The sequence below is a fragment of the Helianthus annuus genome, chromosome 7, assembly GCF_002127325.2.
Source record: "Helianthus annuus cultivar XRQ/B chromosome 7, HanXRQr2.0-SUNRISE, whole genome shotgun sequence".
In the NCBI taxonomy this organism is placed as follows: Eukaryota; Viridiplantae; Streptophyta; class Magnoliopsida; order Asterales; family Asteraceae; genus Helianthus; species Helianthus annuus.
Genome location: NC_035439.2, coordinates 91,930,179 through 91,995,113, shown reverse-complemented (window position 1 = coordinate 91,995,113; position 64,935 = coordinate 91,930,179). Strand labels below are relative to the sequence as shown.

The following is a 64,935-nucleotide window of genomic DNA, read 5'->3' as shown; positions in this document are numbered from 1 at the left end:
TATTAACACCTGAAAACATGTTAACATTCCCGACAACAGTGATGCGATAAAATCACACATGTCATCTTTATATTAGGAACTTCCAAACCCCTTATTTAGCCTAAATGATCAGAATGAATCATGGCTAATAATCGTCGAACATGATGTATATGTCAAAACATCCTTTTAAGATGTATGCCTACGAGCAAAGATGTATTCATGATAAAGATAGTTATTCATAACTTCCTGTCAAAAGGTAATGAGTTATAAAATTTTCCGATCCAAAGGAATCATTGATTATGTTATAGATTGTCCTTGTGACAAGGCCTTGTGCCATCTAAAAATCCTTTGAAACAAGCCTTTGCGCTGTATAAAGCGTCTGTACGACATTGACAGTTGTGACTTATATCCCCTGTCTAATAAATAAGAAGGATTAGATTCTGTGTAAACGCCAAAGATGGTTTATTTAAAAACCTAGGCAAAACATAATCAAATAAATCTTATACTATCTAATGGCCTAAAAGGTTTAATTACACCATGGCTATTTAATCATAAAATTCGACTATTGGCTATACATAATTAAATAAATTATTATTACCCGATTTTTAGCCTTCAAAGCTTCATTATGGCGGATTCATATGAAGCCCACAGTCATTCAGTTGATCAGAGTAATATTGTAAGACTGATCTTAACGGGCACTGAGCTACAAGCTATGTTAGATATAGCCGTAAACAAAGCAGTGGACCAAGTATTTAAGGATCATAAGAGAAAGTGCGAGAATATCCCAAATAAGGTTACAAAAAGGGTAAGACTGGTCCAAATTATAACCAGTCCAAGCCAAATAAGGCAAAACCCAAATGTAAAACCTGCGGGAAACAACACTTCAGAAAATGTATCCATAAGCAGATCATGGGATGTGGCATCTGTAGGAAGACAGATCACAAGAGTCATGAATGCAAGGACTTGAAGGACGCCACATGCTATGGTTGTGGCGAAAAGAGGCACATAAAGACTCGCTGCCCAAAGAAGGCGACTAAAGAGAAGGGCACTTGGAATTCACAAGCTAAGCCTTGTGAAATCTGTAATAAAGATGGGCACAAAACTTTGGAGTGCCAAGACATAAAGGACTCAACCTGCTATGGTTGTAAGGAAAAAAGGCACATCAAAACTAACTGCCCAAATAAAACCAACAAGCCTGGGGAGGCTAAGAAGACCAAAGCTGGAGGCTCTCAAATGAATGCTCAAGAGACCGTTCAGGATGGCAATGTCACAACATGTACTTTCCTGATCAATGACGTTCATGCTAGAGTATTATTTGAATCAGGTTCAGATAAGTCTTTTGTAGACAATAGATTTAGTAAAATTATTAAATCTGCCTGTTAAAACTCTAAGCATTAAGTATGAAGTAGAATTGGTCGATGGTACCTTAGAGACTGCTTCAGCAATATTAGATGGATGATTTATATCCATTAAGAACCATTCTTCTTCGCTGTCCTTGTTTCCGTTAAAATAAGAGGGACTCAATATAGTGATAGGAATGGATTGGTTGTCTTAAAACCAAGCCCATATTGTGTGATAAGGAGCAAGTAGTTATCAAGACTCCTTATGGTGAGCCTTTGACAATTCAAAGAGACACTGGGTATGGATTGTCTAAGCACTTGTTGAAACTGGTATTAAATACCAAAGCTATGAGTATGGAAAACTCAGAAGAGGCAAACAAAAGTCGCGATGCTAGAGATGCAACAAATGTTAATGGTGCATTAAATATGAACTTCAATGTTAATGGAGTTAATCTCCAAAACTGTAACTAACGTAGCTGTTAGAAAGGTTATGGGAAAAGTCATGAAAAGGTTCAAGAAGCCAAATGCTGCTCGCGTTAGAACACATATCGTTGCTCATGAGAAGAGCTATATTCATACTTCAAATGCGAAGAATAAACCCAACAAAAGCATATATGGCAAGGAGCCCATTCCTTTTAGGATATACTTAAAAGTATGTTGTCTCTTGGAAGTCAAGAGACTTCAATAGTAAAAAGGGGCCATCAATTACAGGAAATTTTTGGATGAAATAGAAACCATTAGGTGTATCAGAGGTTATGCTGGAAAGGACACGGTGAGGTATGCATCACAGTCGTTCGATGGCAATACCCTTAATTAGTGAGGACATTAATGAAGTCCACAAGAAAAAAAAATCCTCTTATATAATATGAGATGGACCAAGTTTTAAGAACCTTATTAGAAAAACCTATTATCCGCATCACAAGATGGAATAAGAATCTCCTGACTCTCACCATAAAAGTTCTAGGCTGTCGACAGTATGTCACAAATTTTAATTCATTGGCTGAAATAGTGCTCTACTCAGTTTACCCAGAAATCCAAGCTTAATAATCATTGGTGGTTAGCATCGGCAATAAGAGGGCACATTAAGTTGTCAAAGCTTGTTCATTATAAATCCCTTATGGATCTACCTTAGCTACTCACATTTTATAGATTAAGAAATAACCAGTCAAAGCTGAGACTGCCCTAAATTGTCAAAGATTTTGCAGCTAAGTTTAAAAGGTTTAAGAATGGAGGCGTTTAGCCCTCCTGATTAATGATTAGAGGCAGCTCACATTAATAATGACACCAGATAAATCCCTTATGGTGATTTTATGGCTAGGAGTTACGTTTGGTTTCAGGTACTACTAAGTCTCTCATAAAACCATAAGCTTAGCAAACTTTTAGAAATCTTTTCCGTAAGAACCTCAGATATTAAGTATAAGGTAAAACTTACAAGTAAAATCATAAGAACCCTTTTTCTTCTGTTCCTATCAGAAACTTCCAACCGTAAGAATTCTAGAAGTATCCTCTCTCTAGAAGAAGTGCGTCAGCATATAATTGATATCTCCTTGATATCTATCGATTAAGAATACCAGATGGTATGACAAAAAACGCCATATGAGGGTTGATGTATCTTAATAAGTTCCATAGATTGCTTCCATGCCTGATCAGTATGGAGGTTTAATGCATGGAGCCACAAAGATATCCCAATAATCATATGATACTAAAAGTCAACTAATGGTATTCAAAGAAGATATCCACAATGGAATTTTCCAAGCAAATGTCTATGATTAAGGGAATCCATAGACTTGTAATGTGAATGTGTCCCTTATCTGACACAAGCAATGATGGATGAACTGGAGCATGAGATTTGGAAAATCTCTGTAATCTCTGTGTATCTTGATTATCTTCTTTTAAGATTACCCGGTTTACCTTCTGAGAGGCAGGTAGAGTTAAGATTTATATCCCAGTTGGGGCTGTATTATTATGAAATCTCCAAGACGGCTAGTGCCATCATTGGAAGAATCGAAACCCTGATTAAGTAAGTTTTAAAATAGAGGATTCATATAGCCTAACTCAATACTCTGAGAATTTGGTATAGTTAAATAAGAAAGATGGTTCATTTTGCTTATGCATTTGATTACCGCAACCCTAATTAGGCAGCAATTAAGAATTGCCATTAGCTGCCCAAGATCGTCGATTGGTTCGACTAACGGCGAGGATTAGCTATTCCTTAAAAGTAATTTATGCAGTGGATGGAATAACCATTTCACCTTAAGATAAGCTTTTCTATAATAATTGATGTATAAGTATCAAGGTTGCTCCTTTAGAGACCTTGCAAAAGATGGGGTGTTATTATCAGGATCTGAAAGTTGCCTTGGAAACAACGAATAAGATTAAACCTGTCACACCCCGATTTCCACGTGTTTCACCGGTGGGCCCGGTGGGGGATTACTGTGATGTAGTTGGCAACAATATAGTCAAACCACACAATATTTAAATGCACAGCGGAAGCATAAAGATTGATATATTTCAACCATCGAATGTAATATCCAAGTATCACAAGTAGTCGAAATAAATCCACAGGGGATCAAAATAAAAATAGAAATATTGTTCAACAGATAGTGGCATCCCAAGCTTGCGAGACTCTAACGATGCTAAGGAGAGGCCAGCCTATTTCGTGTAGAACCTGCATTTAATCTTTTTGGGGAAAATACGTCAGTTTACACTGGTAAATACATTCAACCAACACTTTTGTAAAAATGTTTAATAAAATGATTTGAATGCACAAGGCACAAACTCTTTATAACTTGGGATAATTTATCAATTAAATCTTGTAAAAGAATTACATGTTCACTATGCGTTCAGTCGCCCGGGTCGTGCCGGGTTTAAGGTTAATAGACACGCCACAAAGCATAAAGCCGTGGCGGGAAAACCAACGGTTATACCTTTATAAATATAGACACATTGTCGGGTGTACGCCTACACCCGCGTGTCGAGGTCGTGGCCATTTCGTAAAATGATGCCAAGGATATCCAGGACATGGTCATTAAGCTCCCAAAGGCGTAAAGACAACAAAACCAATTTTTAAACGGGTCACATTGAAAACACCCAACTACTAATGAGTTGGGGTCAATTGCCCGACCAAGCGGTATTTTATATACCGTAACACAAGCCCGTATAACGGAAAATAAGTTAAAAGTATTTACCTGAGCAACTAATAACCTCAATAAACAAATGCAAGTATCTTTTACTGGTCTCCTATTCTGAAACGAAGGTTTATAACAACCTATTAGAATCCTAACGGGTCTTTAATTTAGCCTTAGCTTAGACCGGTCAGTTTCAAAGGACAATTACGGTTTAATCGCGTGAAAGGCGAAAACCGGGAATGGAATGTGGTTTGGACCCATCAAGTTTGAAGACTTGTTTTATATGGGTATAATAACCACACTCTGGATTTTGAAGTAAAAACGATAAGGTTTTACCCGTTTCGGCTAGTTTATGTAAACTAGTTACATAAACCAAACCGTGCGCGCAAAAGGCGTAACGGGTAACCGTAAGAGTCCTACACAGGTTTCCTAAGTTATTATGCTCGAAAGAGGTTGTGGTATCAGTAGGATACCTTCCATTACGCCCATAACAAGTTTAAATGCAATATACGCCCCGTAGGGGTATTTCGGTCATTTTAAAGATTATAAAAGAGGTTTCCGAGTTCTACAGGAAATCTGAGTTTTTCGAACAGTTTATAAAGTCCGAAATACTCTATTTATTATTTGAAATCAGTAGCAACTGGAATCGGGTCAAAATACCATGTAGAACTCAAGTTATGTCCGAAAAGGGTATATTCGGTATTTACCGAATCGATGCCATAACCGCAGGTTATGAGCAGGTTAAAAATAATTAAAAATCTTTAAAAATCCTAATATATTATTTTACATCAGTGTGTAAAAGGTTTGGTGTCGAAATTTGGGTTTAGATAGGCTTTATGCTAATTGCGCCGTTAAATTACTAAAGTTTCCGTAATTGCACTATTTAGCATAACTCCTATTCTAGACCTCGGATTGGCGTGAAATTTTAGGGACATGCTTAGAAATCAGTAACTAAGGTTATTATCCTTTCATATGTCCAAAATTCTCGTTTTAGAGTTAAAAGGGCGTTATGGTCAACATTTAAGCATATAACGGAAATGTGCAAACGACTCGGACAAACAACGAACCGGTCACAGAGGGTTATACCATCATGTAACCTAGTCCTAAGAGAGTCCTAAGGCATATCTAAAACATACCGTAACGGGTCAGAACTGAAGTCAAAGCAAAAGTCAAAGTTTTGCGACTTTCGGTTCGGAACCGGGTCAAAACAGTAAATGGTCAGATCAAACAAGCTTAGACCAATTATAATACTTATTATCATGTTTTATGAGTGTCAAAACAGGTTACACGCCATCTACATTACTGATTATGCATAAAATCGAAAGTTAGCATTCTATTGACTTTTTCTAAGCAAGTTTAACTCGACATTTGGACTAGTTAGAGTGGGAATCAGAGGGTGCCCTTTTAGGGGTTTAAAGCCCACATGATTACCAATATATAACTACCTTTATTTCGATTAATCACTGGACCATTTGTGATTAACCGTTAAGTCAATCGTTAATTACGACGGATTGACTTATAACCTATATCTAAGCAAAATTTAACCAAGAAAGGGTGGAGCACACTTACAAGAGTCCTATGCATGATCAGGGATGCTAAGAGAGAGTTCTTGAGCTCCAGAAGTGATCAAGAAGCAGATTGAAGGTGTGAAGAACTTGTTGTTACAAAGTGGCCTTTTATAGTGTTCAATAGCCCTTGGATCTTTGACAACAAGTGCTACAAGTGTTCTTAGATCATCAACATGTGTCCCTGAGTGCTAGGGGACGTTTAGGGGGCGCCCATGCTCACAATAATGGCATATAAGTCGGTTAAAACAGCAAACAGTGCTTCTGTCCGAGTTTTCTTCATCTGGGAGGCTGACGCGGCCCGCGTTAATGATCAGGTAACCTTTACGCGGGTCGCCTGAATCTTAATGTCAGAGCCCATATCCATACTGTCAGCGCGGCCCGCGTAAGATCCTTTGTTTCTTTAACGCGGCCCGCCTGAGACCTGTTTTTCAAGATTTTCAAATCTTTTTAATTATTGCAGTGCCTTTGGCGATTCGAAGGGGTAACTTTGCGTTTTGGGCCTCGATAATTTACGTATAAGGGCCCCGTAACTTTTACCCGCGCCGTTAAGTCCTCGGTTAATTTATTACTACCCGAAAAGTCCTAACTTTCAAAGTTGACGCTTTTAACCCCTCGCATACGAATTCGGTCATAACTTTCTCGTTTTAAAACGGAACCTTGCGAAATTTATATCGTACATTCTAGTGAGCGAAATTTACTGTTACAAAGTCTCAGGTTCGTTAAAGGGTCAATCAGAGGTATAATTTAAACATGTTGACACATTTAACCCCTGTAGTTTGTAATCTCTCACTTTCTTCCATATTCCGTTCCGTACGATCCATGATTTATTCGTTTGAAGGTACGAGCATCATTTAGGGTTACTATACAGTATATTTATCCCTTGTTGACATTTTGAACCCTCGGATTCACATACTTTCTATGTTTGTCAACTTTAGTCCTTGTTTAGCATTTATTACCACGTGTAAACTTATGACACGTGTCAATACATTATAGGACGCAAAATTTCGAGGTGTTACATCCTCACCCCCTTAAAAGAAATCTCGACCTCGAGATTTATTGAAACAAGTGAGGGTATTTTTCCTTCATCGTGGACTCTACCTCCCACGTGTACTCGGGACCTCTACGGGCATCCCATTTTACCTTCACAATCGGTATATACTTCCTGCGAAGCTTCTTAATCTGTCGATCCTCGATCGACACAGGTTTTTCAACGAACTTTAAGCTTTCATCGATGTGTACATCTGTATGCGGTATAACCAGTGATTCGTCAGCGAAACACTTCTTCAAGTTATAGATGTGGAACACATTGTGGATACCACTGAGCTCTTCAGGTAAGTTTAATTTGTAGGCAACTAATCCGACACGTTTGATTACCTCGAAGGGTCCAATATATCTCGGGCTTAACTTGCCTTTCTTACCGAATCGCATCACCCCCTTCCAGGGAGATACCTTAAGTAATACCTTGTCGCCTACTTCGAAATTGAAAGGCTTATGCTTCAAATCCGCGTAACTCATCTGCCTGTCTCGGGCAGCTTTCAATCGATCACGAATTTGGACAATCTTATCCGTTGTTTCAAATATTATGTCAGGTCCTGTCATCTGGACATCTCCCACTTCTGCCCAACAAACGGGCGTTCTACACTTTCTACCATATAGGGCTTCAAAAGGTGCAGCCTTAATGCTCGTATGGTAGCTGTTGTTATAGGAGAACTCGACCAATGGTAGGTGGTTATCCCAACTACCACCTAAGTCGATCGCACATGCACGAAGCATGTCTTCCAACGTTTGGATTGTACGCTCACTCTGTCCATCTGTCTGAGGGTGGTAAGCCGTACTGAAATTCAAACGTGTGCCCAAAGATTGTTGGAAACTTTTCCAAAAGTGTGACATGTATCTGGTATCTCTATCAGAGATGATAGACACAGGCACGCCATGAAGGGCTACAATCTTATCTACAAACAACTGGGCTAGTATATCGGAGCTATGAGTCTCCTTTATGGGTAGGAAATGTGCTGACTTAGTCAGTCTATCAACTATTACCCATATTGTATTGTTTCCCTTCTTTGTCTTTGGTAACTTGGTGATGAAATCCATCATCACCATTTCCCATTTCCACTCAGGAAGTTCAGGCTGTTGTAGCAAGCCCGACGGCTTTTGATGTTCAGCTTTTACTTGCGCACAAGTCAAACACTTTGCTACGTAGGTGGCTATAGACTTCTTCAAGCCTATCCACCAAAAGTTTGCCTTCAAGTCCTGGTACATTTTATCAGCTCCAGGATGAACGGAATATCGGGAACTGTGGGCTTCCTGAAGGATAACGTCACGAAGACCTCCATAAAAAGGAACCCATATCCTTCCATTCAATCTCAGAATTCCATCTTTGCCATAGGATAACTGCTCCTCAGTTACTCCTAGCTTTTCGTTAGGATAGTTAGCTTCTAACACAGCTTCCTTCTGTGTAGCTAACAATCTCTCATTTAGACTGTTCTTGATTTCAATGCTCTTGGCATTGATCCTTATTGGTTTCACTCTTTCTTTTCTGCTCAAGGCATCTGCGACTACGTTTGCCTTGCCTGGATGGGATCTTATTTCACAGTCATAATCGTTCAGAGTTTCCATCCAACGTCGCTGCCTCATATTCAAATCTTTCTGATTGAATAGATGCTGGAGGCTTTTGTGATCAGAATAGATCACAAATTTAATGCCATATAAGTAATGCCTCCAAAGCTTTAGTGCAAATACAACGGCACCCAACTCCAAGTCATGGGTAGTGTAATTCTTTTCATGCACTTTTAATTGTCGCGATGCATAGGCAATCACCTTGCCCTTCTGCATAAGCACACAACCCATACTGGTGTGCGATGCATCACAATATACGACAAATTCTTCCATTCCGTCCGGTAATGTCAACACTGGAGCATTGCTCAGCTTTTGTTTGAGGATATCAAAAGCTTCTTGCTACTTAGGGCCCCAATTAAACTTTATACTCTTTTTAGTTAAAGAAGTTAGAGGTGCAGCAATCCTTGAGAAATTTTCGATGAAGCGTCTGTAGTATCCTGCTAGACCAAGGAAACTGCGAATCTCCGTAGGCGTCTTCGGCTCCTGCCAATTCATGACGGCTTCAACCTTTGTGGGATCCACCTGGATACCACGCTCACTGACTACATGTCCAAGGAATTGAACTTCTCGTAGCCAAAATTCACATTTAGAGAATTTGGCGTAAAGCTTTTTTTGATGAAGCAATTTAAGAATACATCGAAGATGCTTCTCGTGGTCAGCTAGACTTTTTGAGTAGATGAGGATGTCATCGATGAAGACAATGACAAATTTATCCAAATACGGCTTGCAGACGCGATTCATGAGATCCATGAATGCGGCAGGTGCATTAGTGAGCCCAAAAGGCATCACTAGGAACTCGAAGTGACCATAACGAGTCCTAAATGCAGTCTTGTGCACATCTTCGTCTTTAACCTTCAATTGATGGTATCCTGACCTTAGATCAATTTTGGAAAAGTAGCTTGCTCCTTGCAACTGATCGAACAGATCGTTGATCCTGGGCAAAGGATACCTATTCTTGATTGTAACTTTATTCAGCTCACGGTAATCGATGCATAGACGCATCGAACCATCTTTCTTCTTGACGAACAGGATTGGTGCTCCCCAAGGAGATGAACTTGGTCTAACAAAACCTTTGGCTAGCAGATCATCTAGCTGCGTCCTCAATTCTTTCATTTCTGTGGGTGCCAATCTATAAGGTGCTCTTGCGATAGGCGCTGCTCCTGGAATGATGTCGATACTGAATTCCACTTGCCTGTCTGGTGGCAAACCAGGCAGTTCTTCCGAGAAAACTTTAGGATAGTTAGAGATGACTGGGATGTCTTCAATCTTGGGTTTCTCCTCACCAATAGTCACCTGTGCCATATAAATGACACATCCTTTCTTCAAACATCTGGATGCCTTTAGCATAGACACTTGCGTAGGCAATCCATGTCGAGTATCTCCCTGAATGGTAAGTGGTTCTCCCGACGGAGTCTTGATTACCACTTGCTTCTTGTTGCACACGATTTGGGCTTGGTTATGCGATAACCAATCCATACCCAATACTATGTCGGAACCAGCGAGTTTAAAGGGTAACAGGGATAAAGGAAATGAGTGATTCCTAATGGAAATAATACATCCATCTAAAACAGTTGAGACTGTTCCCATAGTCCCATCAGCTAGCTCTACTTCATATTTCACATTCAAGGTTTTAACAGGAAAGTTTAACAACTCACGAAACTTATCATCCACAAAGGATTTATCTGCTCCAGAATCAAATAACACTCTTGCGAATACATCATTGATAAGAAACGTACCGGTTATGACGTTGTCGTTCTGGATAGCCTCTTGAACATTCATCTGAAAGACCCTGGCATTGGTCTTTTTCCCTTCTTCAGCCTTCTTCACTATCTTCGGGCAGTTAGTCTTGATGTGCCCTTTTTCGTTGCAACTATAACAAGTTGCATCTTTAAGTTTCTTGCACTCAAGAGTCCTATGTTCAGAGGACTTGCAAATCCCACATGCTTTCGGCTGGGATTTCTGCTCATATCTGCACTTTCCGAAGTGGTGCTTCTTGCAAACATTGCACTTGGGCCTATCGCCCGACTGTCGGTCATTCTTCTTGGTCTCCGATCCCTTCTTATGGTCACGATTCCCCCGGTGCTTCTTGCTTGACCTACGTGAATCATCATCTTCACGTTTCCTCTTCTCACCGTCAGCATTTCTCAAAGATCTCTGCCTCACTGCATCCAGTGTGAGAGACAGAGATATATCCGCCACGGATCTAAATGTAGCAGGCCTAGAAGCCTTTACGCTAGCTTTTATCTCTGGGGCCAAACCCCCAATGAAACGCGTGATCCGTTTGGGTTCCGGGGTCACAAGGTACGGAACTAATCTTGACAGGGTGTTGAAACTAGTGAGATATGCCTGGTAATCCAGGTTCGTCATGACCAATGATAAGAAATCAGATTCTATCTTCTCAACCTCGTGCTGAGGGCAGTAGTTTTCTTTGATGAGAGCAATAAATTCCTCCCATGACATGCTATACAAAATAGCCTTCCCTGAGGCTTGAACCAATGATCTCCACCACGCCATGGCTTCACCCTTAAATGACTGCGATGCAAACTTCACCACATCCCTCTCAGCACAACCACTAATGTCCACCACGGTGTCTATTTCGTCCAGCCAGGTCATGCAATCCACAGCGCCCTTTTCCCCAGTAAAATCTCGGGGTTTGCAAGAAACGAAATACTTATACGTGCAACCCCTGGCACGAGGTGCATCATCGACCACTATTTTCTTAGGACGGACACTATTCTCATTTGATGAGTGTCGATCGTCATCCTTCTTAGGTTTAGACTGGGTCGAGGGTGGTTTGCTGTTATGCTCAGAATGGGTTTTTGGTTTGGAGTGTGGTGCAGATCGGGTCCTGCTTCGAGACTCGCTATACTCTTCATACTGCCAATCCAAGGCCGTCTTCACAGCGTCGTCTACCAAAGCTTTCAGTTCCGCGCCCGTTATATGAATTTGGGCGTTATCATTGTCATCCTCCTTTGAATGACTATTAACTCCATTTGGGTCAGCCATTTTGAGATCTTGATCTGCTACAAGGAATATGACAGAATTTTATTTAGGAGTTTATTATGGAATTGTCTTTTATGGCAATTCATTAACCATGGTAAACATAGACCATATTTGGTTAATTTGCTACTCACTTTTATTTAGGATTTGAATATAACTTATCCTAATTACAAACAATATTGTTAGTGGCACAAAAGCCTAGTCACAAGGACGTTTTATATATCATTAGCCAGGATTTCAGAGAATCAAGGCATGAAGGTTTGAACCATAGTTCTTTTACCTTTTCTGACAGGGAGTCATAGACTACAACTGTCTATTGTCTTATATGACAATAAGTATGGCCCGTAGGCACTACATCACTAATGGATGATTTAACCCATGATTTATAAATCATTAACTTAGGTCTTGGAATCCTCTGAAGGATTCTTATATAAGAATGACGCATGTGATTTTAACGAATCACATCTGCCAAGAATGTTAACATGTTTACAGAGGTTAACAGGAATCTGAACCTTTTACTCAGGTCTCACCATCTTGGCCGGGTCTTATAATGACACCAGGCTAGGTCTCACCATTAAGATTCTTTGTTTAGGCAGACTTAGTTAAAAGGAATGATTTTTAATTTATTTCATATAATAATGTATTAAAATGACAAAAATGAAATTTATAAACTTAACATTCCACTAATCATAATAATGATTACACACTGCCCTAAACGGGACTTTTTAAAGACGAAACACCTACGCAGAGGTTATACAGAAAGCAAGTCCACGCAGGGACCAAATACAAAGATAGATGTCCGCACATGGACAAAAGATAAGTCCACGCAGGGACTGAAAGGCAATTGTCCACGCAGGGACTAAACAAAAAAATGTCCACACAGGGACTTGATTAAAATAGGAAATACAATAGAACATATAAAGACTAATGATCTCGCTTCTTCTTCCCCTTTAGCAGGTTTGCTAGGCCTTTAAGGAATCCATGATTGTTCTTACGTTCTTGCTCAAAGTCTCTTTCTACCCTATTTAAACGGTGAAGGATTTCTTCCTGCTCCGGTGGGGAAAAACGTGGCTGCTGCGACGGTTGTTGAACCGGAGGTCTAGTAGGTGTTGGATACCCATGAGCTGCGTATCCTAATCCCCAAGGGTTTCCATAAGGTCCTTCGGGATGGAGGGCGTTGTAATTGGCCGCTACCAAATATGGGTCGGCGTCAGCATAATTATAGTGAGTGTGAGTCGGCAACTCAAAAGGGTTATATGCTGTGGATCCGGTGTATGCTGGTATCGGGTTATCATAGCCGAATGGTGGCGGAGGTGGTGCAACTGGTGCATAATTCACCTCTGCTGGGTGGTTCGAAGGTTCACCCATTTGTGGTTCCTCAGGAAATTGTGGAAAATGACTTGCACTCGAGTGGCGAGGGGTGCTAAAGTGAAATTCCCCTCCTCGGGTGGACATTTGCGCGCCTGATCTCCTACGCCTTGGCGGATCTGGAGGTGCTTGTTGAACTGGTGGCGGTGGGGGCAGTGGCGTGACTGCCACGAAACGCGAATCCTCGGAAGGATCCTGTTGTTGCTGCTACTGCTGGTGAGGTGATGAATGGTGAGAGGGTGTAAAGTACCACTCGCACTGGTTAAACCTCGCCTGGTAACTGTCGGGACCTTGATAGGGTGTTCCATGAAAGGATGACCCATCAGAGATCTCGATAGGATGGTTGGGAGTACCTCTTGCAGGTTCTATGGGATCCGTGTCCTCGTCCATATCTACCGCATTATCTTCGGAGAAATGGTCTTCGGGTCCTAAAGGGTTATAACCTATTAGTTCTTGGACGTAATCAGCCGGGTTGAACTGGCCTTGGAAGAAAGGAGTGGGATCGCCATAGGAACGGTGCGAAACAGAACACTGGAGAGGTATGAAAGAAGGTTGAGGGTTACTGGGCTCGTTCTCCGAATTTGGTCCAAAAGAGTGACGGTATGAAGGTGTCGAACTGTGTGAGGTAGACCATCTTGCGGGCTCAAAGAGGTTTCTTCTACGCCTCTGAGGTTCTTCACTCCTTGTGCTGGAAGGAGCTCGCATATGTGAAGGTCCGGCCTCGTGATCATTATGAGTAGTGATCGGCCCTTTGCCTCTTCCTCCTCTTCTAATTGCTGGTGGCATATTTCCTGCTTAACAAATTTTTAAATCACAATAAACAATAAAAGACAAACTAGAATGACAATTCGAATTTGTCCTATGTTCTTGTCTAGACTCGAGTATGTGCAATTGTGTCATTGAGATTAAACACATAAGGATAGTGTTTAATTCACTCAACGTTAGCTCTGATACCAACCTGTCACACCCCGGTTTCCACGTGTTTCACCGGTGGGCCCGGTGGGGGATTACCGTGACGTAGTTGGCAACAATATAGTTAAACCACACACTATTTAAATGCACAGCGGAAGCATAAAGGTTGATATATTTCAACCATCGAATGTAATATCCAAGTATCACAAGTAGTCGAAATAAATCCACAGGGGATCAAAATAAAAATAGAAATATTGTTCAACAGATAGTGGCATCCCAAGCTTGTGAGACTCTAACGATGCTAAGGAGAGGCCAGCCTATTTCGTGTAGAACCTGCATTTAATCTTTTTGGGGAAAATACGTCAGTTTACACTGGTAAATACATTCAACCGACACTTTTGTAAAAATGTTTAATAAAATGATTTGAATGCACAAGGCACAAACTCTTTATAACTTGGGATAATTTATCAATTAAATCTTGTAAAGAATTACATGTTCACTATGTGTTCAGTCGCCCGGGTCGTGCCGGGTTTAAGGTTAATAGACACGCCACAAAGCATAAAGCCGCGGCGGGAAAACCAACGGTTATACCTTTATAAATATAGACACATTGTCGGGTGTACGCCTACACCCGCGTGTCGAGGTCGTGGCCATTTCGTAAAATGATGCCAAGGATATCCGGGACATGGTCATTAAGCTCCCAAAGGCGTAAAGCGAACAAAACCAATTTTTAAACGGGTCACATTGAAAACACCCAACTACTAATGAGTTGGGGTCAATTGCCCGACCAAGCGGTATTTTATATACCGTAACCCAAGCCCGTATAACGGAAAATAAGTTAAAAGTATTTACCTAAGCAAGTAATAACCTCAATAAACAAATGCAAGTATCTTTTACTGGTCTCCTATTCTGGAACGAAGGTTTATAACAACCTATTAGAATCCTAATGGGTCTTTAATTTAGCCTTAGCTTAGACCGGTCAGTTTCAAAGGATAATTACGGTTTAATCGCGTGAAAGGCGAAAACCGGGAATGGAATGTGGTTTGGACCCATCAAGTTTGAAGACTTGTTTTATATGGGTATAATAACCACACTCTGGATTGTAAAAACGATAAGGTTTGACCCGTTTCGGCTAGTTTATGTAAACTAGTTACATAAACCGAACCGTGCGCGCAAAAGGCGTAACGGGTAACCGTAAGAGTCCTACACAGGTTTCCTAAGTTATTATGCTCAAAAGAGGTTGTGGTATCAGTAGGATACCTTCCATTACGCCCATAACAAGTTTAAATCCAATATACGCCCCGTAGGGGTATTTCGGTCATTTTAAAGATTATAAAAGAGGTTTCCGAGTTCTACAGGAAATCTAAGTTTTCCGAACAGTTTATAAAGTCCGAAATACTCTATTTATTATTTGAAATCAGTAGCAACTGGAATCGGGTCAAAATACCATGTAGAACTCAAGTTATGTCCGAAAAGGGTATATTCGGTATTTACTGAATCGATGCCATAACCGCAGGTTATGAGCAGGTTAAAAATAATTAAAAATCTTTAAAAATCCTAAAATATTATTTTACATCAGTGTGTAAAAGGTTTTGTGTCGAAATTTGGGTTTAGATAGGCTTTATGCTAATTGCGCCGTTAAATTACTAAAGTTTCCGTAATTGCGCTATTTAGCATAACTCCTATTCTAGACCTCGGATTGACGTGAAATTTTAGGGACATCCTTAGAAATCAGTAACTAAGGTTATTGTCCTTTCACATGTCCAAAATTCTCGTTTTAGAGTTAAAAGGGCGTTATGGTCAACATTTAAGCATATAACGGAAATGTGCAAACGACTCGGACAAACAACGAACCGGTCACAGAGGGTTATACCATCATGTAACCTGGTCCTAAGAGAGTCCTAAGGCATATCTAAAACATACCATAACGGGTCAGAACTGAAGTCAAAGCAAAAGTCAAAGTTTTGCGACTTTTGGTTCGGAACCGGGTCAAAACAGTAAATGGTCGGATCAAACAAGCTTAGACCAATTATAATACTTATTATCGTGTTTTATGAGTGTCAAAACAGGTTACACGCCATCTACATTACTGATTATGCATAAAATCGAAAGTTAGCATTCTGTTGACTTTTTCTAAGCAAGTTTGACTCGACATTTGGACTAGTTAGAGTGGGAATCAGAAGGTGCCCTTTTAGGGGTTTAAAGCCCACATGATTACCAATATATAACTACCTTTATTTCGATTAATCACTAGACCATTTGTGATTAACCGTTAAGTCAATCGTTAATTACGACGGATTGACTTTTAAGCTATATCTAAGCAAAACTTAACCAAGAAAGGGTGGAGCACACTTACAAGAGTCCTATGCACGATCAGGGATGCTAAGAGAGAGTTCTTGAGCTCCAGAAGTGATCAAGAAGCAGATTGAAGGTGTGAAGAACTTGTTGTTACAAAGTGGCCTTTTATAGTGTTCAATAGCCCTTAGATCTTTGACAACAAGTGCTACAAGTGTTCTTGGATCATCAACATGTGTCCCTGAGTGCTAGGGGACGTTTAGGGGGCGCCCATGCTCACAATAATGGCATATAAGTCGGTTAAAACAGCAAACAGTGCTTCTGTCCGAGTTTTCTTCATCTGGGAGGCTGACGCGGCCCGCGTTAATGATCAGGTAACCTTTACGCGGGTCGCCTGAATCTTAATGTCAGAGCCCATATCCATACTGTCAGCGCGGCCCGCGTAAGATCCTTTGTTTCTTTAACGCGGCCCGCCTGAGACCTGTTTTTCAAGATTTTCAAATCTTTTTAATTATTGCAGTGCCTTTGGCGATTCGAAGGGGTAACTTTGCGTTTTGGGCCTCGATAATTTACATATAAGGGCCCCGTAACTTTTACCCGTGCCGTTAAGTCCTCGGTTAATTTGTTACTACCAGAAAAGTCCTAACTTTCAAAGTTGACGCTTTTAACCCCTCGCATACGAATTCGGTCATAACTTTCTCGTTTTAAAACGGAACCTTACGAAATTTATATCGTGCATTCTAGTGAGCGAAATTTACTGTTACAAAGTCTCGGGTTCGTTAAAGGGTCACTCAGAGGTATAATTTAAACATGTTGACACATTAAACCCCTATAGTTTGTAATCTCTCACTTTCTTCCATATTTCGTTCCGTACGATCCATGATTTATTCGTTTGAAGGTACGAGCATCATTTAGGGTTACTATACAGTATATTTATCCCTTGTTGACATTTTGAACCCTCGGATTCACATACTTTCTATGTTTGTCAACTTTAGTCCTTGTTTAGCATTTATTACCACGTGTAAACTTATGACACGTGTCAATACATTATAGGACGCAAAATTTCGAGGTGTTACAAAACCAATCCATAATCATCTGTAAATTTGCCAGTATTCGGCAGAAAATCAAAGGCTAATGAAAGCCGCGAACCTCTTGAGTTCTTGTTAAGGAATAAGGTTTAACAAAAGATATCACCCTGGAAGGGTGTGCTAATTTGTAATTATCTGATTAACTAAGCCCTGAAAATATAAAATCATTTGAAGGAATCGAATGTATCAAAATTAAATAGCTTATAAGCTAAAGCTATTTAAGGAGCTTGGCGGAGATCGCCATGTATTACACACTAATGATTTAAGGATATGTTTCATCAATAAGTCGAGAAGCATTATCACATAATGATGTGCAGATTTATGATATGATGAGAAACCTGTATCGATGTAGGATCGACAAGTTAAGAAGCTCCAAAAGGATACATGTACCTATTATAGAGGTCAACTTGGGAGCTTGGAGAGGCCCATATATGCTATAGAAGTTAAGTCCATTATGCGACAAAAAGAACTTTCAGCATTGTAGCAAATCTCGTGGTCGAGATTTCTTTTAAGGGGGTGAGGATGTAACACCTCAAAAATTCATGTCCAATAATGTATTGACACGTGTCATAAGTTTTGAACGTGTGAAAGAATACTTTAAAGGGGCTAAAGTTGACAAACAAGGAAACTATGTGAACATAAGGGTCCAAAATGTCAACAATGAATAAATATATTTTAAAATAGCCCTACAAGATGTTTATACCCTTAACGAATAAATCATGGATCATACGAAGCTAATTGTGAAAGAAAGTGAGGAATTACAAACTACAGGGGTTAAATGTGTCAACATGTTTAAAGCATACCTCTGAGTGACCTTTTAGCAAACCCGAAGCTTTATAATGATAAATTATACTCACGAGAATGAGTGATAAAAATTTCACAAGGTTTCGATTACGTATGAGAAAGTTATGACAATATTCGTATACGAAGGGTTAAAAGCGTCAATGTTGAAATTTAAGGCTTTACGGGTGATCACAAAGTTAACCAAGGACTTAACCAAGTTTTTTATAACTTAGGGTCCTTAGAAATCAAGTTGGAGGGTTAAAAGTGCAAAATAATAAGTTAAAACCACTATTTAAAGTCCAGGGGTCAATTCTGCCAAGTTTTGAAACTTGTTTGGCTGGTTACCCACTTGCTAGCGTAGCGTGAGCACCTACCCCTTTTTCCGTAGCGCTACGCGAGGACCTTAGCTGGGCAGAAATCGTGTACACCTGCAAGTTCAGCAGGTTAAACCGACTTAGAAGCCTTGTATTCAATACCTTAGCTGGCCAATAACTTTTTTTGTTGGTTTTTTTATCTTTATTTAATTCTCTACACCTTTTTAACATAATGCTCACATCCCCACTACACACATATTAGAAAAACGCCTAATAATGCCCCTTGCTGACTTTAATGGCACATGACGAAAAACGCACAAGAGTGGGGGCATTATTCACCCTTACCACTACGCATGGTCTAAATCCCTCATGATTGTGTTGACACATTTTAAATCAAACACATGTGTTTTTTCCTCTCTCTTTAAACCAACACACAACTCATCATTCTCTTCTCCTCTCTCTCTCTCTCTTCTGGGCCGAAATCCACTACCCACATTCTCCTCTTCCTTTTTTGTTAACAGCGAATAGCGAATGATAGCGACAAGCAACCTATACTTTACATGGCGATAGTGATGAAATAGGGGGCGCTGTTTCATGTTTAGCGATACACTAGAATAAAATTTTATAAATAGTTTATATGTATATTTAACCGAAAATATAAAAAAAAGTTACAAAAATCTCACTATCCCGCTATTTGTCGCTACCAACTATATAGGGACGCATGACACTTCGTTACGCTATTCGCTATAACGGCGCCATGCTTGCGTCAACTATGCTCCAACTAAGCTAGTCATACATGGAATCAACAATGATTCAACCGACATTTTTACCTTTAATCTCAAACCTCCTACCAATTAGATTTAACAACACTATTATACAAAATTCATTTAAACAAAACTTTTACACAAAACAGAAACCCAATAAATTACAATAAATAAGAGCATAATCACTATTAAGTATATCACCACACGAACAACCTCCAACGAGACAAAACACATCTGAACCGGTCAACTTCAAGTAACTCAAGTAACCCGTTTCAACAAACCCTAACTCTCCAAGTCTTTCACACCAACTGTATAACAAAATGCCTGAACCAACCAACTTAGCTTCAGACTCCAAAACATCTTTATTCGACTCATTCAAACACTTCGTAGCCTATTAAAAATAGCATTCTTCATTGCATTTATGTTTATTACAATATAAGAATATAAGAATGTTTTTATTAAAAGGGTAGTTTGGTCAAATCACATATAATAAACACAAAAAATGGATAGATTTATCGAATTGGATGAAGATGACAAGAAAATGCAATCGTAATACAAACGTACAAGCCTCAGTTACGAAAATAAAGTTATTTTTAACCGAACTAACAAATACGACTAAACCTAGATACGATTTTGGCATTTTACACTTTATAAAGAAAAGGGAAAATTACTTTTTGAATTCATGTGTTTTAGGGGTTTTAACCACTTGAGTCCAAATTTCAAACTCCGTTTAAATTTCCTGTTAGTTTTTCATTAAAAGACTAAAATGCCCGTGTATTATATTATTATTATTATTATTATTGTTATTATTATTATTATTATTATTATTATTATTATTATTATTATTATTATTATTATTATTATTATTATTATTATTATAGACAAAAGATCAAATACAAATAACTTTAACGTACAAACGTACGAACTGAAGGTTTTGCTGAAAAACACGGTGACATTTTCGTAATTATTAATAATTATCAAAATTACTCTAGAAATGATCCCGTAGAGTAATTTTGATTTTGTAGAGTAATTTTGTAAAATGTTCTTGTAGAGTAATTTTGATCTTGTAGGGTAATTATCAAAATTACTCTACAAGTGTATCTTGTAGAGTAATTTTGATATGGTATGGTAATTATCAAAATTACTCTACAAGTGTATCAAATTAATCTGCATCAAAATTACTCTACAAGTGTATCAAAATTATTCTGCAAGTTTATTAAACAACATACAATTCAAAAATACTCTACAAAATCATTTATAGAGTTATTATGATACTCTATAAAATTACTCTACAAGATCAAAATTACCCTACAATAACATTTTATAAATTTACTCTACAAGATCACAATTACTCTACAGGATCATTTGTAGAGTAATTTTGATAATTACTATACGAGTAAATAATTACGAAAATGTCACCACGTTTTTTTGGCTTTTTCATGTATTTCGTACGTTTTGTACGATAAGACACTTTGTATGTGAACTTAACTCTATTAATACATACAGAGAGAACACACACTCAAACATTGATTTCTCTCTCTTTCTTCCTTATCTATCTCTCAACCGTCGCACCACCACCACCACCGTCACCGTCGCACCACCACCACACCACCATCACCTACTTCGCCCTACCTCTGATTTGGACCTAACGTTGACATCTATCTGGAACCCTAATGCCGCCTTTGATCTGGAACCCTAACGTCGCCGCCGTATGATTTGGAACCCATCTTCACCCACTCTCACCCTCTGATTTGAGATCCGATGTTGCTCGTTAGTTTTTCAGCGAGAGTGAGGTCCGGTGGGGATTTGGGGAGTGTTTAGTGGGTTTAAGACGGTGGGGGGTTTAGGGAGGATAATCATAATGCAACTGCAACTGATGGTAGCAGTGGGTGTAGGGATTGAATGCGTTAAACATTTTGATTTTGGATTCAAGTAGTTAAAACCTTTAAAACACACGAACTCAAAAAGTAGGGCTGAGCAGTATACGGTTCAGAACCGCCAGAACCGGGGAACCGAACCGGAACCGCTAGATCCAAACCATATTTTTGGATATAGGGTCCGGTTCCGGTTCTTAAATTTGGGTAAAAACGGTTCCTGGTTTGGTTCCGGTTAAAACCACGGTTCCGGTTAAAACCACGGTTCCGGTTAAAGAACCGCTAGAACCAGTTGGGATTATAAATATTTAAAACCCTATTTTATTAATGGGCTTTTCAACAGCATACGACCATCCTAATTCTTATTCCCCCTTCTTATATTCATTCCACGATCTCATCTTTCATCTTCTAATTCTTCTCCATTTATCAACCCTAACCGTAATTGCTATCATACAAGTTCATCTCCATCAACACCCTGCAAATACAGGTACGCTATTCTACATGACTTTTGTTATGATTGTATTTATTTTCTTTCCAGATGTTTGCTTTCTGATACATATAGTTTTCTGTATGTGAAAATAAAAATTGAACAAAAATAATCAAATCAATGTTGATCGAAATTGTAAATATGTATATAAATAGTGTATCGCTTGTTTTAACTGTCAACACGATGGTTGTAATAGTTTTATTTAGAGATTGTTTATTGCTTGAAAATTTTTATTGTTGCTTTGCTACTTTTATTTTGGTTGGTTTGAACTTTGAATGTTGCAACTCTTAGTTAATGTTTTAAATGGTTTGATTCGTTTCTATTGAATTGTTAATTTTAGAATTTAATTGTCAACCGGTTCCCGCGAGAACCGTTTACACGAGAACCGTTTAACCGGTTCGGAATTGAACCGGAACCGTTATAATACGGTTCGGTTCCGGTTCTTAAATTTAGCAGTTAACGGTTCCGGTTCGGTTCTGGTTCGGTTCGATTCGGTCCGATTCTAAACCGTTGCACAGCCCTATCAAAAAGTAATTTTCCAAAAAAATAAAATAAAATAAAATAAATAAAATAAAGGAGCTACAATACACCTTGTATTTGCACGAGGAGCACGATACAGCTATACTCCCCCAAACCAACTGCCTCTTCTCCCCCTGTCCTTCACCCTCCTCTCCATTCGAGGATAGCCAGCAGCACAACGACAATAACGGTTATGTTTTATGACATATTTGAAGCTTATTCACATGATCAACAATCTTGCTCGTTGTTTGTCTTTTCTAGCAGAACTTGAATGAGAAATTTTGGTTATGTTTTGTGACAGACCGGAAGCTTATTGACTTGGTATGTTTTCCCTAACTTTTTTCATGTGATCTGCTGTGAATTCTGTCCATCTTTTGAATAATTGTTGCCTCAATTTTTTGCTTGATTAAATATGCACACCACTTGTTTGTTAAAATGTCAAAGTGAGATTGTTTTCTAATTTTGGTTCTGCATTCGCAAGAAACCTAATGAGTTAAACAGTCTAAGGCAGCTTGTTTACTTTCTCTGAATATGTCGATTGTTTAAAGGATTTGTAGATTGTAGTTTTCAAACATACCATTAAGGGGCTGTTTGTTTAGCTGGGGCTCTTAATGGTTTAGACCTCCTACTGGTTCAACACTTAATGGTTCAGACTGTTTGTTTCGCGAGCAGATGTCTGAATAGTTCAGACATTTGCCTCTGAATGGTTAAGCATTATGCTGAGTATGAATGGTTAAGACCTCTAATCTGAATTGATCAGACATTTGCCTCTAAACGGTTAAACATTATACTGGCTCTTAATGGTTCAGACCTCTTACTGGTTTAACACTTAATGACTCAGACCTCTTATTGGTTCAGCACTTAAACATTCAGAAGTTGCTAAACAACCAATTTTGAAATTGTTTAAAAGTTTTGATGTTAGCAGTTAGCAAGTGATGCATTGTAAAGAGTTTGCCAAAATTTTGTGTTTTGTTCTGAATCTGGTCAATGTTTCGGTTGATCACATTTGTATTGTTGTTTGCCTAGCATGTTGAAGATTTATATGGCTGGTGGTTTTATTGACTTTTAAGTTTATGTATGTTAGATTAAAAAACTATAATATTACCCTTTTTATACCAGGTAAATTTGTAGTTCATACCTTTTATTTCTGATGGTTTGCTTGGCCTGTTTATCACATTTAGTTGCATCAAGACGTGATTATTAAGTTACATGTACCATAAATGTGGTTGTGTAGATTGCAACTTTATTTGTGAATGGGATGCAGATTATCAAGTTATACATGGGTCGAATTTCGCTTTTAGAAGTTATACAAAGTTTTAGAAGTTGTTTACAAGATCATTCATTTGAATACAATTAAAAAATATATAATGCAAACAGAAGAATATATGTATAGTGATGGATGCCTTGCATTTTAGGACACAACTAACTGCGCATTACAGAATTAGGCAAAAGATCAAATACAAATAATCTTAACATACTAAACATACAAATTGAAGGAAAACCCAAAAAGACAAGGTGGCATTTTTGTAATTACCACCAACTATCAAAGTTACAACCAAAAATACCTAAAAAAACACAAATTTTTTTTTTTAACATTTTTTATTAAAAAATCGCTACATTTCGTTAGCAAAAAAAAAAACAATTTTTTTTTTTGGCTGCTACTAAAAGTAGCGATTTTTTAATAAAAAATGTTAAAAAAATAAAATAAAATAATTTGTGTGTTTTTTTTTTATTTTTTTAGGTTTTTTGGGGGTTTAGTTTTTAGCATTTTAGCTTGGGTGGGGGGGGGGGGGTTTAGGTTTTTTTTAGGTTTTTGGGGGTGGGGGGGGGGGTTAGGTTTTTTTAGGTTTTTTTTTGGGGGGGGGGTGGTTAGGTTTTTTTAGGTTTTTGGGGGGGGGGGGGGTGGGGGGTTTAGGTTTTTTTTGGGGGTGGGGGGAGTGGTTAGGTTTTTTTAGGTATATTTGTAGAGTAACTTTGATAGTTATTGATAATTACAAAAATGCCACCTTGTCTTTTTGAGTTTTCCTTCAATTTGTATGTTTAGTATATTAAGATTATTTGTACAAGAACTTTACCCTACAGAATTATTATTCTTTCTAAGGTTTCACACTTTCGCATTTTCACGCACATTGCCCTTTTCATGGTATGTGTCATTTTAAATATTCATTTCAATAATATAATATAATATTGTTGTTGGTATGGATGGAACTCGATCAAGTAATAAAAATGAGGAATGTAAAATTGCAAACTGATCTTGCTGTTTCTGAATAATGGCACTTTCAGATATTGCCTATTGTTAAGTTTTTTTTTTTTTTTTTTTTTAAAATTTTTTTTTATTTTGGGCTAATTAAGTAAGGCAATAATTGCTTATTTAGTTTCAAACATGAATTGGAACTTCTTTTGGCATATTGTGTTGATCTATACCGTGTTTTTATGTCATTAATCCACTTTAGATTCCTTATATTTCTCTATGGGTGTCGTTTTCATCCTTTTTGGGTTAACCCGACCTGACATGGTTCCGATTAACCCGAAACTCGGAAATATTAGTTAGTTAGTCAAACTTCAATAAAAATTAAAAACCAATTTTGTGACGTATATTACTTCCTAGCTGGTGCTGTTGTTAAATCCCTTCATATATCAAAGCAAAAAATTTATGTGGGATTTGGTAAGCGAAATGAACATTTATGATTTCAGTTGTTTGTATATTTAGTCTACATGTTTTGATATCTGGGACTTACAGTTTTTCAAGTCAACTTATTATCATAGTTACAATGCAAGAGAAACGATTGTATATATGGTTTGTGTGCATTTAGTTTGCATGTTTGGTTTATCCAAATTACAAATATACATGTCAATTGCTTATCATAGTTATAAAGCAAAAGAAATTATTGTAGACTTATTCATTTAAAGTGTCACGCAGGTTGATTTGAAGGTAGAAATTATTTCGGATACTGTACCAAACTATCATCAGATAGCTACGCATGTAAGACTTTCTTTTGTCTAGGGATGAGCTCGATGCGGTACTGGTACCTGTATCGAACCGAAAGTACTGATCCCGTAAAACACAAAAAGTGGATACTGGTACCGAAAGTGGCTGGTACGGTACAAAACTGGTAAACGAACTTCGAAGGTAAATCACCTCAATATACCGTACCGTACAGAACCGACAATACCAATCCCAAAAAACGCAAAAGTGGGCACCGAAAATGGCTTGGTACGGTACCAGGTACCAGATGCTCATCCTAGCTTTATCATTCAAACCAAATTCTTTTAACATTATGAGGCAACTTATAATTAAACATGGTCGAGAATAGTGCGTGCGTAGGGTAAAATTATTGTTTAAATAACCGATGATTTGATTCATAATATTATCTTTGATGTTTGATGTTTGATGCAGATTTTGTAGAGTAGATAAAGATGTTCCAGATTCAGTCTCATATGCCCACACCTCAGGGAACCATAGTCTTGTTCTCGAAACTACTCGACTCATGTTACTCCACAAGAAACCTGCATATGCTCAAACAACTACACGCTCGAATGATAATCACCGGAATCTCCTCACATGATTTCATTCGAGCAAAACTAATCTCATCATATTCGGTTACTGCCCAATTACACGAAGCATCCATTATCTTCTCCGTCACCAATCGCCGACCCACATTTCTCTTCAACTCCTTCATCCGAGCTTATTCTTCCCTCAATCAGTTCTTCAACTCTCTCACCATTTTTCGAGAAATGGTCCGCGCTGGTAAATCGTTAGACCGGCATACTTTACCACCGGTTCTCAAGTCTTGTGCAGGTGTTCCGGCTCTACGCCTGGGGCGTAGCGTCCACGTTATTGTTTTTTCAAATGGGTTTGATTCGGATGTTGCGAATTCGAATGCTTTGGTGACGATGTATTGTAAATGTGGTGATTTGGGGAGTGCACGGAAGGTGTTCGATGAAATGCTTGAGAGAAATGTGGTTACTTGGACGGCTATTATGAGTGGGCATGGGATGTATGGGAGATGTGAAGAGGTGTTTGAGCTGTTTGAGAGGATGGTGGGTGGTGGGGTGGAGCCGGATGGGATGACGTTTACTGCAGTTCTTAGCGCGTGTAGTCATGGTGGGTTGGCGGATAAAGGGATCGAGTATTTTTGGATGATGAAAGATAGGTTTAAGTTGAGGCCGAGTTTGGAACATTGCACTTGTATGGTTGATATGTTGGGGCGAGCAGGGAGGGTGGAGGAGGCAGAGACAATGGTGGAGATGATGGATGCTGTACCAGACGGGGCGTTATGGGGCGCGCTATTGGCTGCGTGCAAGACTCACGGAAAGGTGGAAGTAGCCGAGAGATTAGCCGAAAAGATATATGCAAGAAGATTAATCTCAACATAACATGTACGTTTTTATGTTTATAGTTTAGACGTATGTGTTATTACTCGACTTATATATATAGAGGCCAGTTAATGTACAAGACCATCTTATCGTGCGATGCGTACACGACCACTAATATAACGTGCGTAATTAGGGTTAACCCAACCCATGTGTACTTATGCAAATAATGTGCGTAATTAGGTTTTAACCAAACCCATGTGTAATTATGCGAATAACGTGCGTAAATTACTATTGTGCCACCGCTTTCAATTGAAGACCTAGATCAGATCAGCATTGCGGTTGAGATGCTCGCGTACGCATCGGGCGATTAGGTGGTCTTGTATTTTAAACTTTCTCTCTCTATATATATTATTTACACAAATTTACAACACGTTTTATTTCATGACAATGGCAAACACACATACTTATAATAAATAAGTCGGAAATCATGTAGTTAGAATATCGGGCAGTGCGGGTGAATGGGCTCCCAATATTTTACCTCCGACATCCGGGAAATTCTCATATGTGGACAAGGATTTCACATTCCCATCATCATCTACTTGTAATGGATACCTTAAAAGATGACCTTGCAATGCTGTGTAATTAAATTTTGTGTATCTTGTCCAGTTATCTTCGGCTATTGTGTTAACTTTTTGCACACATTCCAAAGTGTCTGGATCCTCGTAGCATTTCTCTAGCACCCCTAGGTGCTCAGCCCACAATGACATTCTGTAACCGTAGACCTGAAATCAAGCACACGCCCTCATTGTTAGGGTTTTGGTCAAAACAGGTCATTTTTAGTACGGTTTGTGTCAGGTTACTATTAACTGCCATTTTCGTTCAAGTGGTTTGTCCAATTATGACAGTCCAGGACAAATTTCAAATCTATACCATTTCCATTCCTGACATTCTTGAAACATGCCAGGTCCGTCCAAAAACTTACGTCTGTTAAAACCTGCCGTTTAATGAAGGGTAAAAACGTCATTTACCTTTTTTAACAGATGTTAAGTTTTTTTTTTTGGACAAAATTGGCATACATAAATGGTACAAATTTAAAATTTGGTCTGAACTGGCATAATTGGACAAACCACAGGGACGAAGGTGGCGGTTAACTCTAAAACCAGTGTTGTCGAACCTGTCCATGTGGGTGTCGCTTCTTTGCAGCCCAGGTGTGATGCGGTTGATACGAACCCATGGCTATTTCGGTGTCCTTTGAACCAGCCATAGATCTTTGATTAATATTGGCAGAACCCACAATCACATACTCATCATCCACAATCATTCCTTTAGCATGCACATATATCATGAACCTCTTGAACTTTTGTGAATCTGATACCTATAAAACCGAATTCAATATATACTTTCTTTAAACTAGTAAACGACTGACTGCAGTATGATTGTAAATTTGTAATCGTCAAAATACCTTCTCATCTGCAAATGATTGATTGCTTTCAAATGGCATGTCTTCCCGTTTTCCAAGGCAGTAGAAATTTAAATAGTCTTGAGGGTGAGCATTTAGCTTCATGGACTTGATTGCTTTTGTAACAACACCGTACATCATTTCCATTGTCTGACTCTGTAGATTAGAATGTTATTCACGATCCGGTTCCCTTTGATGATCTATTTTTTTAGAGTAAAATGCCATTTTCGTCCCTGAGGTTTGGGCAGTTTTGCGACTTTCGTGCAAAGGTTTGTTTCTCTGCATCAGGATCCATAAGGTTTAAAATCTTGCCATTTTCATCCGACTCGTTCAGTGTTGTAAAAATCGCGACTAGGCGACGATTAGTCGGCGATTAATCGCTAGTCGTCCAGTTACTGAGTAATTTTTCTTAAATCGGTCCATTAACCGACTAGGTCCGACTAGGCACGACTAGGTCCGACTAGGCCAGCCAAAAGTCGACGATTCCAGCAAAAAACCTGTATATTCCGGCCAAAACCTCTAAATTCCGGTCAGTTTCCAACCAAATCATTTGAATTCCAACAATTAATCATGTATACTTAAATAAATGAGTTGAGTAAGATTTAAAACCTAGCTACTTAAAATATTTACCTATAAAAATGTATATATTTATACATAAAACTGAAATTTACATATAAAAAACCCGATCCGATTAATCCTGATTAATCCCGAGTAATCCCGAATAGTCGCTAGTCCCCACTTCACCGGCCGACTAGCGACTAGCGAGTTCTCCAACCTTGGACTCGTTAACTCCATCCATTTTTCTCTGTTAAGTCAGAGGTATTTCCGTCTTTTTGTTAACTTAAAGGGCAATTCGGTCCTTTTCAGGGGTATTCGGTAATTTCCCTTTTAAGTTAAAAAAAGACGGAAATACCCCTGACTTAACGGACAAAAGTGAATGGAGTTAACGAGTCGGATGAAAATGGCAAGATTTCAAATCTTTTGGATCCAGATGCGGAAAAACAAACCTTTGGACGAAAGTCACAAAACTGCCCAAACCTCAGGGACGAAAATGGCATTTTCGAGCCGGGGGTCTCTCTATTCCTAATGGGTAGAGGTAAGGTTGTCTACATCTTACCCTCCTCAGACCATACCTTAGCTTTGCTATTGGTGGGATTTACTGAGTATGATGATGATGACGCATTTTAAAAAAATGATTTTGCAGGTTATAAAACTACCTGCCAATAGAGAATCTCTTGCACGGTAGCAGAAGTCGGGACGCCCTCAGGCCACATTGGTATGACAACATAAACGGCAAACCGCTCGTTGTTTCTAATCTTGCTTGCTATTTTCTGAGCCAACTCCATTGGGATTAGGTTATCAGCTCCTAAAAGTTGGCAAGATAGCACACACTAGCCTCAAAAACATGTCGTCGAATGCACATTAGAATATTTTGATTTTAACTTCAAAGGCTTACGCTCTCATTGAAGTAGTAGTAGAATATACATATAGCACATTGTGAAGGTAGGATGCAATTTGTTACCTGCATTTTCGTATGACCATGCATATGACGAGCCAATAAAATATTGATTTTCAATATAAATGAAATGCTGAGCTGATCGGATCGCTTGGATATATGCATTTTGAATGCTTTTTTCTATAACCATACTTTTTGCAGTGATAAGATTCTGCAAGAACCAGAAGGAAACATATGGCATCATCAGGATAGAATACCAATAAACAGGTCTTTTTTTTTTGTTACGACGCATCTCTAACGAGTCAAATTGGTTAAAACAAATGTTTTAACTAAAAGGAAACAAGTCAAAAAGGTTAGATGGACGGGTCAGACGGGCCAAAAAAATCATCTTAAATGCTTTCAAACGTATATTATTTAAAACTGAAATTAGAATTTGTGGACCTGTCCAACCAGCCCTGGACCTGCACTAAAAATCTACCCGTTTTGACCCGCCCAACCACCCATTTTTGTCATCTCTTATTAACCCGTATCATCATCACAACTAGAATGAAATGGAAGCTTCACTTATTAACCTGTTGTTCCGCAACATCCACAGTTTTGGGGAATCCTCTTAAAGATCCAGAATCTATAGACCTGAATATCTGCATCGTGAGAAAAGCCATGAAGAGGGCCCGCCTTTTCGGATGGGGGAAAGAAAGAAGAGAGGGGGGGGATCTAACCTGCACATGCCAGTTATCAGGGTCAACTTCACTGGAAACATACAATGATGGATCATCGGCCGGAACCACTGTGTGAGCTCCATTAACCGGAGCAGGATAGGTCGGACTAGCAATCCATGAGATACGATCAATTTTCAACAAAGAATCGTCGTCTTCCCTGTGGGCCATCCTTTTTGCAATAAATTTGAATTCTCTAAATCTTGTAGCTTTTCTCCATCTTTGCTCAAAGTTTAGCAGGACATCATAAGCAGCGGGACCTTCAATCTTGCAGTGTAAATCATGCCATGGCTGCCTCGGGGCCTTTGTTCCCGCCTATTTTAGATGAAAAAAAGACGAAGAACATTCAAAGACCTAAAGAATCCGAGTTGAATAAACAGAAATAGAAGACGAGATGATGTAGATGCTCACGGGGAATGTAGGTTGGTGAACGTCCTCCTTGAATACAGTGTCGAGATCATGAAACAACCTATGCTCGGGTGTGTCATAGCGACCATCGCAGAGATCAAGGCCGCCTATAAAAGCTGTAATCTTTCTATTGTTACCGTCTGCTTGTGTATCCACAAGTACACATTTTTGATGGTGTGTAAAAGCACCTCCGACAACCTGAAACATAAAAGAACTTGTAAATAGATGAATATATCTGACCCTTGATTGTCAGACTCAGTATCCGGCGTACTTAAACAAATTATCGACGTCGTAATGATTAAGCGCATATTACCTGCTGTTTAAAAAGGCCAAGTTTACCGCTTCCATAACGAGGTGAAAGCACACATTTTACAGATGAATGCTTGAAAAACTTTTTGGTTTCTTCATCATGAGTTTGCATTACTCCAGTCTGCATAGCAATTCACTGTTAATTTGAATGTTTGTGCAGAAAAAAAAATCACCAAAATGGCCATTTTTACAAAAATAGCCTCAACTTTGTCTTTAAAAAAGAGTAAAGTACCTAGATATTCCCTGTGGTTTTCCTAAATTTCAGATTTGATCCCTAGGTTTCTAAAAGTACACAAATAGTCAATGTGGTTTGCACTTTGTAACGCATTTAGTCCCCAGCCAACAAATATAAAAGTTTTAGGACGTCCAGGTTAGGGACTAAACGAGTTACAAAGAGCAAACCATAGGGGCCATACATGTACTTTTGGCAAAAATTGGGGACTAAAATTTTTTACAAAGTGCAAACCACATGGAATCTACTTTTGAAAAGTTAAAGACCAAATTCATAATTTTAGAAAACCACACGGATCCGCATTTGATTTCTTTCTTTTAAGTTAAGAAATTGTTTCAGCCAACTAGAAGTTTCCACATGGAACCTCCTGCTACACTGGCGCAACATATTTCCGTATGGCGTCAGATGGAAATCTGTTGCGCCAACTGTCAGTTATCAATCATCATGCCAAATTATAAGAACAGTTTGAAATCTCACTGTGTTACCAAAGAGCGTACTATGAGAAGTTTTATCATCCCAAACCAGCAACAAAACCCTAACCCCTTCCTCCGACTTATACTTAAGCAAATCGCCGAGCGTCTTCTCCCAGCCCCTCGGCTGTGTTCGCGTCGGCTCTCTGATCAGTTTAACCTTGTGAAAAATAGACCAACCAACTATATATATCATATGGTGAGCTGATGATATAGCATGACATATATCTTCCCAACATGTACCATGCTCATAAACCCTACCCCCATCCAATCGAATTTCCGGCATCTCTCTAACATGAGCATCCTGATACAACGTCACCCGCGAACCTTTCCTCACAGGAAAGTATGCATTCCGAACCCCTTTCTGTTCCGGATCTCCAGCAATCCCATTCCGGTAAATCGAATTTTGTTCACATGGTGTAAACATCATTTTGAGCCTCAACGATGCGTCCTTTCGCGAGTTTTTCAACTCAAACCAGCCGGATATTTCATTTCCAATGGCGATTTCCTCTGCCGGAATCTGAACCTTTCCTAACAGATCCGCTCCGAAAATGTCATCATCCTTTACTTCGAATTCTAAGTGTGCGAATTCGTGAGCTAACGGAATGTTGAACCGTTCGTTCCATTGAGGGTTTTTGTTGTTCTTCAGCACGCGTGTACGCGCTACGGCTGCTTGTGGCACCGATACTTTGACATACGGATCGCTAGCGATGATTTTGCGGCCGCTGGAGCGGAGTTTCAGGTCGCTGGAGCCGGCGACAGGCGTGTCTTCGGGACAGGGATCGAAGGAGACGCAACGGAGGATGTGGCCCGTGACGACGTCCATGTTAGGTAGGTTTTTAGCTTCGATTATTTCGAGATCTAGATCGCCATGTAGAAGCACAACCTTTGCTGAAGAATTATCCGCCATTGTTGCAGATTGAAGGTTAAAAGAGTTGAAGAACAGGAAAAAGGTGTTGGCGCCAAAAACAGTTTTTATTGGTAAATAGTTTGGGTGGGATTGCATTTATAGAAGTGTAGTTTAGGTTAATTACTGGAAAGACCCTTGGGTTTTGGTTTTGTGGTTGCTTCCAAAGTTGGTTTTCTACTAAATGGAGTATGTTTGAATATTGGTTTATTGCGGTTGCGGAGTTTGAACGAAAAATCGGTGGGGCTGAACTCTTAAAATTCAAATTAGTAGGGGCTGGGCTCTTAAAAATTCCAATATTTTACACTACAAAAATATTTTTTTTTTCAGAAATTTTCAATAAAATTTAACACGACCTTCGCCAGTGGTTAATTATTAGAACTTCGAATAGTATATTGAATATCACTATTTTTAGTTAAAAAATATATATTTTTAGTTGATTAATCCTACTAAGTTCAGAAATATAATCTACTTTTTTTTACGTCTGAAATGAGGGTGTTTGCAAGTAACGGATACAACCTTCTTTCATTGTGCACTATGTGGTTGGGGCATTTGTGATAAACAGGTTCCTATGGATTCGTATAGGCTATATCATGGCTACTCTTATAATCGTTATATGAATCATTATATGTGATTTTTATTTACGACATAAATCTAATTAACATATTTTTGAATAATGTTTAAAGAAGTATTTTTCAATAACAAGTATTGAAGTTGCTGGTTAATTCTTTATTCAACTAATCTTGCTTGCTGAGGTAAGTATTAGCAAGAAAACTTACACATATTTTTCAACTTTTAGGGTCAAGTGATGTAAAATATTAAAATAAAATATATGGTTAAGTACAAATGTCATACTCTATACTATTTTTTATTTATTTAGCATATGAAGTGTGTGGTTTTGTTAAAGGATAACTTTGATTCCCCACTTGGCATCCCACAACATATGAAATTGGAATATTCATTAGTTTCCTTCTTTCTTTGAGATTGTTCGTTCTTTCATGCAACCTTAGAAAAAAGATGAATGGGTACATATTCAAAATCTTAAATATAATCTTTGTAAACTTGAAATGTTATAATTACTATCACACAAGCAAGAAGCAGAAAAGACAGTGACTGGAATAACTTTGATGTGTTGGTTCAGTTCTGTTTACACATGAATGAAAACAATAAAACATACCTGTTATGGCAGACAGTGCGTTGGAGAATCCAGTAATGGAGTTCGACGTGCTTGTCATCGTGATCTGGTTCCTCCTTAGGGTGCTGACTGATGATGGGGACTTAGAAAACCGAAAAGGGTATCAGTTAGGAGAGGAGGTCGTTCGTGATGATGTTATGGCTAATGGGGTGTGTGTAATTGTGTAATTGAGTAACCCCTTAACCTCCACTTAATTCTCCTTATATAAGCACCCATGAGGAAACCTAATTAGTTAATAAGGGTAATATGGTCCATCAACAATTACCAACTAATTATTTAATAGGTTCTAATATATTTTGATCTCTATAATGTAAATGATTGTGATGGCTATAAATTAAATATTATTACATAATATATTTAATCTTACATTCTCCCACTTAGCCGAGTAATCATTTACTATGAGTATTAGATAAGCCTGATCAGGAGTTAACACTCATTTTAGCCTTAAACAAGTACTATAGCAGAGAAATACAGCCGTTGAATCATTATGCGACTCAGGACCCCCATTAATCATACTATAGCCTTAATTTAAAACCTAATCGTCATGATCAAAATACGCGTAAGCCCTTTGTTTGACTTGTAACTTTATTTGTCTATATGCCATTATACCGGTTGAACATATTCTAACAGACATACAAAATCAAACTGAGGAAATTTCATTAATCATAAACATAAGCTAGTACAATATACTCAAATAAGGTCTTTACTAAATCCCATATTCTGAACATGTTCTTCGTAAACCTTAGGAGGGAGACCTTTAGTCATCGGATCCGCAAGCATATCCTTAGTACTAATATACTCGATACAAAGATTATTTTCCTCAACTCGTTCACGTACAAATAGATATTTCGTATCGAGATATAAACCAGCTCCAGTCGAACTGTTACTGTTCGAGAAACTAACGGCAGCTGAATTATCACAGTAAAGCTTCAATGGTCTAGAAATGGAATTAACAATTTTGAGTCCAGTGACCAGATTTCTAAGCAACATTCCATGACAGGTTGCGTTATAAACAGCAATGTACTCTGCCATCATTGTGGAAGTTGTGGTCAACTGTTGTTTATGACTCTTCTATGAGATAGGGCCGCCTGCTAACATAAAGATATAGCCCGAAGTGGATTTCTTGTCATCTTTGCATTTGGCAAAGTCAGAATCAGAATAACCCACCACTTCTAAATGATCACTTCTTCTATAAGTCAGTTTATAGTCTTTCGTCCCTTGCAGATATCGAAGTACCTTCTTAGCTGCTTTCCAGTGATCTAAGCCAGGATTAGTCTGATAACGGCCTAGCATTCCAGCAATATAAGCGATATCTGGACGTGTACAGACTTGAGCATACATCAAGCTCCCGACTACTGACGCATAAGGTATCTGGCTCATTTGCTCCTTCTCAACCTCTGTTGTCGGACACTAGAATGAACCGAAAACATCTCCCTTAACTACTGGAGCGACGGAGGGTTTGCACTGTTGCATGTTGTAACGTGTGAGGACACGATCTATGTAAGCCCTTTGGGACAATCCTAAGATCCCTTTGTTTCTATCTCGGTGAATTTCGATGCCAATGACGTAAGAAGCATCTCTGAGATCCTTCATGTCGAAGTTATGCGAAAGTAACCGCTTCGACTCATGCAACATGTCTAAACTATTACTTGCCAATAGAATATCATCTACATAAAGGACAAGTATAGTAAAGTTACTCCCATTCATCTTGAGGTAGGTGCATTGATCCACTTGATTCTTCATAAAACCTTGCTTCTTCATGACTTCATCAAACTTGAGATACCACTGACGTGATGCTTGTTTCAACCCGTAAATGGATTTCTTCAACTTACAGACTAGATGCTCCTGACCCTCAGGTTTAAAGCCTTCAGGTTGTTTCATGTAAACATCTTCGTCCAAATCTCCGTTAAGGAAAGCGGTTTTAACGTCCATCTGATGCAGCTCTAAATCGAAATGAGCTACTAGGGCCATGACGATCCTTAATGAATCTTTACGAGAGACAGGTGAAAACGTCTCTTGATAATCAATTCCCTCTTTCTGAGTGTAGCCCTTTGCAACCAATCTCGCTTTGTAGCGTTCAACGTTCCCATTCGGATCCAGTTTTGTTTTGAACACCCATTTGCATCCTACGGGTTTGACTCCGTTAGGTAATTCTACCAAATCCCAAACGTCATTTTTCTTCATGGATTCAAGCTCATCAATCATTGCTTTATTCCATTCAGAAGACTGATCACTGCTAATGGCTTCATTGTAAGAGATATGATCATTGAGCTTTCCGGGATCCATTTCAGTCAGGTAGGTAACATAATCATCCCAATTAGTAGGCTTTCTTTGCCTAGATGACCTCCTGAGTGGATTATCGGGTACAGCGTTGTCTTGGTTTTGAGCGATTGATGTGCCTTCGTCATGAGGTATAATGGGTTCTGATTGTAGAGGTGAATTTGGAGTTGGTGCAGTAGCTTCAGGTGCAGTAGTTGCATTGGGTACAAGAGGAGTAATCGGAGTAATGGTAAGTGACGAGTCTCTCCCCCCCCCCGCGTCTTGTACTTCTTGCAATTCTTCGTAAGGGTTGGTACTGCTCCCACTGACCTTGAAATCCTCCAGGAACGCGGCACGCTTGGTTTCAACAATACGGGTGACATGGGAAGGACAATAGAAACGATAACCCTTAGAGTTCTCAGGATACCCGATAAAGAAACAGGTAACTGTTTTAGGGTCACGTTTCCTTAGGAAAGGATTGTAAAGTTTTGCTTCAGCAATGCAGCCCCATACTTTCATATATTTAAGACTCGGTTTCCTTCCTGTCCAAAGTTCATAAGGAGTTTTAGGGACAGACTTAGAAGGAACTCTATTGAGTATATGAACAGCTGCTTTTAACGCTTCAGTCCAGAGGAATAATGGTAAATTAGTGTTGGCTAACATACTGCGCACCATGTTCATAAGGGTACGGTTTCTTCTTTCAGCGACACCGTTCTTGAGGTGTACCAGGCATGGTGTATTGGTTCACAATCCCCTGGTCCTTACAAAACTCATAAAATGGACCAGGAGCTTGACCCACATCAGTATGTCTTCCATAATATTCACCGCCTCTATCTGATCTCACAACTTTAATCTGACGATCTAATTGCTTTTCAACTTCAGCCTTATAATCTTTAAAAGTTGTAAGAGATTCAGATTTCTCCTTAATAAGATACAAGTACATGTAACGAGAATAATCGTCAATGAAAGTGATAAATGAAGTATGTCCTGTTATGCCAGCGATTTGGTAGGGACCACTAATGTCAGTGTGAATGAGTTCTAATAAATTAGAACTCCTAGTGGCATCTTTCTTATTCGCTAATGTCATTTTACCTTTAAGACATTTGACACATGTTCCAAAATCAGAGAAATCGAGAGGAGGTAAGACTTCATCCTTTATGAGACGATTTAATCGTTCTTTTGAAATGTGGCCTAAACGCTGATGCCACAACATGGATGAAGTCTCTAAGTCTCGTTTCTCTTCCATCTTTGTGAGTGATTCATTAATGTTATATGACAACAAAGATTTGGAAAAGCCATCATCTAGTTCTAATCTATAGAGACCACCATCCAGAACACCAGTACCATAAAGAACAGAATCATAGAGGATAGAGAGTTTGCGATGACCATGGGAAACAATAAAGCCGTCCATGTCTAACTTTGGTCCTGATACAAGGTTCCGAGTTACCTCAGGAACATATAAGGTATCATAAAGTTTAATACATAAACCAGTTTTCATAACTAATTGTAATGTTCCAATGGCCTTCACTTCTAATTCTCGATCATCCCCAACCTTAAGCGTTCTTTGGTTTCTTTCCAGCTTCCGGATTGAAAGGAATCCCTGAGTAGAATTGGTAACGTGAACCATAGAACCAGAATCAAACCACCAAGAATTAGCAGGAACACTTAAATTATAGGACTCAAGTATCAAAAAATAATCGTTACCTTTCTTAGCCAGCCACTCCTTAAAGTCAGGGCATTCCTTCTGCATGTGTCCTGTCTTTTTACAGAACTTGCAGCGGATACTGCCTAAGGAGTTCTTAGAGCTGGAAGGTGCACTTGTATTAGAATTAGGATTAGGCCTTTGGACTTTTGAAGCATCCTTCCTCTGATAATTGTTCTTCCTTTTCTTAGAATTGGAGGTAGTGAAGTTTGCAACATCAGTATGGCGATCCATCCTCAAACGCTCTTCCTCCTGTACGCACATAGCGACCAGTTCACTCATTGTCCATTTGTCCTTCTAAGTGTTGTAATTGATCTTGAATGCTTCAAAGGACGAAGGAAGCGAAGTAATGATGAAATGAACAAGGAAACAATCACTGATTTCCATTTCCAACCCCTTCAGCTTATTGGCCATGTCATTCATCATCATGATGTGCTCGCGAATGCCGCTCCTCCCATCATACTTAGTCGTCACCAGCTTGAGAATAAGGGTACTAGCGTGTGCTTTAGACGTCCCCTTGAACTGCGCCTCCACAGAAGCCAAGTAGGTTTTAGCATCTTCAGAATCAGGAATAGCTCCCCTGATAGCATTGCTTATGGACTGCTTCATAAACATGAGACACATGCGGTTACACCTAGTCCACTTCTCATGAAGTATCTGCTCAGCAGCAGTACTCTGAGTGGTAAGATCCGCTGGCTTATTCTCCCTTAAAGCATAATCAAAATCCAGCAGCCCAAGCGTAAGCATGAGAGCATCCTTCCATGCAGCAAAGTTATCACCAGTCAAAGATGGAATCCCCTGATTTGGTGCTGATAGTGGAAATAAGATGAGCAAGTTATGATACTAAGGAATAAGTCCTAATGTGATCTAAGGGCACGTTAAACTAAGGCAGGCATAAATAATGACCATTTTACATTATGAAGCTGTGATAATGTCTATTACTAACATCAAAATAACAGACTTAGTTAAAAATTCTACTTAAACGAAGACAAAACAGCTTTGGCCAGAAGTGTAATCATTTAAGCATATGTGCAAAGTGGTTGTAACAAATCAGCTTTGGCCAGAAATTGAAACAATCACTTTAGTTATGCACTTGTCAAGTATGCCATCTATGAAAGAATTAAATCAGCTTTGGCCAGATATTAAAACATTCATGCTTATGATGCACACTTAACATAGCTTTTCGTAACACTTGAATGATAAGTAGATGTATCAAGTCAGCTTTGGCCAGAAATGATACATCAGAAGCTCATTCAAGTTAAGCTATTTTGGTTTTGCAAAACATTACATTATCTGATTCTGATTATTTAACTAAATAATTACAAAACCAATTATTTAATAGCAAACTACCCGTTAGCGCGGATCGAACTCCGCGCTGAGTTCGCTGGGGGTTGCGGGGGACAGTGTGCCCCCACCCGGGGTTCGGGGCGGAGCCCCGAAAAAATTCTTAGTTCACATTTAAACAGCCAAAAATAATGAGGTTTCGAGTCAGGTCTCGACTGAGTTATGAGATCTCGAGTCATGATGAGGTCTCGAGTCGCAACCACGGTCTCGAGTTATGACGTTATGGTCTCGAGTCGCAACCTTTGTCTCGAGTTATGACGTTATGGTCTCGAGTCGCAACCTTTGTCTCGAGTTATGACGTTATGGTATCGAGTCGAGACCCTTAAACCCTTATGATTTCGAGTCAAGACCTTATGGTCTCGAGTCGAGATCTGTTGGTCTCGAGTTGTGAAGGTTTTAATGACCTGATGATTTCGAGTCGAGACCCTATGGTCTCGAGTCGAGACCCTAAGGTCTCGAGTCGAGACTGATGGTCTCGAGTCGAGACTGATGGTCTCGAGTCGTAATCTGATGATCTCGAAGCTTCCTGTCAACAGCTGTTATAGTGATAACGTAACTGAAAATTCGAAATCTAAGGGATTATGAGATATTATTTCCTGTTTTAAGATGATCTAATTTTATCAACACCCATTAATCCTAAATCATTCCAAAACATAACAGAATTCTTCGAATTTTCCCAAGAACATGATGAACCCTAAAAACATAAAACATAAATTCTGGAACCCAAAACCTGAATTTTAATAATTTTTCTAAACAGACTTCGGTTAAAACATAATCCAGTTAATTCGGTGAACATATAATTAATCTTTTTCCCGAAAACAAAGATCTCGAGTCGATCTCCATGACTCGAAATCGGCTGTTAGATTCGTAAGGTTTCAAAAAAATTCCGTTTTCCAAGTTTCAATCCCAGAATTATGGATACGAAAACAGAACTGACTAATCAACATATGCTCTGATACCACATGTTGGTTCAGTTCTGTTTACACATGAAGGAAAACAATAAAACATACCTGTTATGGCAGATAGTGCGTTGGAGAATCCAGTAATGGAGTTCGACATGCTTGTCATCGTGATCTGGTTCCTCCTTAGGGTGCTGACTGATGATGGGGACTTAGAAAACCGAAAAGGGTATCAGTTAGGAGAGGAGGTCGTTCGTGATGATGTTATGGCTAATGGGGTGTGTGTAATTGTGTAACTGAGTAACCCCTTAACCTCCACTTAATTCTCCTTATATAAGCACCCAGGAGGAAACCTAATTAGTTAATAAGGGTAATATGGTCCATCAACAATTACCAACTAATTATTTAATAGGTTCTAATATATTTTGATCTCTATAATGTAAATGATTGTGATGGCTATAGATTAAATATTATTACATAATATATTTAATCTTACATGATGGAGAGTAGAATTAGCAAAAATAGTATGCAACTTTTTTACAGGAATAATGAATTTTAATAATCTCAACTATTAGGTGTTGGTCGGTAATGGTACCAACTTTAAAGATAATTAGTGATGGTCCCATCTTTTCACGTATTGTAAACCAATGGACTTTTGCTTATAGAAAAGGAAAAGATAACAAAAAGAAGTTGAGGTTCTGTTAATGAAGGTCCATTGATTTACAATATGTAAAAATGTGGGACCATCACTGAGTATTTTTAAAGCTGGGACCGTTGCTTGCCAGCGACTAATAGTTGAGATTATTAAAATCCATTATTCATTTTTTTTATATAACTAAAGTGATATAGTTTTGATATAACGTAAATAAAATGACATGATTTTGAAAGGTCTCGTAAGTAAACTTATGTGTATGGCAACGTCATATTTATTGTCCCCTCTATATATTAATTACTATTTTAAATGAATGTTGGGGTATGTTCCTTATATAACCCTTACGAGACCTCATCGTCCTTTTGAGCTATCAGAGGGTTTAAAGGGCTTGTTGTATATGTTAAATGCAACCGTGATTCATACGAAAGTGAGTTAGGATTGTCATTGTTAATTATTTTCTACAAAATTGAAGTTGATTAACGAATGACTTGGTAAATCTTTCATAAAAATGGTAAAAACGGATTATCTAATGGGTTTTGATTTTGGTGAGAAGTTCGCTTCTACACGAGTATTGAGATTTGTAGGTACATCTATGTTCATTATGGGACAACCGTTTGCATTGAAAGTTCGAAGAGCACATGAAAATAAGCAAAACCAAGTACATACGTTTCTTTTTCTCAACTTTGATTATTTAGTGAATTGAATAAGTGGATTGTATTTTGTAAATTATTGGTCGGGGTGAAATTTTGGGAGAAGAGTCCTCATCCAAATTACTACACATTGAGGACAATGTTGTCCTCAAGTGTGGGGATGGGGAGAGAAAGTTTAACATTTTAACCCTTCATTTAAATACTACTGATGTGTGTGTGGTGGTATAGGTTTTTATATATATTTTTAGCCCTTTTTAACCACTTTAGTCAAGTTTTAAATTTATAAAACACGATATTTACTAACACCAAACACACATATGGGCAAGTGCACCCATCGTGAGCGTAGTATAGTGTGGGTAAGATACCGAGGTCGTCCAAAGACACAAGAGCTTTTAATACCGGTTTATCCTCAACGTCTAATCAAATCAAAAATTTAGAAAAAAGTTTTAAACTAGAAAAATAAAAACTAAAATGCTGAAAATAAAAATAAAAATAAAAACAGATAGACAAGAAGAATCACTTGGATCCGACTCGCCTTTAGTGTAACCTTTGATTATTTTCGCACTTTTACACTTTTTAAGAGATTATCTTAGTTATTGTAGTAGGCCCTCTTTTGAAGGTGACGTTACCCTCAACCCAGTAGTTTGAGTCAGCAAGGATACAATCCTAAAGAGTTGGATTATTGAAAGATAATTAATTAAGTTATTAATGCGTAATGTGGTAGACCCCTCTTTTGAAGGTGACGTTACCCTCGGCTAAGTAGTCTGAGTCAGCAGGGATACAGTCCTAAGTAGTCGGGTTAATATATTAATAGTAGTTTACATATGAGGGGATCAAGAAATTCGGACTCCCGCCATCCAATACCAGTGGGTATTGAAGGAGATCCTACTAAGCTTGACCCAGGTCCTTGCAGGATCTATACACTGAACAAGGCAAGACTCTTACCAAACCATTCCCTTAACCCCCGACCAGGTAGCCAACATATCTCCATATAGACCGTGGAGATATGAATGGTGTAAATCTTTTATTTTACATAGACAGTAAAATAACGCCAAGACACCACGGACAAATGATAAGGAAGACTCACCTTCAACATAAGAAACTAGTTATTAAAGTCATTAATACATAACCAAATAAAAAGTGCGAAAAGATTAAAAATAAAAAGTATTACACTAAATGCTTGTCTTCACCAAGTGATGTAAGAGAATTAGGCAAACATGGCCTTTGATTGTCAAGAACTCTTACGATCAATCTTGGATCCCGAGACTACTACACACACTCTATGATGGATGATGGATGATGGTGGTGGATGATGGTGTTGTGATGGTGGTGGAGTGTTGGTGAAGTGGGAGATAGGTGGTTTGCCAAGTGATAATTTGCAAGTGAGCCAAGCACCCCTATTTATAGCCTGCACAGAAGCCCAGACACTGCACCGTGTCCATTGGGCACGGCCCCGTGTCCACCCATCTTCTCTTTCTTCATTAATTGCAGTTTGTCTGCATTAGTTGACCACGCCCCCGTGTCCGCTGGGCACGACCCCGTATGCAGAAGCGTATCTGTACTATCAAGATTTTCCTAGATTCTGCGAATCTTAGAGTTGACCACGGCCCCGTGTCCGCTGGGCACGCCCCCGTGGTGGGTGATAGAAGCTTCTACAACTTTGTCTTTTCTGCAGACACTTGGGCACGCCCTCGTGCTCATTGAGCACGAGGCGTGTTCAGACTTCTGTTCTCTTGTTTTTGCTTGGGAGGATGTTGTCGAGTGGTCGGGCATGCCACGTTTATTCCTTTTCTTGTATTTATGTTAGATTTAGCTGCCTTTTTGCTTATTTTGTTCATTTGAGCTCATTTAATCCTGAAAATACAAAAGGAAGACAAAAACACACTTTTTCCAACATTAGTACTAAAAAGGGTTAGTTTTATGCCACAATTGATGTAATTTATATATTGCATTTTTCACACATCAAATACCCCCACACTTGAATCTTTGCTTGTCCTCAAGCAAAACTCTTTATAATGTGGCTTTACACTCCCAAATGGAATGGGTAGAATAGAAGGTTTTTGGGCTTATCATAGAGTGTCGGGATTCCAAGATTTTTATTAGGTTTTATTTTTATTTTATTTACAATCCTATTCGTCATGATTTATTTAGAACATTACATAAGATAAATTATTTATTTGGGCATAACATGACTCTTTAAAATTCCATTTATATACAAGTTCACATACCTCACGGGAGATCACTCAACACTCGGCCTAAGATGTATTTGTGAAACACTCGAGACCGGCATGGAACTTACTTCTACCATATGCTTGCCAAGCAATCAATCCTCCTCCTTTTTAACTATAAACCTTTGTGAATATCAAGAGGACTTTTGGGGAAGGGTTAGGCTTGGGTTAAAGGTAGGTGGTTGGGTTAGTGGTTAGTAGAAAAGGGCGAAAGGCGTAAAACGCGTCGGTTTTCGCAAGACTTTTATTTTTGTAACACCTCGAAAATTTGTGTTCAATAAATAAACGACACGTGTCACATACAACAAAAGCATTATAAACCCGGATTTAGTTAAAGATGTATGGCAGGATTTTTAAACACGTCGACATGTTAATTTATACCTCTGAATGACTTCATTATAAATCCCAAGACCCTAACATGATTAATAAACATTTAGTATACCTTTAATCCGGTGATTACTAATAATAATGGATGTCCAAATTTGCAAGAATGGATCCTATGAAATAATGCTCAATAAAACATTCGTTTGTGAATACTATCATTGTTCAACCCAATAATATTGCAAGATAGGTAGACACAACTGATCAAGCATGGGTAAAAAGGCCTCATACTGACATTTTCCTGGCTCAAAATAATGCTACGCAAGTTGCTTGTTCAATACATGAAAGGTTAATTTTTTGCTTTCTGGCAAAGGCTTACGGACCGTAAAGGACCTGCCTTACGGTCCGTAAGGGGTGCCCAGCGACAGCAGCTTGGCTGTTGGCTGTTATAAACATTTTTAACCGACTTAGTTAGTTATTTCACTGCATGGGCAACCCCTAAACAACCCCTAGGCACTTAGGGACATCTGTGGATGATCCATGGCATTGATAGGCTTGTGTGTCAAAGATCTAGTGAGTTTTGAACATTATATAAAGGCCTCTTGTGCAACCATTTTGATCACACCTCACTTCTGCATTCTTGGTGCTTTCTGGAGCTCAAGAGCCTTCTCTAAGCCTTCCGAATCGTGCATAGGACTTCAGTAAGTATGCTTAACCTTTCTTAGTTGAGTTTTTACATAGTTTTAGCTTAAAAGTCAAACCGTCGTAATTAACATTTGACTTAGCGATTAATCACTAATGGTCCATTGATTAGTCGAATCAAAGGTAGTTATAAGTTGGTAATTAGGTGGGCATTAAACCCTTAAAAGGGCACCCCCTGGTTCGCACTCTAACTAGATCAAATGTCGGGTCAAAGTCGTTTAGAAAAAGTCAACAGAAGCTTAATTTTTGAATTAACATGTAATTAGCAATGTAGAAGGCATGTAACCTATTTTATCACTCATATAACTTGGTAATAAGTATAAGAACTGGTCTAAGCTTGTTTGATCCGACAATTTTCTGTTTAGACCCGGTTCGGAACCGAAAGTCGCAAACTTTGACTTTTGCTTTGACTTCAGTTCTGACCCGTTTTTGTAGAGTTTAGATATACCTTAGACTTCCTTAGGACCAGGTTATATGATAGTACAATCCTCTGTGACTGGTTCGTCGTTTGTCCGAGTCATTTGCACCTTTCTGTTAAATGCTTAAAAGTTGACCATAATGCCCTTTTGATCATAAAACGAGAATTTTGGGAATGTGAGAGAGCAAAAATATTTGTTACTGATTTACAAACATGTCCCTAAAGTTTCATAACGGTTCGAGGTCCAGAATAGAAGTTATGATAAATAGCGCAATTAAGAAGCATTTTGTTAATTAAGCGGCGCACTTAGCATAAAGCCTATCTAAAACCCAATTTTGACACCAAACCATTTACACACTGACGTAATATTTAGAGCATATTAACTTAGGAAACCTGTAAGTGACTCTTATGATTACCCGTTAAGCCTCTCGCGCGTTCGGTTCGGTTTATGTAACTAGTTTACATAAATTAGCCGAAATGGGTAAAACCTTATCGTTTCTATCTCAAAATCCAGAAGGTGTTTAGTTTCCCATATTATACAAGTCTTTAAACTTGTCGGGACTAAAACACATTCTATTCCGGTCTTCGCCTAATCGTGCGTTCGAACCGTATCTTTCGTTAAAACTAACCGGTCTAAGCTTAGGCTTAATTAAAGACCCGTTAGGATCCTAATAGGTTATTATAAACCTTCGTTCCAGAATAGGAGACCCGGTAAAAGCTACCCGCACTTGCTATTTGTGATTGATACTTGCTAAGGTAAATACTTTTAACTTAATTTCCCTTATACGGGCTTGGGGTACGGTATATAGAATACCGCTTGGTCCAACATTGAATCTTTAATCGAATAGAGATTAAATCATTGATATGCTTTGTTTTGAAATGTTTTGTTTGCTTAAAGCCTTTGGGGGGTTAATGACCATGTCCCGGATATCCTTGGCATCATCTTACGAGATGGCCACGACCTGATCACGGGGTGTAGGCGTACACCCGTCGGTGCATAAATGAATAAATAATGTGGTGTGTCTATTGATCTTTAACCCGGTCTACGGATCGGGCTACTGAACGCATAAGGAACATGTAATTCATTTACAAGTATTATATTCAAATAATTATCCCAAGTTATAAAAGTTTGTGCCACGTGCATTCAAATTAATTTTATTAAACTTTTCAAACTGTGTCGGTTGAATGTATTTACCAGTGTAAACTGACGTATTTTCCCAAAAAGGTTAAGTGCAGGTACTAAGCGAACTAGGCTGGCTTTCTCCTAGCGTCCTCAATAAGTCTCGCAAGCTTGGATGTCAAACTGTTGAACATGCCTCCTATTTATTTTGGATCCCCTGTGGATTATTTTCAACTGTTTGTGATACTTGATATTACAATATTATTCGGTTGAAATATATCTATCTTTTGCTTCCGTTGTGCATTTAAATATTGTGTTGTTTGACTGTAATGTTACCAACTACGTCACGGTAATCCCCCACCGGGCCCACCGGTGAAACGTGGAAATATCGGGGTGTGACAGGTTGGTATCAGAGCCAACGTTGAGTGAATTAAACACTAACCTTATGTGTTTAATCTCAATGACCCAATTGCACATATTCGAGTCTAGACAAGAACTTAGGATGAATCCAAATTATTGCTTTTGTTTGTCCTTTATTGTTTGTTATTAATTTCAATTGTTTAAGCAGGAAATATGCCACTGAGAATCAGAAGAGGAGGAAGAGGCAAAGAGCCAATCACTACCCACAACGATCACGAGGCCGGGCCTTCTCACATGCGAGCTCCTTCCAGCACAATGAGTGCCGATCCTCAGAGAAACAGGAGGAACCTTTTTGAGCCCGCTAGACGGTCTATCTCGCACAGTTCAACACCTTCTTAGCGTCACTCTTTTGGGCCGAACTCGGAAAACGAGCCCGATAACCCTCAACCTTCATTCATACCTCTTCAGCGTTCCGTTTCGCACCGTTCCTTTGGCGACCCTACTCCTGTCTTTCAGGGCCGGTTCAACCCGGCAAACTTTGTCCAAGAACCAGTAGGTTTTAACCCATTGGGACCAGAGGACCACTTCTCAGAAGACAATGCAATGGACATGGACGACGACACGGATCCCGTCAAGCCTGCAAGAGGTACCCCCAACCATCCCATCGAGATCTCTGATGGATCATCCTTCCATGGAACACCCTATCAGGGTCCAGACAGTTACCAGACAAGATTCAACCAGTGTGAGTGGTACTTTACACCCTCTCACCATTCTTCACCTCACCACCACCAACAACAGCAGCAGCAGGATCCCTCCGAGGATTCGCGTTTCGTGGCAGTCACGCCACCGCCTCCAGTTCGTCAAGCACCTCTAGATCCTCCAAGGCGTAGGAGAACAGGCGCGCGGATGTCCACTCGCGGAGGGGATTTTCATTTTAGCACCCCTTGACACTCCAGTGGCAGTCATTATCCGCCACTGCATGAAGATCCACAAAGGGGTGGACCTTCTAACCCAGCTGCAGAGGTGAATTCTGCAACAGTTGCACCACCTCCGCCACCATTTGGTTATGATAACCCGATACCTACATACACCGGTTCCATAGCGTACAACCCGTTTGAGCTGCCAGCTCACACTCACTACAACTATATTGATGTCGACCCATACCTAGAAGCGGCGGCAAACTACAACGCCCTTCATCCCGAAGGACCTTATGGAGCTCCTTGGGGAACGGGATACTCAACTCATGGGTATCCAGTACCTGCTAGACCCCTGGTGTAACACCTCAAAAATTTGCGTCCTATAATGTATTGATACGTGTCATAAGTGTGAACGTGATAACAAATACCATAGAAGGACTAAAGTTGACAAACATAGAAAGTATGTGAATTCGAGGATTCAAAATGTCAACAAGGGATAAATATACTTTACAGTAACCCTACATGATGCTCGTACCTTCAAACGAATGAATCATGGATCATACGGAACTAAAAGTGGAAGAAAGTGAGAGATTACAAACTACAGGGGTTAAATGTGTCAACATGTTTAAGTTATACCTCTGAGTGACCTTTTAGCAAACCCGAGGCGTTGTAACGGTAAACTATGCTCAGTAGAATACATGACAAAAATCTCATAAGGGTTCGTTATCGTATGAGAAAGTTATGATCAAATTCGTATACGAGGGGTTAAAAGCGTCAACGATGAAGTTTATGACTTTTCGGGTGACAATACAGTTAACCGAGGACTTAACAAAGTGGGTATATATCTTGAAGCCCTTATAAGTCAAGTTGGAAGGATCAAAATGCAAGAAATGAAGTCGAAACAAAGTTTTGAAAGGGCAAGGACCAAAGCTTAAAAAATCAAAAGTTGAGATTTGATCAGAAGGGGCATCGCGCGACGCGACGGTTCCTGGGGGGGGGGGGGGGGCTTCGCGTGCCGCGAGGGCCTATCTGATCCGAAAACTTTGCTTCATGTCTGCCTTTTTCATTCAAACCGACTTAGAACCATAAATGATGCACAGCATGGGCGCCCCCTACATGCTTTAGAGCCCTTAGGGACACATGTTGATGATCAATGATCAGTTGTAGCCTTGGTTATCAACAATCTAGTGATTTATAAGCACTATAAAAGGCCCTCATGTGCAACATTGTGTTCACAACTTCAATCTGCATTTGTGAAGACTTCTGGAGCTCCAAAGCAGAACCAAGCCATCCCTAGTCGTGCATAGGACTTTGGTAAGCACCCTTAACCTTTCTTAGTTAAGTTTTCGCTTAGTTTTAGCTTAAAAGTCAATCTGTCGTAATTAACGGTTGACTTAACGTTTAATCACAAACGGTCCAGTGATTAGCCGGATTAAAGGTAGTTATATGTTGGTAATTATGTGGGTATTAAACCCTTAAAAGGGCACCCTCTGATTCCCACTCTAACTAGTTCAAATGTCGGGTTAAAGTTGCTTAGAAAAAGTCAACAAAATGCTAATTTTCAATTTAACGCATAATTAACAATGTAGAAGGCATGTAACCTGTTTTATCACTCATATAACTTGATAATAAGTATTATAACTGGTCTAAGCTTGTTTGATCCGACCATTTACTGTTTTGACCCGGTTCGGAACCGAAAGTCGCAAAACTTTGACTTTTGCTTTGACTTCAGTTCTAACTCGATTTGGTATGATTTAGATATGCCTTAGGACTCTCTTAGGACCAGGTTACATGATGGTATAACCCTCTGTGGCTGGTTCGTTGTTTGTCCGAGTCATTTGCACATTTTCCGTTATATGCTTAAAGTTGACCATAATGCCCTTTTGTCCTTAAAACGAGAATTTTGGATATGTGAAAGGACAATAACCTTAGTTACTGATTTCTAAACATCTCCCTAAAATTTCATGTCAATCCGAGGTCTAGAATAGGAGTTATGCTAAATAGCGCAATTAAGAAAACTTTTGTAATTAAACGGCGAATTAGCATAAAGCCTATCTAAACCCAAATTTCGACACCAAACCTTTTTCACACTGATGTAAAATAATATTTTGAGTTTTTTAATTATTTTTAACCTGCTCATAACCTACGGTTATGGCCTTGATTAGGTAAATACCGAATATGCCCTTTTCGGACATAAAATGACTTCTACTTGGTATTTTGACCCGAATCCAATTGCTACTGATTTCATATGATAAATAAAGTATTTTGAACTTTATAACCTGGTCGGAAAACTCAGATTTCCTTTATAACCCGGAAATCTCTTTTATAATCTTTAAAATGACCAAAATACCCCTACGGGGCGTATATTGGAATTAAATTCGTTATGGGCATAATGGAAGGTATCCTACTGATACCACAACCTCTTTAAAGCATATTAACTTAGGAAACCTGTGTAGGACTCTTACGGTTACCCGTTACGCCATTTACGCGTTCGGTTCGGTTTATGTAACTAGTTTACATAAATTAGCCGAAACGGGTCAAACCTTGTCGTTTCCATCTCAAAATCCAGAATGTGATTGGATTACCCATATTAAACAAGTCTTCAAACTTGTCGGGTCTAAATCACATTTTATTCCGGTCTTCGCTTAATCGTGCGTTCGAACCGTATCTTTCGTTAAAACTAACCGGTCTAAGCTAAGGCTAAATTAAAAGACCCGTTAGGATTCTAATAGGTTATTATAAACCTTCGTTCCAGAATAGGAGACCCGGTAAAAGCTACCTGCGTCAGCTATTTGTGAATTATACTTGCAAAGGTAAATACTTTTAACTTATTTCCCTATACGGGCTTGGGGTACGGTATATAAAATACCGCTTGGTCGGGCTATTGACCTTAATCGATTAGTGGTTAAGTATTATCAATATGACCCGTTAGAAATTTGATTTGTTTGCTTAAAGCCTTTGGGGGGTTAATGACCATGTCCCGGATATCCCTGGCATCATCTCACGAGATGGCCACGACCTAAGCACGGGGTGTAGGCGTACACCTGACAGCTGCATATGAAAAATGGTATCTCACTTAAGGATTAACCTTGTGGGCATTATACATGTGGTGTGTCTATTAGTCTTTAACCCGGTCTACGGAACGGGCTACTGAACGCAAAGAAACATGTAATTCGTTTACAAGCATTATATTAAAAATAATTATCCCAAGTTATAAAAGTTTGTGCCTTGTGCATTCAAATCAATTTTATTAAACCTTTTACAAAAGTGTCGGTTGAATGTATTTACTAGTGTAAACTGACGTATTTTCCCAAAAAGGTTAACTGCAGGTACTAAACGAACTAGGCTGGCTTTCTCCTAGCGTCCACAATAAGTCTCGCAAGCTTGGACGTCAAACTGTTGAACATTATTCCTATTTTATTTTGATCCCCTGTGGATTATTTCAGCTACTTGTGATACACGATATTACAATTATATTCAGTTGAAATATATCTATTTTATTGCTTCCGCTGTGCATTTAAATATTGTGTTGTTTGACTGTATTGTTGCCAACTACGTCACGGTAATCCCCCACCGGTGAAACGTGTGGAAATCGGGGTGTGACAGGTTGGTATCAGAGCCAACGTTGAGCGAATTAAACACTATTGTGTTTAATCTCAATGACACAATCGTACATAATCGAGTGTAGACAAGAACATAGGACAATCCCGAATTTGTTGCTTTAGTTTGTCCTTTACTGTTTATTGTTGATTTAAAATTATGAAAGCAGGAAATATGCCACCAGCAATCAGAAGAGGAGGAAGAGGCAAAGGGCCGATCACTACTCACAATGATCACGAGGCCGGACCTTCACACATGCGAGCTCCTTCTAGTACAAGGAATGAGGAACCTCAGAGGCGTAGGAGGAACCTCTTTGAGCCCGCTAGACGATCTACCTCACACAATTCGACACCTTCTTACCGTCACTCTTTTGGGCCGAATTCGGAAAACGAGCCCGATAACCCTCAACCTTCGTATATACCTCTCCAGCGATCCCTTTCACACCATTCTTTTGGCGACCCTACTCCTGTCTTTCAGGGCCGATTCAACCCGGCAAACTTTGTCCAGGAACCAGTAGGTTTTAACCCACTAGGACCAGAGGACCATTTCTCTGAAGACAATGCGATGGATATGGACGAGGACACGGATCCCGTCGAGCCTGCAAGAGGTACCCTCAACCATCCTATCGAGATCTCTGATGGGTCATCCTTCCATGGAACACCCTATCAGGGTCCAGACAGTTTCCAAGCAAGGTTCAACTAGTGTGAGTGGTACTTTACACCCTCTCACCATTCTTCACCTCACCAGCAGCAGCAGCAGCAGGATCCCTCCGAGGATTCGTGTTTCGTGGCAGTTACGCCACCGCCTCCACCGCCACCAGTTCATCAAGCACCTCCAGATCCACCAAGGCGTAGGAGATCAGGCGTGCGGATGTCCACACGAGGAGGGGATTTTCACTTTAGCACCCCTCGCCACTCGAGTGGAAGTCATTTTCTGCCACTGCCAGAAGACCCACAAATGGGTGGACCTTCGAGTCACCCTGCAGAGGTGAATTCGGCACTAGTTGCACCACCTCCGCCACCATTCGGCTATGATAACCCGATACCTACATACGCCGGATCCACAGTATATAACCCGTTTGAGTTGCCAACTCACACCACTATAATTATGCTGATGCCGACCCATACTTGGTAGCGGCCAACTACAACGCCCTCCATCCCGAAGGACCTTATGGAAATCCTTGGGGATTGGGATACGCAGCTCATGGGTATCCAGCACCTGCTAGACCTCCGGTCCATCAACCGTCGCAGCAGCCACGTTTTTCCCCACCGGAGCAGGAAGAAATCCTCCACCGTTTAAATAGGGTGGAATGAGATTTCGAGCAAGAGCGTAAGAACAATCGTGGATTCCTCAAAGGCCTAGCAAACCTGTTAAAAGGGAAGAAGAAGCGAGATCATTAGTCTCTAGATGTACTATTGTATTTCCTATTTTTTTATCAAGTCCCTGTGTGGACCTTTATTTGTTTTAGTCCCTGCGTGGACATTTATTTTGTGTTTAGTCCCTTCGTGGACTTGCCTTTCAGTCCCTGCGTGGACTTATCTTTCAGTCCCTGTGCGGACATCTATCCTAGTATTTGGTCCCTGCGAGGACTTGTTTTCTGTATAACCTCTGCGTAGGTATTTTGTCTATTTCAAAGTCCCGTTTAGGGCAGTGTGTAATCTTTTAATATGTATTGGAATGTTAAGTTTATAAATTTCATTTTGTCATTGTATGCACTATTATATGAAATAAATAAATCAAAAATCATTCCTTTTAAATTAATCTGCCTACCAATTATTAAATAAAGAATCTAAATGGTGTAACCTAGCCTTGTGTCATTATAAGACCCGGCCAAGATGGTAAGACCTGATTAAAAGATTCAGATTCCTGTTAACCTCTGTAAACATGTTAACACTCCTGGCAGACGTGATTCGTTGAAATCAGAAGCGTCATTCTTATACAAGGATCCTTCTAAGGATCCCAAAACCTAAATTAATGATTTATAAATCATGGGTTTAAATCATCAAGTAAGATGATCACTTAACAAGCATCCATTAGTGATGTAGTGCCTACGGGCCATACTCATTGTCATATAAGACAAAAGAACAGTGGTGGTCTATGACTCCCTGTCAGAAAAGGTAAAAGAACTATGTTCAAGCCTGCATGCCTTGATTCTCTGAAATCCTGGCTTATAATGTAAAAGGTCCCTGTGACTAGGCTTTTGTGCCACTAACAATATTTTTTGTAATTAGGATAAGTTATATTCGAATCCTAAATAAATGTGAGTAACAAATTAACCAAATATGGTCTATGTTTACCATGGTTAATGAATTGCCATAAAAGACAATTCCATAAATAAACTCCCAAATAAAACTTCTGTCATTATCTTATGTAGCAGCTCAAGATTTCAATGGCTGACTCGGATAAGACTAATAGTCATCCAAAGGAGAATGAGAATGAAGTTCGTATTAATATAGCGGGTGTGGAACTGCAAGCGTTGATTGACAATGCGGTTACGAAAGCCTTGGATAGGCAGTACAGTGAATCAAGCGGGACTCGGAGTAGGACCCGATCCGCACCGCATTCAAAGCCCAAGACTCATTCCGAGGCACATAGCAAGCCTCCCTCCAAAAAGGAAGAACCAAAGAAAGATGATGATGATCGTCACTCTTCGAACCACCATAGTGTTCCGTCTCAAAGGGTCGTGATGAACCAAGGACCCCGTGATAAGGGTTGCTCCTACAAGTACTTCGTTTCATGCAAGCCCCGGGATTTCACAGGGGAGAAAGGAGCGGTAGACTGCATGGCATGGTTAGATGAGATGGACACGGTGGTTGACATCAGCGGGTGTGCTGAAAAGGATGTTGTGAAGTTTGTATCACAATCATTCAAGGGTGAGGCCTTGGCCTGGTGGAGGTCATTGATCTAAGCCTCTGGAAAAGTTGCTTTGTACAACATTTCTTGGGAGCAATTCGTTGCTCTTATCAAAGAAAATTACTGCCCTCAGCACGAGGTTGAAAAGATAGAGTTTGATTTTCTATCTCTGGTCATGAAGAACCTGGATTGCCAGGCGTACCTCACAAGTTTCAACACCCTGTCCAGATTGGTTCCATACCTGGTGACCCCGGAACCCAAGAGGATCGCACGTTTCATTGGGGGTTTGGCCCCAGAAATCAAGGCTAGTGTGAAAGCCTCTCGGCCAGCTACATTCAGGTCAGTAGCTGACATATCCTTATCCCTCACTCTGGATGCGGTCCGGCTGAGATCGCTGAGGAACAAGGACGCCGAGAAGAGAAAGCATGACGATGACGACAACTCTCGTCGATCAAACAAGAAGCATCGAGGGAACAACGACCACAAGAAAGGGTCTGCGTCAAGGAAAGATGGGCATTAGTCTGGGGATAAGCCCAAGTGTAAGACTTGCCAGAAATACCATTACGGGAAATGCAGACTTAACTCCAAATCCCAATCTCAAGCAGGACGTTGTGGGATCTGCAAGTCCACGGAACATAAGACCCTCGAGTGCAAGAAGCTGAAGGACGCAACGTGTTACACCTGCAATGAAAAGGGGCACATTAAGACGAATTCCCAAAGAATGCAAAGAAAGCTGACGAGGGAAAGAAGACTAATGCGAGAGTCTTCAGAATGAATGCAAAGAAAGCAGTACAAGACGACAATGTGATCACAGGTACCTTCCTTATAAATGATGTCTATGCAAGAGTATTATTTGATTCAGGAGCTGATAAATCTTTCGTAGACAATAAGTTTTGTAAATTGCTGAATTTACCTGTTAAGACTTTAAGTGTGAAGTATGAGGTGGAACTAGCTGATGGCACCTTAGAAACCGCCTCAACCATTTTAGAGGGATGTTCCATATCCATTAAGGACCACTCTTTTCCCTTGACCCTACTTCCTTTGAAATTAGCTGGTTTCGACATAGTTTTGGGTATGGACTGGTTATCTTATAACCAGGCCCAGATTGTCTGTAATAAGAAGCAAGGGGTGATCAAGACTCCGTCTGGTGAATCACTTACCATACAGGGAGATACCCAGTATGGACTGCCTGAGCAAGTGACTATGCTCAAGGCTTCTAGATGTTTGAAGAAGGGTTGTGTCATCTACATGGCACAGGTAACTATCGATGAACCGAAACCCAAGATTGAAGATATCCCTGTTATTTCGGAATACCCTGAAGTCTTTCCCGAAGAACTACCTGGTTTACCCCCAGATACACAAGTGGAGTATAGGATTGATATTATTCCAGGGGCAGCACCTGTTGCTAGGGTACCCTACAGATTGGCACCAACAGAGATGAAAGAATTAAGGACACAACTGGATGAGTTGCTAGCCAAAGGTTTCATTAGACCCAGTTCATCTCCTTGGGGAGCACCAATCTTATTTGTCAAGAAGAAGGATGGATCGATGCGCCTGTGCATCGATTACCGTGAGCTGAACAAGGTTACTATCAAGAATAGATATCCCTTACCCAGGATCGACGATCTGTTCGACCAACTTCAAGGAGCAAGCTACTTCTCTAAGATTGATCTGAGATCAGGTTATCACCAACTGAAGGTTAGAGATGAAGACGTTCACAAGACTGCGTTTAGGACTCGTTATGGTCATTACGAGTTTCTAGTGATGCCTTTCGGGCTCACTAATGCACCAACGGTATTTATGGATCTCATGAACCGTGTCTGCAAGCCATACTTGGACAAATTTGTCATCGTCTTCATAGACGACATTCTCATCTATTCGAAGAACCAAGATGATCATGAAAAGCACATTCGCTGTATTCTTTCACTACTTCAACAGGAGAAGCTTTACGCCAAATTCTCTAAATGTGAATTCTGGCTTCGAGAAGTCCAATTCCTTGGACACATGGTTAGTGAGCGTGGTATTCAAGTGGATCCCGCCAAGGTGGAAGCTGTCATGAATTGGCAAGAGCCGAAGACACCTACAGAAATTCGCAGCTTCTTAGGATTGGCAGGTTATTACAGACGCTTTATTGAGAACTTTTCAAGGATTGCAGCACCCCTAACTTCTTTAACCAGAAAGAATGTTAAGTTTAACTGGGTCCTAAGCAGCAAGAAGCTTTTGATATCCTTAGGCAGAAGCTAAGCAATGCTCATGTGTTGGCATTGCCGGACGGAACAGAAGAGTTTGTAGTATACTGTGATGCATCACACACCGGTATGGGTTGTGTGCTTATGCAGAAAGGCAAGGTTATTGCCTATGCTTCACGTCAGTTGATAGTGCATGAAAAGAATTACACCACCCATGACTTGGAGTTGGGTGCCGTTGTATTTGCACTGAAGTTGTGGAGGCACTATTTGTATGGCATTAAATTTGTGATCTATTCTGATCACAAGAGCCTCCAGCACCTGTTTAATCAAAAGGATTTGAACATGAGGCAACGACGATGGATGGAGACTTTGAACGATTATGATTGTGAGATAAGATACCATCCTGGCAAGGCGAATGTAGTCGCCGATGCCTTGAGCCGAAAGGAAAGAGCGAAGCCTATTAGAATCAATGCCAAGAGCATTGAGATAAAGAATAGTCTAAATGAAAGGTTGTTAGCTGCACAGAAGGAAGCTGTGCTGGAAGCTAACTATCCTAAAGAAAAGCTGGGCGTGACTGAAGAACAGTTATCCTATGGCAAGGACGGAATTTTGAGGTTAAATGGACGGATATGGGTTCCAGTTTATGGGGGACTACGAGATGTTATCCTCCGGGAATCCCACAATTCCAAATACTCCGTTCATCCTGGAGCTGACAAAATGTACCAGGATTTGAAGGCAAACTTCTGGTGGATAGGCTTGAAGAAGTCTATAGCTACCTATGTGGCTAAATGTTTGACTTGTGCGCAAGTCAAAGTTGAACATCAAAAGCCGCCAGGCTTGCTGCAACAGCCTAAACTTCCCGAGTGGAAGTGGGAAATGGTGACGATGGACTTTATCACCAAGTTGCCTAAGACAAGGAAAGGAAATGATACAATATGGGTAATAGTTGATAGGTTGACTAAGTCAGCACATTTCTTACCCATTAAGGAGACCTATAGCTCCGATATGTTAGCCCAATTATACGTAGATAAGATTGTATCTCTACATGGCGTGCCTGTGTCTATTATCTCTGACAAAGATACCAGATACACGCCACATTTTTGGAAAAGTTTCCAACAATCTTTGGGCACGCAACTAAATTTCAGTACGGCTTACCATCCTCAGATGGACGGACAGAGTGAGCGTACTATCCAAACCTTGGAAGACATGCTTCGTGCATGTGTGATTGACTTAGGTGGCAGTTGGGATAACCACCTACCCTTAGTCGAGTTCTCATATAACAACAGCTACCATACGAGCATTAAGGCTGCACCTTTTGAGGCCTTGTATGGTAGAAAGTGCAGAACGCCCGTTTGTTAGGCGGAAGTTGGAGATGTCCAGATGACAAGACCTGAAATAATATTTGAAACAACGGACAAGATTGTCCAGATTCGTGACCGTTTGAAACCTGCCCGAGATAGGCAGAAAAGCTACGCAGATTTGAAGCGTAAACCTTTTCACTTCGAGGTAGGTGACAAGGTATTGCTTAAAGTATCACCCTGGAAAGGAGTGATGCGATTTGGTAAGAAAGGCAAGTTAAGCCCGAGATACATTGGACCCTTCGAGAAAATCGAATGTGTCGGATCGGTTGCCTATAAGTTAAACTTACCGGAAGAGCTCAGTGGTATTCATAATGTTTTCCACATCTGCAATTTGAAGAAGTGTTTCGCTGACGAATCACTAGTTATACCGCATACAGATGTGCACATCGATGAAAGCTTGAAGTTTGTTGAAAAACCTGTGTCAATCGAGGATCGACAGGTTAAGAAGCTTCGAAGAAAGTATATACCGATTGTAAAGGTTAAATGGGATGCCCGTAGAGGTCCCGAGTACACGTGGGAGGTAGAATCCACGATGAAAGAAAATTACCCTCATTTTTTTCAATAAATCTCGAGGTCGAGATTTCTTTTAAGGGGGTGAGGATGTAACACCTCGAAAATTTGCGTCCAATAATGTATTGACACGTGTCATAAGTGTGAACGTGATAACAAATACCATAGAAGGACTAAAGTTGACAAACATAGAAGGTATGTGAATTCGAGGATTCAAAATGTCAACAAGGGATAAATATACTTTTACAGTAACCCTACATGATGCTCGTACCTTCAAACGAATGAATCATGGATCATACGGAACTAAAAGTGGAAGAAAGTGAGAGATTACAAACTACAGGGGTTAAATGTGTCAACATGTTTAAGTTATACCTCTGAGTGACCTTTTAGCAAACCCGAAACGGGTCAAACCTTGTCGTTTTCATCTCAAAATCCAGAATGTGATTGGATTACCCATATTAAACAAGTCTTCAAACTTGTCGGGTCTAAATCACATTTTATTCCGGTCTTCGCTTAATCGTGCGTTCGAACTGTATCTTTCGTTAAAACTAACCGGTCTAAGCTAAGGCTAACTTAAAAGACCCGTTAGGATTCTAATAGGTTATTATAAACCTTCGTTCCAGAATAGGAGACCCGGTAAAAGCTACCTACGTTAGCTATTTGTGAATTATACTTGTAAAGGTAAATACTTTTAACTTATTTCCCTATAAGGCTTGGGGTACGGTATATAAAATACCGCTTAGCCGGGCTATTGACCTTAATAGATTAGTGGTTAAGTATTATCAATATGACCCGTTAGAAATTTGATTTGTTTGCTTAAAGCCTTTGGGGGGTTAATGACCATGTCCCGGATATCCCTGACATCATCTCATGAGATGGCCACAACCTAAGCATGGGGTGTAGGCGTACACCTGACAGCTGCATATGAAAAATGGTATCTCACTTAAGGATTAACCTTGTGGGATTATACCCGTGGTGTGTCTATTAGTCTTTAACCCGGTCTACAGAACGGGCTACTGAACGCAAAGAAACATGTAATTCGTTTACAAGCATTATATTAAAAATAATTATCCCAAGTTATAAAAGTTTGTGCCTTGTGCATTCAAATCAATTTTATTAAACCTTTTACAAAAGTGTTGGTTGAATGTATTTACCAGTGTAAACTGACGTATTTTCCTAAAAAGGTTAACTGCAGGTACTAAACGAACTAGGCTGGCTTTCTCCTAGCGTCCACAATAAGTCTCGCAAGCTTGGACGTCAAACTGTTGAACATTATTCCTATTTTATTTTGATCCCCTGTGGATTATTTCAGCTACTTGTGATACACGATATTACAATTATATTCAGTTGAAATATATCTATTTTATTGCTTCCGCTGTGCATTTAAATATTGTGTTGTTTGACTGTATTGTTGCCAACTACGTCACGGTAATCCCCCACCGGGCCCACCGGTGAAACGTGTGGAAATCGGGGTGTGACACCCGGCTCAGCACCTATCGCAGCCGCCACGTTTTTCCCCACCGGAGCGGGAAGAAATCCTCCACCGTTTAAACAGGGTAGAACGAGATTTTGAAGAAGAACGTAAGAACAACCGTGGATTCCTTAAGGGCCTGGCGAACCTGTTAAAAGGAAAGAAGAAGAGGGATCATTAACCTCTATATGTATTATTGTATTTCCTATTTCAATCAAGTCCCTGCGTGGACATTTATATGTGTATTTAGTCCCTGCGTGGACTTGTCTTTTAGTCCCTGCGTGGACTTGTCTTTCAGTCCCTGTGTGGACATCTATCCTGGTATTGGTCCCTGCGTGGACTTGTTTTCTAGTTTAACCTCTGCGTAGGTAATTCGTCTATTAAAAGTCCCGTTTAGGGCAGTGTGTAATCCTTTTTATGTTTTAATGGAATGTTAAGTTTATGGAATTCATTTTTGTCATTATGTACATTATATATGAAACAGATAAATCAAAATCATCCCTTTTAAAATAATCTGCCTACCATATATTAAATAAGAATCTCAAGGGCATACCCTAGCTTACATGTCTTTATAAGACCTGGCCAAGATGGTAAGACCTGATTAAAAGATTCAAATCTATGTTAACATCTGAAAACATGTTAACACTCATGGCAGACGTGATTCGTTAAAATCACACGCGTCATTCTTATATAAGAATCCTTTAAGGGATTCCTAACCCTAACTTAATAATCTATAAAGCATGGGTTAAATCATCAATTAGAATGATCGCATATCGAGCATCCATTAGTGATGTAGTGCCTATGGGCCATACTCATTGTCATATAAGACAAGAGACAGTAGTAGTCTATGACTCCCTGTCAAGAAAAGGTAAAGAACTATGTTCAAACCTTCATGCCTTGATTCTCTGAAATCATGGCCTGTAATTTAAAACGTCCCTGTGACTAGGCTTTTGTGCCACTAATAACACTGTTTACAATTAGGATAAATTATATTAAAATCCTAAATAAATGTGAGTAACAAATTAACCAAATATGGTCTATGTTTACCATGGTTAATGAATTACCCAATAAGGGCAATCCCATAATAAACTCCCAAATAAAATTTTGTCATTATCTTATGTGACAGTTCAAGATACAATGGCTGATTCGGATGAAATAAATAGTCACCCAAAGGAGAACCAGAATGATGCTCGGATTAATATAGCAAGTGCTGAACTGCAAATTTTAATTGATAATGCTGTTGCAAAAGCCTTGGATAGGCAGTATAGCGAATCGAGTGGTACTCGGAGTAGGACCCTATCAGCATCGCATTCTAAGCCCAAGACTCATTCTGGGGCGCATAGCAAGCCACCCTCCAAGAAGGAAGAACCAAAGAAAGATGATGACGAGCGTCACTCTTCAAACCATCATAGTGTCCCATCTCAAGGTATTGTACTAAATCAAGGACCCCGTGATAAGGGTTGCTCCTACAAATACTTTGTTTCATGCAAACCCCGGGATTTCATTGGGGGAGAAAGGAGCAATTGACTGCATGACTTGGTTGGATGAGATGGACACAGTGGTTGATATCAGCGGGTGCGCTGAAAAGGATGTGGTAAAGTATGTGTCTCAATCGTTCTAAGGTGAGGCCTTAGCTTGGTGGAGATCATTGATTCAGGCTACTGGGAAGGCTCCACTGTACAATATGTCATGGGAACAATTTGTTGCCCTCATCCGAGAGAACTACTGCCCTCATCATGTGGTAGAGGAGATTGAGTCAGATTTTCTGTCATTGGTCATGAAGAATCTAGATTGCCAAGCTTACCTTACGAGCTTTAATACAATGTCAAGGTTGGTTCCCTATCTGGTAACCCCGGAACCTAAAAGAATAGCTCGTTTCATCGGGGGTTTAGCCCCAGAGATAAAGGCAAGTGTAAAAGCCTCTCGGCCAGCTACTTTCAGGTCTATAGCTGATATATCTTTGTCCCTCACACTGGACGCGGTCAGGAAGAGATCGCTGAGGAACACAGATACCGAGAAGAGGAAGCGTGATGATGACACTTCACATCGGTCAAATAAGAAGCATAAAGGGAACAATGACCACAGGAAGGGATTTAGTTCAAAGAAGGATGGGCATCAATCGGGAGATAAGCCCAAGTGTAAGACTTGTCAGAAATACCACTTTGGGAAGTGCAGACTTGACTCAAAATCCCAATCTCAGTCGAGACCTTGTGGGATTTGCAAATCCACGGAACATAAAACCCTAGAGTGCAAGAAGCTGAAAGACGCAACATGCTATAGTTGCAACGAAAAAGGGCACATCAAGACAAATTGCCCAAAGTATGCAAAGAAAGCTGATGAAGGAAAGAAGACAAATGCTAGGGTCTTCAGAATGGATGCAAAGGAAGCTGTGCAGGATGATAACGTGATCACAGGTACCTTTCTCATAAATGATGTCTATGCAAGAGTACTTTTTGATTCAGGAGCTGATAAATCATTTGTAGATAATAAGTTTTGCAAATTGCTGAATTTACCTGTCAAAACCTTAAGTGTGAAGTATGAGGTGGAGTTAGCAGATGGCACCTTAGAAACCGCATCAACCATATTAGATGGATGTTTCATATCCATTAAGAAACACTCTTTTCCTTTGTCCCTACTTCCTTTGAAGTTAGCCGGTTTCGACATAGTTTTGGGTATGGACTGGTTATCTCATAACCAGGCCCAGATTGTCTGTAATAAGAAGCAAGTAGTGCTCAAGACTCCGTCTGGTGAGTCACTTACTGTTCAGGGAGATACCCGGTATGGACTACCGGAGCAAGTATCTATGCTCAAGGCCTCTCAATGTCTGAAGAAGGGTTGTGTCATCTATATGGCTCAAGTAACCATTGATGGGCCGAAACCCAAGATTGAAGATATCCCCGTCATTTCTGAATACCCTGAAGTTTTTCCTGAAGAACTACCTGGTTTACCACCAGATAGGCAAGTAGAATTCAGAATCGACATTATCCCTGGAGTAGCACCTGTTGCTAGAGCACCTTATAGGTTGGCACCAACAGAGATGAAGGAATTGAGAACACAACTGGATGAATTGCTAGCCAAAGGTTTCATTAGACCTAGTTCGTCTCCTTGGGGAGCACCGATCTTATTTGTCAAGAAGAAGGATGGATCGATGCGTCTGTGCATCGACTACCGTGAGCTTAACAAGGTCACTATCAAGAATAGGTATTCATTGCCCAGGATCGACGATTTGTTCGACCAACTTCAAGGGGCAAGTTACTTCTCAAAGATCGATCTACGGTCAGGCTATCACCAACTGAAGGTTAGATAAGAAGACGTACACAAGACTGCATTTAGAACTCGTTACGGTCATTACGAGTTCCTAGTGATGCCTTTTGGGCTCACTAATGCACCATCAGCATTCATGGATCTCATGAACCGTGTCTGCAAACCTTACTTGGATAAATTCGTTATCGTCTTCATAGACGACATTCTGATTTACTCAAAGAACCAAGCTGATCATGAGAAGCACCTTCGATGTATTCTTTCACTACTTCAACAGGAGAAGCTCTATGCCAAATTCTCTAAATGTGAATTCTGGCTTCGAGAAGTCCAATTCCTTGGACATGTGGTTAGTGAGCGTGGTATCCAAGTGGATCCCGCTAAAGTGGAAGCTGTCATGAATTGGCAAGAGCCGAAGACGCCCACAGAAATTCGCAGCTTCTTGGGATTGGCAGGATATTACAAGCGTTTTATCGAAAAATTTTCAAGGATTGCTGCACCCCTAACTTCTCTGACTAGGAAGAAAATTAAGTTCGACTGGGGACCAAAGCAACAAGAAGCCTTTGATATCCTTAAGCACAAGCTAAGCAATGCATCGGTATTGACATTGCCTGATGGAATAGAAGAGTTTGTGGTATATTGTGATGCATCACACACCGGGATGGGGTGTGTGCTTATGCAGAAAGGCAAGGTTATTGCATATGCTTCACGTCAGTTAAAGGTGCACGAAAAGAATTACACCACCCATGACTTGGAGTTGGGTGCCGTTGTGTTCGCATTGAAGCTATGGAGGCACTACTTATATGGTATCAAGTGTGTGATCAATTCTGATCACAAGAGCCTCCAGCACCTGTTCAACCAAAAGGATTTGAATATGAGGCAGTGACGATGGATGGAAACTTTGAATGATTATGATTGTGAGATAAGATACCATCCTGGCAAGGCAAATGTGGTCGCTGATGCCTTGAGTCGAAAGGAAAGGGTGAAGCCTATAAGAATTAATGCCAAGAGCATCGAGATAAAGAATAGTTTGAATGAAAGGTTGTTAGCTGCACAGAAGGAAGCTGTACTAGAAGCTAACTATCCTAATGAAAAGCTAGGAGTAACTGAAGAAAAGTTATCCTATGGCAAGGACGGAATTCTAAGGTTAAATGGACAAATATGGGTTCCAGTTTATGGAGGACTTCGAGATGTTATCCTCCAGAAAGCCCACAGTTCCAAATACTACGTTCATCCTGGAGCAGACAAGATGTACCAGGATTTGAAGGCAAACTTTTGGTGGATAGGCTTGAAGAAGTCTATAGCTACCTATGTAGCTAAATGTTTGACATGTGCGCAAGTCAAAGTTGAACATCAGAAGCCGTCAGGTTTGCTGCAACAGCCTGAACTTCCCGAGTGGAAGTGGGAAATGGTAACGATGGATTTCATCACCAAGTTGCCGAAGACAAGGAAAGGAAATGATACGATATGGGTGATAGTTGACAGACTGACTAAGTCAGCACAATTCTTACCCATTAAGGAGACCTATAGCTCCGACATGTTAGCCCAGTTGTACGTAGATAAGATTGTATCTCTACATGGCGTACCTGTGTCTATTATCTTTGACAGAGATACTAGGTACACATCTCATTTTTGGAAAAGTTTCCAACAATCTTTGGGCACGCGCTTAAACTTCAGTACGGCTTACCATCCTCAGACGGACGGCCAGAGTGAGCGTACAATCCAAACCTTGGAAGACATGCTTCGTGCATGTGTGATTGACTTAGGTGGTAATTGGGATAACCACCTGCCATTGATCGAGTTCTCGTATAACAATAGCTACCATACCAGCATTAAGGCTGCGCCTTTTGAGGCCTTGTATGGTAGGAAGTTCAGAACGCCCATTTGTTGGGCGGAAGTTGGAGATGTCCAACTGTCAGGACCAGAAATAGTCTTTGAAACGACGGACAAGATTGTCCAGATTCGTGACCGACTAAAAGCTGCCCGAGATAGGCAGAAGAGCTACGCAGATTTAAAGCGTAAACCTTTTAACTTCGAGGTAGGTGACAAAGTATTGCTTAAAGTATCACCCTGGAAGGAAGTGATGCGATTTGGTAAGAAAGGCAAGTTAAGCCCGAGATACATAGGACCCTTCGAGATCATCGAACGTGTCGGATCAGTTGCCTATAAGTTAAACTTACCTGAAGAGCTCAATGGTATTCACAATGTATTTCACATCTGCAATCTGAAGAAGTGTGTCACAGATGATTCACAAGTCATACCACACACAGATGTGCACATAGAAGAGAGCTTGAAGTTTGTTGAAAAACCTGTGTCGATCGAGGATCGACAGGTTAAGAAGCTTCGAAGGAAGCATGTACCGATTGTAAAGGTTAAATGAGATGCCCGTAGAGGTCCCGAGTATACGTGGGAGGTAGAGTCCACAATGAAAGAGAAATACCCTCAGTTGTTTCAGTAAATCTCGAGGTCGAGATTTCTTTTAAGAGGGTGAGGATGTAACACCTCGAAAATTTGTGTTCAATAAATAAACGACACGTGTCACATACGACAAAAGCATTATAAACCCGGATTTAGTTAAAGATGTATGGTAGGATTTTTAAACACGTCGACATTT

General features: G+C 39.8%; 2 protein-coding genes across 6 annotated transcripts; one reads left to right on the top strand and one right to left on the bottom strand.

Moving 5' to 3' along the window:
* The first annotated feature begins 22,131 nt into the window (after nucleotides 1-22,131).
* On the top strand, nucleotides 22,132-30,721 carry LOC110868102 (putative pentatricopeptide repeat-containing protein At3g11460, mitochondrial). 5 transcript variants are annotated; one of them, XR_004863506.1, is made up of 6 exons: nucleotides 22,132-22,359; nucleotides 24,959-25,021; nucleotides 25,436-26,418; nucleotides 29,019-29,090; nucleotides 29,472-29,537; nucleotides 29,866-30,721. XR_004863506.1 is itself a non-coding variant. In XM_022117187.2 (3 exons), exon 3 carries the CDS (start codon nucleotides 25,456-25,458, stop codon nucleotides 26,413-26,415), a length of 960 nt encoding a protein of 319 aa, XP_021972879.1. In that variant the 5' UTR covers nucleotides 22,132-22,359; nucleotides 24,959-25,021; nucleotides 25,436-25,455; the 3' UTR covers nucleotides 26,416-26,797. The 5 variants fall into 5 exon arrangements, 1 of the variants encoding a protein (XP_021972879.1); XR_002552190.2 differs by lacking the exon at nucleotides 29,019-29,090; XR_004863504.1 differs by having other exon boundaries at nucleotides 29,019-29,537.
* LOC110868100 (phospholipase D delta) lies at nucleotides 26,760-32,395 on the bottom strand. The gene is made up of 10 exons (XM_022117184.2): nucleotides 31,413-32,395; nucleotides 30,708-30,824; nucleotides 30,398-30,592; nucleotides 29,990-30,301; nucleotides 29,843-29,911; nucleotides 29,337-29,481; nucleotides 29,032-29,180; nucleotides 27,818-27,970; nucleotides 27,530-27,730; nucleotides 26,760-27,137 (listed from the first exon to the last, which is right to left on the bottom strand). Exons 1-10 carry the CDS (start codon nucleotides 32,313-32,315, stop codon nucleotides 26,841-26,843), a joined length of 2,541 nt encoding a protein of 846 aa, XP_021972876.1. The 5' UTR covers nucleotides 32,316-32,395; the 3' UTR covers nucleotides 26,760-26,840.
* Nucleotides 32,396-64,935: the final 32,540 nt, after the last annotated feature.

Excerpts from the sequence above, each read along its gene's own strand:
- LOC110868102 (XM_022117187.2), top strand. The coding sequence starts at position 25,456 with ATGTTCCAGATTCAGTCTCATATGCCCACACCTCAGGGAACCATAGTC.
- LOC110868100 (XM_022117184.2), bottom strand. The coding sequence starts at position 32,315 with ATGGCGGATAATTCTTCAGCAAAGGTTGTGCTTCTACATGGCGATCTA. Across the intron at positions 29,181-29,336 it reads ATGGTCATACGAAAATGCAG|GAGCTGATAACCTAATCCCA; the intron begins GTAACAAATTGC and ends GCCAACTTTTAG. Across the intron at positions 27,971-29,031 it reads AAGAGATTCTCTATTGGCAG|AGTCAGACAATGGAAATGAT; the intron begins GTAGTTTTATAA and ends TCTAATCTACAG.